At 43.8% G+C, this 72,089-nt stretch overlaps 2 protein-coding genes across 2 annotated transcripts in view; one reads left to right on the top strand and one right to left on the bottom strand.

The window, feature by feature from the left end:
• Positions 1-1,921: 1,921 nt before the first annotated feature.
• Positions 1,922-44,428, top strand: LOC138267236 (extracellular calcium-sensing receptor-like). Its single transcript, XM_069216092.1, has 6 exons — positions 1,922-2,208; positions 9,056-9,347; positions 13,172-13,993; positions 15,118-15,345; positions 37,488-37,611; positions 43,533-44,428. The coding sequence occupies exons 1-6, from the start codon at positions 1,922-1,924 to the stop codon at positions 44,426-44,428; spliced, it is 2,649 nt and encodes an 882-aa protein (XP_069072193.1).
• A 13,618-nt stretch (positions 44,429-58,046) lies between these two features.
• The window catches only part of LOC138267237 (extracellular calcium-sensing receptor-like), a 15,563-nt gene continuing 1,520 nt past the window's right edge, over positions 58,047-72,089 (bottom strand). Inside the window, exons 2-5 of the mRNA XM_069216093.1 lie at positions 68,041-68,871; positions 60,063-60,290; positions 59,068-59,191; positions 58,047-58,984 (exon numbers count right to left, since the gene is read on the bottom strand). Of these exons, the coding sequence (XP_069072194.1) occupies positions 58,047-58,984; positions 59,068-59,191; positions 60,063-60,290; positions 68,041-68,871 (2,121 nt within the window). The remainder of the gene's footprint in view (positions 58,985-59,067; positions 59,192-60,062; positions 60,291-68,040; positions 68,872-72,089) is intronic.

A 72,089-nucleotide genomic window follows, 5' to 3' on the forward strand; every position in this document is an offset into this window, starting at 1 on the left:
GTTTTTTTTAATATTACTTATTGTTTGGTTTACTTTTAGAGTGCAATTTCATTTGTCTTGTTAGTAGGGTAAAATGGATTATTATTTATTAATGATTTAGTCATTTCTTATTTTATGTAGCATAATTTCTACCATGTGGATTTGTTTATGTCATGTACTTTTTTTGGTAGGGCAGGGCTAACAAAGCACTTCACACTCCAGTAAGTTCGTATTCACTTCTCTGAAACTATAAAACGCGCAGAACATTTTTTGCTTTCTTACAGAGTAGTCTTTGTGTTTGACTGTTCTCTTATATATTAATTAGACTCTGCCTTGACGTATGAACTGAGTAGTTTTATGCAAGCTCATTATTAAACTATATTTGATTATGGGTAATTCCCTTATAATTGACTTTATGTTTATGCATTTTTGGTTCTCATTTGAATCTAACTACTTTTTGCCGTTGTAATGGATCTTAATTTTGAATAAACCTCTGTGGTTTTGACTTTGAATATTGTCCTGCAAAGTTTTTTTTTTATTGGTACTGGACCCCCTGTACTTTTGGGACTCACATGGCCCCGGATCCTGCGCATCTGCAATTTGAATTTATTAGTGCAAAACGCCATCTCCTTCTCTCGCTTTTCATGCTATTCTGAACTTACAAACATTAATACAAATGGTGTTAAAAAATGAAAGAATAAAGATAGTGCTATGCACAGAACCTAGCAGTTAGTAACTAGCAAATGAACACGCCCTTGGAAGTGACCCCAGGAGGTGCTGTTGTCTCTTCGAGACTTGGTTATGGTAAGGTATTTCGTGAAGGAGTACTTGTTGGCGTGCTGGAGTGCATCCAGAATGATGCAGCCTAGCTCAGACGATGTCTCATAAGCTTTGAAAAATTAGCCACTTGCTTCCAGTGCCAATGCAAAGTTATGATTATAGACTGCATGGGTCTCCGTCCTTCCCATCACACTGTTAGTCAAATGCTTTCTAGCAACAACTTCTAGCTCGCGCCAGGAGGCAAGAGATAGTCTTGCATTTCTGTAGAGTGATACAGAGGCAGATCTCTAAAAGGGTAAGTTCTTACTTTTGAGAAAATACCTACCACATACATACAATTAAGACGTCTACACAGGAATCTCCTGACTGCAGTTACAAGGCAGACGTTGGCCTTGTCTCTTCACTTGGCATAACAACTTTTTAGCGCCCATGTTTTAACCAAAATTAGGCCTATTTCTAATGTGTTCGGGACTCCAACTGTGGAGCAGTTTTCATGCTTCCAGAATCACACAGTTTTAAATTTAGGGAATAAAACACGGAAAAAAACGAGGTGTGCATGGATAACCTTCATAATATTTTGGCCTAAGCATCATACAGGGAATGTTTTTCCCATTTGTTTTACTTAGGTCCAGCGTGCTCACACAGGTCAGGCTGGCCACACAAACCTCGAACGTTAACTTGATCATGTGTAAATCGTAACAACGTGGCAAATGAGCATCACAAGTCACTGAAAAAAAATATAATTGAAAAATTGCCGGTAATTACTTTAATTAGGCCCTCCATCTGGATGACACCCTTCTTTCTGCAAACGCACACAAACACGTGAAGATACTTTGGAGGCAGTAAAATCATATAAAGCCACCAGCAAGGAGACCAATTTATCACTCAGATCTGGGCAACAGTAGGTCTTCTAGAGGGGCTGTGAAAGACTTAAGGAAAAACAGTCATGACAGCTGTCTACTCCCCACTCGGAGGGCAGATCCCTAGGACTCACAAAAAATGTTGCGGTTTCACTCCTGAATAAAAAACCTTTTTTTAAGTCTGCCTTTTGTTTGCACCATTTCCGTTAAGATTCAGTCCTAGGCAACAGTTTTACTTTTGCATCTCTTTTGTGTTCATGGTGGGAGGAGATCAGGTTTTGAAACTCTCTAGTTCTGGTGCCATGGACCAAGTCATTCTGGCAGCTGTTCTTAGCTTTTTAAAAGGACATTCTATCCCAACACCATTCTACCACAAGGCTGCCTTATTCCTGGTTTTGTCGTGCCTGCTGCCACCCTCGGTTGGTCAGTGGACAACACCAGGCTGCGAGCTTCACCGACCTGCAGTCACTGGGTTTTCCAGAGGTGGTGATATCCTGGTGGGTGGAGTCTTCCCCATCCATGTATACCGGGTATATTCTGAAACAGCTGTGGATTTTTCAGAGAAGCCTGAGCCAATCCGCTGTCAAAGGTAAGGAGGGGTGATAGATTTATTTCTTAGCGGCATAGTGAACGAGTGGTCTAGGGTTTCACAAGTCAATACACTGGGGAAAAATGTGCATAGGATGTTGCAAGCAATGATAAGTAAAATCTTTGTAATGCTTTAATAGTATTAATACACTACACTATGAGCCTCATTTACAAGAATCTGACGCATCGGCCTGATGTGTCAGAATTCTTGCACTGCCCCACGATCCAATGACGGCATGGATGTACTGTATTTACAATATAGAGCTCCATGGCGCATGTTTTCACAGATGCATCAGAACTACACTACTCCAGCAATGCGAGGAGGCCCCCATAAAGAAAAGCCTTGTGTCAATTTTACGCTTCTTCTTAGCAGGCAGTAAAACTCTGAGTGAAGTCACAGAATGGCGCAGTGAAATGTTGTGAATTTCACTGCGTCAGTTCTGCGTGGCTTTTCCCGTGGGAACGCCTACCCTGCATACATTATACTTGGCACAGGAATAATGTGACGCAAGGGTTTACAAACTGATGCATTGGGCGATTGCGCCAGCTTGTAAATCTGGAGCAGTGTAAAGCACTGCTCGCGCCACCGCTGCATCACAAAAAAATGACATAGCAGTGGCACACAGGCCTTGTAAATGATGCCCTACATTTAATTCAATTAAACTCACTCTTAGAAGTTTTGGGTTCTCAGTAAGAACCATCTCATTTTGTATGTGGAAGTACATATGTGGCTATAATGAGGTTGAGCACTGCACATGATAAGCAACAGTACAGTTCAACACCGAAACAATGCCTGGTGCTGTGAATGTAGGAGGTGTTTCTATTTGTGGATAAGATGCACTGATGCGGTGGGTCTTTAGTGCTTTCCTGGAGTAGAGGAGTTAAGATGCTAGTCGGATTTTCATTGGGATGCCAAGTCCGTGATGAAGATGCGGGAAGTTTCTCTTCTGGTTTTCTCCTTGCTTAACTACTGTTACTCTTGATTTTCATTTCAAGCGGTGTGTGTTTTACTGGTCGTTTCACATTGTGGTGTGGTCCTCCACAGAGGGTTGCATGCTAGATATACCTGTAAACCACTACTCGTTAGATCTTGGAGAAGAGGCCCATAAAAAGTGAGAACCAGTGGAAACATTTAAGCATGGGAGCGACCCAGTTATCCTTTTGCAGACCTTCAATGAGTCTAGGAAAGCTCTTCATTAGTGACTATTCGATGTCTAAGGTGGCATCTATCTGGGCTTATCTGTCGTCCCTGTACTACTTTGCCTGTGCATGAATTGTAGCGCTCAAGTCGATTTCTGAAAGATATGTCTTGATCCTGTCAGGAGCGAGAGCGAGTGCCAAGCTGTCTGCATCTCCTAAGCTATGTTGGTCTTAAATGGGTGTTTTCCATCAAAGTAGGAATGCAGAGATTTGCTCCTGTTCATGAGATGGGGTGTAAAACTCTCCAGGTTCAGAGCCAAGAGCCACTGAAGTACCTGCTCCTATTTATTTATTAAATGGATTCAGTTTTCAATCTGGCCAACTTCTAGTATGTCCTTGACCTCTAGTCCTGAGCAGGTTAAGATGTAGGGACATTTTAAGGATTTTGGGGCCTCTAGGCGAATGTATTATGGGGGCCCCTATTTGAAACAGTTTTGAATTGTGATCCAATTTCATCTCTTTCAAACCCTCTTTGGCCAGGTCACTGACTTTGCACAGACGCACTCGTCCAAATTCTAAAGTTGTTACTTCTAATATTTAGGGATAGTGATGTGTGTTTTCAATATTGTAACACAGCAGCAGCTCACTAATATGACTACACATATTATCTTTGACAACCTCCCAATTCTCAGAGGTTCTATTGTGATCTAAAATAAACTTTTTTTGGGATGTTGCATAAAACAAACACAACATGTGTCTGCAAAATGTCTGCAATAGACTCTCACACATCACTTGCGTTAAACATAAATTAAACGAAAACAGTATTAAAAAAAATATGTTGAAGAATTATTCAAGGTCATGAGGACAAGACTCTAAAGAACAAAGTTTGCACTATCGCGGTGGGGGGAGATGGGGGGGAGGAGGGGGGATTGGGTGCTGACGGGCGGGAGCTCCCTGGGCTAGAGCTGACTTTGCCCATGCCTTAAAAAGTCTCCCCTAAGAGGCAGTGTTTTCCGTGTTTGATGTAGATATTTGATGAAATCTTCTACTGTAGTTACTTGTTATCAGTCTAGATGCATAATTACTCTCGCCAGCCAGCAGCACCTCATGTTGTTCCATGCAGATACTGAAGCTGGCTGATGTATAAACAGAACCCTGAGACGCCCCGCATATCATGAGAGGCGCCTTCCTTGCTTCACCTGGACAAGCTGGTCCCTCGCGGCGAGACAGGCGAGCCGCTGAAGACCAGTTTTGTATAGATGGTGTTCATCAGGACTTGATGGTCAACTCTGTCCAATGGAACAATTGAGAAACCAAGCTCTTGTTCTCACTTGTTGCTGTAAATGGGGTCTCTTCTCATTCCATTGCATTATCATAATACGTCATTAGTCAGAAGGAAGTACCTCTGGTGCACTCTTATTTGTAGTCGGTTTGTGGCCAGTAAAAGCACCTCTTTTATTGGAATGCACTTGAACTAATCAGAATCATGTGCCTTTTATATGATAATAGCTTTTGGTGACCTTTAAACTATTTCTCCTGGTTGGTACACATTCCCCAGGTAGGCAACATGCCACTCTGAGGTTGATAAATGCTTTTATAGTTGGTAGGAGGCTCTATTTACCCTTCTTCTAGGTGCATCGGACCAACAGGTAGGCCTTTCTTGCTGGTAAATGTAAGTCTTCAAGAGGCATTTCTCCTGCTTAAGTTCCTAACCTTAACTTTCTCCTCAGTCTCTAGTGTATGGTCTTATAAGTTTCTGTAGACCCTCCTGTTTGGCGGATGTTGCTCTGTATGAGGCACCTGTTAAGTTTTAGGTTTCTAAGTTCGTTGGGGGTTCTTTTTGCTTCATGCTGTATTTGGTCTCTGGGAAGCACTTCTTTTATCGGTGGTAGATAGGTGGCCCTGTTGCTGGCTCTATGTCCATGTTACCTAGGTTTAAGCCACTCAAAGCTCATAGCTCATGAGACAGCTACTGCATTGTAATTTAAAGCTAGCACAGACAGTGATACCTGACCAAGCAATGGTTGAGGATCTGTGCCTGTGTACTGTCAGTCCACACTGGGGCAGGCACAGAAACCACTGTGGCTCAAGCACAAACACACCGACAGGCACCCTGTGCAGCACAAAAAGCGCCACACACATCTCTCTTTGCAAACCGTGTTCCAGCCCTCCAGGAGTACCTCGCGTAAACATGTACGCGTTCGGAAACTAGCAAGTGGGCGTTTCCGAATGGGTAAATGTGGCGCCTCATTATTTTACCACTGAATATTTTTGTTTCTTCACTGGCGGATACACGTTTTCCTCTGGGGAAGCCTCCTCCACACCCAACATTTGGGGGTGCCTGATTCCCCACACCTACACCTGCCGTATAAGAAGCAGCCGCCACGTGAGGTTTACTGGCATGAGGATATAGATTACTATTTGTGCACGAGTGTGATTTATGTGAGCTAATAGATTTTTGAATCAGCCACATAATCAAAACATATTCTGAGTTTATTTTTTAGAAAGTACTGGACAATATAAGCAAATACCACCCGTGACACCTTTTACACCAGTGGTCTCAAAGACAGGTCCAGAAGGACCACGTATGTGCTTGATTCTATGAAATATGACTGCATATTTGCTAGAGGGACCATACACCTCGCACACAGTCGGCAGCATTCTTTGCCCAAATCAGGATCTGTGGCACGGCGAGGGCCAGGCCAGGAGACCAGGTAGGCCCCCAACAGTCTTAGGTAACGCTTACATGCTGGGCCTGGTGGCAGTGATGCCGCTAGCCTCAGCTGTCATAGGTTCGAATCCGGTAGGGTTCGTTCAGCCTCTCATCCATCCGAGATCGATAAAAGGGGTGCCTTGGCATTTGGTAAAAATAAAACCCTCTGGCTCAGCACCACAAATAAATACATTTGATTGTTCCATCTGAGAAGACTGAGGGGTAGATGCCCAAATATTTTGATAGGGGTTTGTGTCACAAAAGTGTCGCAAACCAGCACAACGTTTTTTTTTCTAGTTTGCCTTCCAACGCAAAACTTGTTTTCTAATGGAAAGTAGCCTAAAAGTAAACCAAGAAGGCATTACATGGGAGTGGGTGTTCCCATGCAACAACCCATGCTTTTTGACACAAAACCCTATCTACGAACAATGGTAGAAAGGGTTTTGCGCCAAAATTTCATGCAGTTTGAAAGGAGGCGTTAAGAGGAGAAATGTTTTTATTTCTCCTTTCTTTTCCAACTTTGCATGTGTGCTGCACTTTGGAAAAAGTTTTAAAATAAGGGTACCCCTCCAGTACCAAACTTATGCTAGAGTTATGTCCACACCTTTGCACTATGGGCAAAGCAAAGTTGTGTGTGTGGCAGAGGGCAGCAAAATTCTATGCTGCGGGAGGGAGAGGGGAGGAGAGTGCCTTATCTCTGTAGTTACGGGGCACTCCTTCTCTCTCCCTGTCACGCAAAGCAGCAATTTTGGCTGCCGCAGCGTGTTGCGTGACAGTTTTGTAAATCTGGGCCTGGATGTGCTAGAGCGTGCACCACTTCACCTTCTGAACATTTCTCACCGGTGACCAATGAGTGTGCTCATGCAATTTATTCATTACTTTTATGGATTTCTGAATACATCAAAATGGAACTCATATACATTATTGGGATTAATCCTGAAACTGTGGCACTTACGTTGGACAACCTTTTTTGATGATAGTGTTTCATAATCTCACAGGTAAGTTTTCACCTGCTTTATTAAGTCTCCATTGTTCACATTTTTGGCCAAGCTACCTGTTACATGTTCTCAGTTCCCCATCAGTCAAGTCACAGCTCAGACACATCAGACAGACGTACAAAAATTATTCATTGGTCAGTGATGTAGCAGGGCAGGTCCTTGATGAGAATCTTCCATGTTATTCTGTGCTTGCTGGGGTTGGACGAAGGTTCTCAGCTTCCCTGAGGTGAGGTCACCTTCCATGCAGCTCGCTCAGCTGGTCTGTGTAACTCCTGGACAGATGCCTGACCAGCATTCAGCACCTCTGAGGGGCAGCAAATACTGCGGCTGGAAGACCGATGAAAGGTCTGTGGCAGGGGACATAGCACGGGACAGGGGACTGGACAAGAGAGGGAGCAGGGACTTGGATTCTAGGGATGCTAATCTTATGAGGAAGAGAGCACTCACTCTCCGGAGTCATGGCAGGGAGAAGGTAAATGGGCTGAGAGGGGCTTCAGTGTGGCAAGCGGCATGGGGCTGTAGTGAGGTACAGGTGGGTATGGCATACATCCCTTGCCGCATCTTGAAGAGTGTGTCACTCATGGGAATGGCTACTGACTGCACTTTTTAAGGTTCATGGGCTTCACACTCACGGAAAAATCACCCAAAAGTTGTCAGTGGACCAACTTTGCATATCCTTAGTCCTTACGCTATTTGAGACAGATCTGAAAAGAATGTTGTTTTATCGTGACCCATCGAAGTCCCCAGAGATGGGATCCCATTTCCTTTTTTTTTTAACCTGGCATGTGGTTTTGTTTTGCACTAACTCGAGATTGCCTCGATGTCTGGTTGGGATGCGGAGGGCAGGGATAACTGTAGTATCAATGTAAAGCATACTTGCATCACCTACACATTAACCATCATGATCATATTTTCACTTTAAGTAGGAAGAATTAGACAACATAAAGACCAATTACCATTGTGATGTTAGGGGTTCCACTGTAGATAATCTTCTGAATGTAACACCTCCTTCAGAAATTAGAGGCTATCCCATTAACACTCAATTTAAATTAGTCCAAGTCTCAGCACGTCAAAGATCAGTTATCTTTCAGTTAATCACCAAAACAGGGCTCAGAAATGATCACCACTTGTGATTTTAGCATTTCCCTTGAAACAAAGGGTCAGATGTACGACCCTAAGTTTTATGACTCACAATTTGCAACTCATTTGCAAGTCACAAATTGCAAGTCGCAAAACCAGATGCACAACAGTGTAACTCACACTGTTTGCGATTCCCAATGGGGTCACAAATGACCTACCTCATTAATATTTATGAGGTAGGTTGCAATTTGCGGCCCCATTGGGAATGGCTGCACTCACATTAGGCTGTCGTACATCTGGCCCAGAGTCTCTTGCTGTAAAAAAAGAACTTAAACTTTTACATCATATAAAGTCGCCAAATCTTGCAGTCATAATCATAGCATTAACACATTCGTGTGTTGCGACCCGTGCCGCTCCGCAAGCCGAAGGTTCGGCTCGGGGCGCGGCGCGCGGTAGTAGGACACAATGAAGAGCTTCCCCTCTACTCGTCAGGATGAATATGTATCTTAATGTGGTGAGAAATGTCAAGTAGGAAGTGCTTGAAGTTTATGGGTGGGCTAGGGAAACTTGAGTTCACAACAGCATCCAGTAAGTATGGAGAGATAAGGCACCACATGCCAGACCCAAAAGGTTCCCACCTTCAGCACCATTGTCATTGTGAGTTTACTAGGTGAGAAATTGAATGTTTTTGGGCAATAAGTATTAAAGAACTCCCTTTTAGCTGCTGGAGGTCTGATGAGGATTTCATCAAAAGAGACAGAAATAGAAAACTGTTACGCAAACGTCAAATTACAGCTTGGTTTATTCAGGAAGTTTTGGATTAGAATTGTTGCAACTGCTTTTTTCTTTCTGTCTCTCTTTTTTTTTTTTTACATTGGTCTGTTTTGTAACATCTAGTTTCTGACTTCGTTCCATAGGTTTGTTGTTCAGATTTACCAGTGGATCCAGGCAATGATATTCGCCATTGAGGAGGTAAACAAAAGCACGCAACTCTTACCCAATGTCACCCTTGGCTTCCAGATTTTTGACTCTTGCACGTTGGTTCAGCGGGCTCTCCAGGGAACCATGTGGATGCTCACAGGTCAAGATGTGCCCATTCCCAACTATCGGTGCCGGAAGCAGCCTTCGCTTGAGGCCATTGTCGGAGACTCTGGGTCAGCAGCTACTATTCCAATGGCAAGAGTGCTTGGCCTCTACAGGTTTCCACAGGTTAGAGGCTAGTGACAACCTGAGTGATGGCACATGAAGCAGTGAATTAGAAGTAGTGGAAGGTGCACCGCAATTAAATTAAGTATGTCATGTGGTAAGGGGTTTGTGTCGCAGGTGTGATAAATAGATAAGATATAGTTCTCTTATCATTAACGTGAAACCTGGAGGGCTATTATAATAATGTGAGGTGGGTCTAAAGCAAAAAGGTTTAGTTAGTGGTTGATCTATATCTAAAGTGAGGTGAGATATGTCTCATGAGAAAAGTACAGTAAAAGGTGTGAGGTGTGTGACAGTAGGAAGAGGGAAATCTCATTGAAAGTATGTGTAGATAGTAGAGCAAAAGTATGTCTTATGAACAGACACATATCTTATGAAAGAGGCGCACCTCATGAAAAGAGCTTTCAATAGTAGCTGGATGCAAGCCATAGTAGGATAATTTATGGGTCATGGAGGAGTGTATGGAAGTAGTATGTTTCATGAAAGAGGCATATCTAATGGAAAGAGATAAAGCATAATGGGGAGTTTGCAGTAGAGAAATGAGGTAAGTCTTGGGAAAGGAGGTGAGGCTATTGGTAGTGTGCACCAGGAGATATGGCTCATGTCACAAGATGTGACTTTTAGTTCTGGCATGTGGTATAGGGCAATGTGTGTCTCAAAGGTCTCGCGCAAAGAATTTCATACTCTGGCTCTTGCATATCCACTTGGAATCTAATCTTTCCTTTCTTTCCATCTTAGTGCACTTAATTTTTCTCTTTTGCTTCTTTAGTTAATTAAAGCTAGCACTGAAGAAAACCTATAAATAAATAAAATACAAAAGTGTGAATAAAAGGTTGCTAGAGGTTCAACATGCCTTTTTGTGCAATGAAGTGCGCAGTATTACAAAGGTTGTCTGCAATCACTGGCATGTACTAGATTTAGATGAGGTGTAGCTCATAGAAAGTGTATAAAAAGTATATGAAGAGCAGTGGCGGCCGGTAATTTTAGGAGGGAGGGGGCGGGCGGGAAGCACACTCACACTCGTTCATTCACACATGCGCGCGCATCTATTCACAACACTCATCAACATTCTAACATACACGCACGCACCAAACATTAATAAAAAAAAACACAGACACACACACTTACCTTCAGCTTGGAGGTCCCAGGAGGGTTAGGATTGCTGCCTTCCCTCACTGGCTGACCTTAGGTCAGCCAATGAGGGAAGGCGACAGTCCAAACTTCGTCACAGAGTGGGATGGGGTCAGTGAGACTTCTGACCCCATCCCACTCTGTGATGAGGTGTCACTGATTGACACTCGCCCTGGACGCTTCCGGTCTTAAACCTAAAGCGCCCAGGTCGGAGTCAATGGGTGACGCTTCCCCTCGTTACTGAGGGGGAGGGCCTTGAGGCACCTTTGCTGAGCGAGGAGGTCACACCCATAGGAGCTGTGACCTCTTCAGCCCACAAAGTTCAGCTCAGGCAGCCAGGAGTCTGCACAAATCTCACGTCTCGCTCCTGGCTGCCTGAGCTGAACATGAAGAGTGCCTGTCAGGCTGACCTTTGCTCAGCCTGACAGGCACTCTTCATGAGGGGCAAAAGGTGGGGGGGCGTGGCCCCTCCGTCCTAAAGGACGGGCCGTGGCTGGTGAAGGGTGATTGGTGATCGTCTTGCCCTGCCAAGCCTGAGGTTCCCCTGCTCTATTTAGAGCTGGGGAAGCTTATTGATTACTGTCGACAAAGCCTCTGCTGATCTGTTAGGAGTACCCCTTGACCCAGAGGCCTGGAGGTCATAATAGAACTACTGGGTAGGGCGGGCTCTAGGGTGGTACGAACAGTGCCACCGCACCGGGTGGTGACTTCGGGTGGGGGCGTCGTGTTTGCAGGTATATTATGGTTTTTAAAGCACCTGCTGCGGCATTCCTCCCCTCCAGACGTTTTCAGGCAACCATAAATATGTCAGGATACCTCTGCTGATTAATTTTCTGCCTGGTGAGAGATCGGATACTCTAGTAGGCGTTTTAAGGTAGCACAGAAGGTTAATATGCCTGCTGCAAGAACTGTAGCAGGCATATTAAGTGCATATGATGCAAACAGGTCAGTGGGTTACTAGAGAGGTTTTTTTGTTAATTGCAGTTTATAAGTTAAAATCTTAATATAGAACAGCAAGCTATTAACTATCATCAAAGAACCGCATGCTTACTGCAAGGTTTTAGAGTGTTTTTTTTTTTCTCAGCCTTTCATTATCCTAATGTTTAAAAAAGGGTTAATTTGGGTGGAAGTCAATTCTTATTATTTAAGAGAACTCCCAACCATAATGTTACACTTTATATGTAAAAAAGCACTATAAAACGAATTAAATGCATCTGACAGAGGGTGGTTATGGAAACTTGAGGGGCACTGTTCAAGGGAGGTAGTGAGGGAATCCATGGCGGAGGTGGTTATTGGGGGCGGGGCACAAACATTGTCACACAGGGCGCCACCAGCGCTAAAGCTGGCCCTGCCACTGGGTCACGGTGACGGTCACCCTGTCCTATCGAGGACGGAACTACTGTCACTCAACCCTGCCCATGTCAGCCACACGATGTATGGCAGACACAGGCAGGGAAAATGTTAAATAGCCCCCACATGCAGCAAAAAAAGCTTAATGCGCATCCAACCATTTACTTTTTGTTCAGAAAAAAACAAAATCCCGCTTTCAGAGTTTATTTCTTCTGAACAAAAAAGTTTGCCAAGTGGGCACTCTAAACACAGAGCCAGCTCAGCAAGCTTCAGTGATTTGAAGGGAGCCGCAGTGAGAGCTGAAATATCTCTGCTACACTGGTGGACATATCTAAATGAGGCGTCTGGTCCTCTGCCAGGGCGGTGGAGGTCAGGACCGCATTAATGTGAGTCTCATACCGCCAAGTAGTCAACTCCGGTCAGTTCATACAAATTGAAATGCAAGAATCCTGCTGGGCACAACTGGTAGCTGGAACTGTAAATAAAAGAGCCTTAGGCTCTTGGCCTGCACTGATTTTCAAATGTTTTCACCGTTTGACAGAAGAAGGGACTGCTCTGTTGAGAGGTTGGGGATTTGAGCACACTATTGACCTTCCAGCAATGGAAGGGAGGGATCAAAGGGAGTGGGCCAAGGCTTGGCAGGGCAAGACGATCACCAAGTGGCTCCAAGGCCTCAATAAGGTCAACAGCTTTACTGTCATATAGCGATAAAGTATAGGGCGGACCCGAAAGTCCCCTACATCTTGGGGATCTAGGGACTCGCCTTTCCCTGTCGATATGAGCATGGGAGCGCAGTAGCACATATATCTGCCTCCTTAGGCACCTCTCAGGCCTCTGCATGTATCAGAGATGTGAAGGATGCTGTGTTGTCTGACATAGTATTGTTGGTGGGTGCCCATATTTGTACTCGATTGCAGCTATACACGTTAGTATGGGGGATGTCGGAGGTGATGTGTGCTCCGGAAAACGCACTGAGCTGGTAAGCCAGTGTCCCTGTACACCCATGAAGTGCCCATTGGCAGTAAGACAAGTGAATATAAATTACTATGAATGCTGTTCCTTTTTTTCTGAAATTAGCCTGATGTTTATGTCTTTGAAATGCCAATAAAGATAACTTTATTTAATATATAGGGTACGTTTGAGATGGTGGAACTAATAAGTCACCTATGTGTGACAGAGATTTAAAAAGTGAATGGAGATGCATTGCAGTGACTGGTAGAAGGGTTCACAGTAGTTGTGGTGTAACAAAAAACGAAGGCCTTGCTGCAGTGAAAATGATTTGTGTTGTACGCAGAGACAACCTTACCTTTGCTGACTTGTATTCTTCGTCATTCTTCTTTTTACAGATCAGCTACTTTTCCACGAGTCCACTCCTAAATGACAAGTATCAGTTTCCCTCTTTCTTTCGCACAATCCCCAGTGATGACTTCCAATCCCGTGGGCTTGGAGAGCTGATCGTACACTTTGGCTGGACATGGGTGGGTCTCCTTGCTGAGGACTCAGACTATGGGCAGCAGGGAATTCAGATCCTGAGGCAGGAGATTGCTAAGGCTGGTGTTTGTGTTGCCTTCTCAGAGACTATTCTCACAGGACGAGCTGACAGAAATGCCTTTCACATCGTCCAAGTGATCAGACACTCATCAGCAAAAGCTGTTGTCATATTCTCCAGTGGAACAAGCTTGAACCCAGTCATGGACGAGATCTTGAAGCAAAACGTGACCGGGAAGGTCTGGATTGCGAGCGAGTCCTGGTCAACCACTGCGCTCCTTTCCACAGTGAAGTACTCTAATTTTCTCACTGGAACCATTGGTTTTGCAATTAACAGTGGAGAGATGCCAGGGTTCAAGGAACATCTTGGCAATATCAGCCTGTCAAAGTTTACTGATGATATATTTATAAGAGAATTCTGGGAAGAAGCTTTTGGCTGCAAATGGCCTAAACCCGAGACCACTGTAGATCCAGCAGGTAGTCAAATCAAAATATGCAAAGGAGATGAAAAAGTAGACAGCGTCTTCACTGATTTCACGAATTTACGAATCACGTACAATGTCTATTCAGCGGTTCATGCCATAGCATTGGCTTTACAGGATCAGATATCCTGCACAACTGGAGGAGGCCCTTTCCAAAATGCTACCTGTGCAGACAGAGATAATTTGCACCTGTGGCAGGTAAGAATTTTCCGGTGTTACTATTGAAAGAATTCAAGGCACACCACTAAACTTGTATTAGAGAATGGCTATCCCTTGTTGGCCCACGCTGGCTGGAGACATATCGACTGTATATTGATTGCCATTTAATATTCATTCTATGGAAATTTGTCTTATGTTAGATGGACTGAAAATCTTGTATTGTTCCTTCACTCAAGAATCAATGTTTCTCAATGAAGGAGACATTTACAAACAAGAAATATGGACATTAAGGCAACAAAATGGAATGGCAAGTTATGGTGTCAGAGAGAAGGAGCAGTGAGCTGGGGAATTAACTAAATCTGGGATGATCTCTCCTAGAAAGTGTAAGTCTCCACATACATCTCTGATTGGAAATCCAGACAGATTTCTCCCCACTCAATTGACTATGTGCACCGCTACACCTGATGTTCTTTCCCACCCTAATGTATCACCTATCAATTTTTCAAGGCTATGACAACTAGAATAAGATTTCAGACCAAATAAAATTAACACCTAACAAGTCAAGTCATATTGATCCATGCCATGGAAAATCCCCAGGTCTGAGTGCCAGCAGGGAACAAACCGTGTTGTTTGTATTTCAAGAATGGCTGTACATCATGAAACAGTAACTGGCACGAACTATATATATATATATATATATATATATATATATATATATATATATATATATAAAATCATCAGTTTTTCTTCATTCCTGTAGGAACTCAAATACCAAGTAGATATTGTTTGCATATATTAAATCTTTAAATCTTAGCATTTTCAAAACCACTGCATATAATTTTACCTCTTTAGTGGCCACACTATGAAAATGTAAAAACAAAACCTTAATTAGTAGGGTATTGAGGGTCTATGGCTTCAAGGATCCCCTCTGGTCTCCACTTGGCATATTCCAGTGCGGGCATAGATCTTTCTGAGGGTTAGATACATTTGAAGTCACGGTTGGGATGTTATCTGTGAATAGTTGCATCATAGGCAAATGCAATTTTGCTTCCAAGTTAACCACATTCTTTTTAGAGGAAAAAAGTCTACTTTACTGCTGAATATTTTTTTATGGTGGAAATCCAATAAAATGTGTTTTATTTTCATTGATTCTGCTTTTCTAGCTTTTCGTCTACATTAAAAAGGTGCGTTTCCAGAATACTGTTGGTACAGAAGCATTCTTTGACAGAAGTGGCAACCCTCCTGCACGCTATGATATTGTTAATTGGCAGCTGGGTCCCCTGGGCACTGTAAGCCATGTGAAGGTGGGCAGCTATGACCCTACAGGCTCCCCGGACCAGCACCTCCTCGTCAATATCAGTGGAGTCCAGTGGGCAACTGGTGGCAGGCAGGTAAAAAAAACAGGTTATCACACCTAAGCAGATGAATGACAATGCATAGATATAAAGCCAATATGATAGAGACTTTTAGCTGCAGGTACCTTACCTTTGAATTCCCTGGTGTCAGCTTCGAATCCGGAATCTTTTTGCTGAGCAATACACTGCGCGCTCCATCGGGTGGCGTTGTTCGGATCTGTGTGCGTCGACTGGCTCCCCATGGTTTTGTCAGCATCATTGGAGCCATCTGTGACATCACGGTTGCCTATAAAGGCACCATTCTGGTGCACGCACGTCAGTTCTTTTCTTTCCTCACTGGTAAGCGCAGGTCCGGGATCAAGCTACCCTTTACCTTTTTTGGCAAGCCTTTTTTGGACATTTTGTTGGACAATTTTTTTGTCTGTGCGAGGAAAATGTCATCTAGGAAGATGGGGTTCAAGCCGTGACAGACCCCCAACAAGTATGTCTCTGGTGCCTTGACAGGGACCACGAATCCAAGTCCTACTCTGACTGCCCAGCCATGACTACAAAAGTTTGATGGAGCGGTCCCTGAAGCTCATGGAAGCCATGCAGTCGTCTTTGGTCGACGCGACTCCTCGGAGGTCATGGTCCCGCTCAAAGAGGAGGTCGCGGAACCGCTCCAGAATCCCCAAGTCCTCTTCGTCCTACTCAAAGTCCTCGGGGCACTCAGGGAAGAGGCACAAGAAGAAGAAGAATTCGAAGCGGACTTCGACTTTGCTACGGCCATCGGCCGACAAGGCGTCTCAGGAACATTGATGTTCCGAGCACGGTTCCTGGGAGCTGTTCCCAGGGCAGACTTCGCATCTTTCCCCTTATCCAGGAGCTGAAGTGACCACCTCTTAAATATAAGACTTTTACAAAGCCATGCGCCTCATTTTAGAGCGGGCTGCCCCTGCGGGTGGTTCTTCGGACCCCGCGGGGTCAGCAGGGGACCCATCAGGTTTGGCACCTGCGGCTTTGGCCTCGGCACCATTGAGGACCCCAGGATCCGATATTGGATCCGGACCGACACCGATTTGCGTAGCCGGCCTCCTCCGGCTCCGGGTCTGACGTCAATGCTCCCACCACCACGGGTGCCCACTGGTGGTGGAAGCCCCATCCTCATTCCTGATGATCTGGAAACGAAACAACGTTGTATGATGCCGATTCTGACTTTGACGGCACCGACTAGACCCAGATCAGTGCCTGAGGCTTTTGATCAGCCAGGCACAGGTGAGGAGTAGGATGGGTCTGAGGACCCTTTAGAGTATGGGTTGGAGCAGGAGCAGGACTAGTATGAGGATCTAGGGGAAGCCAGTGGACTGGACACTTCTTCAGATGCTGGTATGCTCTCACCTCCTTCTGTGGCTACGGAGGAGGGAGCATCGTATGCAATGGTTGTGCGTAGGGCAGCTGAGGTCTTGGACCCAGACTTGCCTATGGTGCTGGTCAGGACTAACCTCTTGACAGAGGTGCTTCAGCTGGGGGTTGCTACATTGGAGCCGATGTTACTCTTCAATTAGACCCTTACAGCTGTCCTACTGGAGATGTGGTCTAAACCCAGCACAGGGGCTCCTGTGATTAGGACAATCGGCCACCTCCATCAACCAGCTCCTAACGACCCTAGTTTACTCACCCAACACCCCACCCTGGAGATCTTGGAGATCCAAGCCTCCACTTCCCGTGGTGCCTTTCCTACCGCTCCCTCGGGTAGGGAATCCAAGAGGTTTGACCAACTTGGGAAGAAGTTGTTTTTTTCCTTCTGCCTGGCATTGAGGTCGGTAAACACCTCTTGCCTATTGGGCTGTTTTTCCCATACTTTATGGGATACGGGGCACAGGTGCTGCCCATAGTCTCGGAGGGCTTGTGGGACACTCTCACCCAAGCTGTCAAGGATGGGAGAGATGCAGCCAAGTTTACCATCCAGTGTGGCTTGAACACGACCGACTCACTGTGCAGATCGATTTCTTCGACAGTGGCCCTCCGAGGCCACGCCTGGCTGCATACCACTGGCTTTTCGGGGGAGGCCCAGGCACATCTGATAGACATGCCTTTTGATGGCTCATGCCTTTTTGGTGAAAAGGCAGACTCAGCCACATCCTTAGGCCTCTCGCCGTCCGTTTACCAGCAGTCTGCTTATCTTTCCTTTTGAGGCTTCGTGAGGGGCGCAGTACCACGCCAACCACAAGTTAGCCACCATCCTACGGCTTCACAGCATCCAGTGCGAGGATGAGGTTGTGATACCTTCAGACCCACAGGGTCTAGCCAGAGGTCGGCCACCAACCAGCCCCCCTCTTCCGCAACACCCAAGCCCTCCCATTATGGTTCTGCAAGACCATGCTTGTCCAGTTGGGGGTAGGATTCAATTTCATCTCCCTCACTGGCGGTCCATAACATCGGACAAATGGGTCTTGCAGATCATACAGAAGGGCGATTCCCTCCCCTTCCAGTCTTTCCCTCCCTCTAGCCCTCCAGTGAAAGAACGGCTGAAGGAGGATCATTTAATCTTGCTCTGTGAGGAAGTTTCGGCTCTCTTGGTCAAGGGAGCCATAAAAAGGGTCCTGATGTCAGAAGCAGGCGGTGGTTGTTATTCCCGCTACTTCCTGATCCCAAAAAAGAACAAGGGTCTTCACCCTACCTTGGATTTAAGGGGCATCAATCTATTGCTCAAAAAGGAAAAAATCAAGATGCTCACTCTTGCTCAGGTCTTGTTTGCTCTAGACCAAGGAAACTGGATGGTAGCGCTGGACTTGCAGGATGCATATTTTTACATCCCCGTCCTGCCCACACACAGGTGTTAGTTGCGGTTCAAGGTGGGCCACGAGCACTTTCAGTTTACCGTGCTCCCCTTCCATCTCACCAGTGCCCCTCGGGTGTTCACTAAGGTGATGGCGGTGGTAGCAGCTCATCTGCACAGGTTAGGGATTTCAGTCTTCCTCTACCTCAACTACTGGCTGTTGAAGGATTCTACGCCCCAGATCCTCGTCACCCACCTTCAGACTATGGTGGACCTCCTGCATTTGCTAGGGTTCACTATAAATGTGCGGAAGTCACACATGAATCCCTCTCAGAAGCTCCCTTTCATTGGGGCTGTTCTGGACACAGTGAAGTTTCGGATTTATTCTCCCAAGCAGCGAGTCCAGGATATTTAGGTTATGATACTGATATTTCGGCCTCTATCCTGGATTTCGGTGAGACAGACTCTGGGGCTGTTGGGACTCATGGCTTCCTGCATCCTGTTAGTCAAACATGCCAGATGGCATGTGAGGGCTCTGGAATGGGACCTGAAGTTCCAGTGCGCACAGCATCAGGGAAGCCTTATTGACATGGTTCAGATCTCGGAGGGAACTGCAAAAGACCTGCAGTGGTGGTTAGTGAACTGCGATTGGGTCAAAGGATACTCCTCTCCCTTCCCCAGCCAGATCTCACAGTAGTGACAGATGCGTCATTTCTGGGATGGGGCGGCCACCTGGGAGAGGCGGAGATCAGGGTCTCTGGTCTCCGGCGGAATCCGGGCTCCATATCAACTTATTGAAGCTCCGGGTGGTCCGGCTAGCAATAAAAGCATTTTTTCCTCTTGTGAAAGGGAAGATAGTGCAGGTGTTCACGGACAACACCACCGCAATGTGGTACTGCAACAAGCAGGGCGGTGTCAGGTTGTGGATCCTTTCTCAAGAGGCTCTGCGTCTCTGGACGTCGCTGGAACAGCAGGGTATAATCCTGGTGGTTCAACACTTGGCAGGTTCTCTGAATGCCAGGGCGGACAAACTCAGCCATCGATGCCTAGCGGATCACGAGTGGTATCTCCATCTGAAGGTGGCGCAAGGACTCTTTCAGCAGTGGGGAGAGCCTTGGTTAGATTTGTTTGGCTCCGCAGAGCACGCACAATGTCAGCAGTATTGTGCTTCGGAGTTTCCAAGGCAGGAATCGCTCAACTACGTATTTCATCTCGAGTTGAGTTCAAGCCTCCTGTACATTTTTCCACCCACACGACTGCTACCCAGAGTTCTCAAAAAGATCAAGAATGACCGGGCGCTAGTCATTTTAGTGGCTCCGGATAGGCACGAAGAGTCTGGTATCAGGAGCTTCTCAAAATGAGCATCAATCCTCCAATCAGGCTGCCCCTTCAGGAGGATCTTCTGTCACAGCAGCAGGGGAGGGTTCTCCACTTGAACCTGTCAACTCTGCGCCTTCATGCGTGGAGATTGAGTGGTGGCAGTTGATGGCTTTTGACCTTCCTCCCGAAGTCTGTAAAGTTATTTTGGCAGCCAGGCGTCCCTCCACTAAAATGGTATACACCTGCCGTTGGAAACGCTTTGTATATTATTGTATAGAAGGGTCTATTGACCCTCTTTCTGCTTCTCTCTCTGATGTTCTTATCTACATTCTTTCCCTAGCCCAGCAGGGTTCTTCCTTGGGGAATCTCAAGGGCTTTCTTTCTGCCTTATCAGCATTTCTTCAGCTACCTGATCAGCCTTCTCTGTTCAAAAACCAAACTGTACATAGATTCCTCAAAGGGCTTGTACATATGTTTCCGCCTATGCCCTTTATTATGCCTTAATGGGACTTAAATCTTGTCCTCACATTTTTTTATGTGTGCTCCTTTCGAGCCTTTGCACATCTGTCCCCTCCGGCTGCTAAGCATCAAGACAGCCTTCTTAGTGGCAATAACATCTGCCAGGAGGGTGAGTAAGATGCAAGCTCTGTCATCAAAGCCACCATCTCTCACTATCTATACAGGCAAAGTGGTTCTCAGGACTCGTGCCTCTTTCCTCCCCAAGGTGGTGACCCCATTTCATCTGGATCAGAACATCACCCTGCCTACTGCATTCCTCTAAAGAGGAGAGACTCCATCGACTGGACCCAAAAAGAGCGTTGTCGTTTTACCTTGATCGCATAAAAGAGTTCCAGGTGGATGACCAACTCTTTGTGGGGTACGCTGGACCAAAGAAGGGTCGGGCAGTTCAGAAGCAAACCATTTCGTGCTGGGTCGTTCTGTGCATCAAGATATGCTACACAATGGCAGGGAGCAGCATCCTGAGGGCTCATTCTGCCAGGGGCAAAGCTGCTACCACTGCGCTAGTGTGAAGCGTAACAGTCCTGGAGATCTGTAAGGCGGCAATGTGGGCGTCTTTGCACACGTTTGTAAAACATTACTGCCTGGGTAGTCAGGTAAGAAGAGACGGGCACTTTGCCGGTTCAGTCCTACAGGACTTCGTAGTGTAAGGAGGTTATGTCTTGGGTATCTATTCAAAGATAAGGAATCTGTAGCTAGAAGTCTCTATCAGATAGACAAGTTACTTACCTTCGGTAACGCATTATCTGGTAGAAACTCTATCTAGCTGCAGATTGCTTACACCCACCCATGCCTCCCTCTCTGCAAATATGTCTAGTAGGGTTAGGGTTTACCCTTTTCAGGGCCCTAGTTTTGCACAGACAAATGTTGGTTCTATCCATGACTGCGCTTCTGGCGTGGACGTTTTGTGGATAAAAGAACTGCCATACGCACGCTGGGATGGCGCCTTTATAGGTGACTGTGACATCACAGTTGGCTCCAACAACGCTAACAAAGCTACGCGGAGCCGGAAAACGCACGCGAATCTGGATGACGCCCCCGACAGCAGCGCAGGGTAATGCTCAGCAAAAAGATTCCGGATTCGAAGCTGAAGTCGGGAAATTCAAAGGTAAGGAATCTGCAGCTAGATAGAGTCACTACCAGATAATGGGTTACCCAAGGTAAGTAACTTGTTTGTCAAAACCATCTGCCTTTTAGGGACACAAAAATTTGCAACATAATGATACTTACAAAATAGCACCCCATGCAGGAGTCTTATGAAGACAAGGTAAGGAAATTCGACACCACAAATATATTAAAAATGAAAGAAACACATATATTCTTTTCTTGATAAACATCATAATTGAGTGTCTTATGTGATTGTGCTCACCAATGTCTTAGTATAAATAAAATTGCACAACTATGACAACCTGGCCTCTGCCAAAATGTTAGTCATGCTTCTAAAATTACTAGAAATGTGTTCTCTGCTGTAGTATAAGAAGGTCTTTGTCAGCTAGCTTGGGTTCCTCTCTGGACTTTGATAGAAGTAGCTATTGGGCATTTATCACGTTTTTTGCATTTTACACTCTATTGTCTGTTTGCACGGGGGTGCTTTTTGTGGTTGGATGTTAATTGTTTTTTAGAAGGAGTACATTGCAAAAATTTAATTGGTTTTATGTAGGTTTTTTTTAAAACTAAGGCAAAGTGGCATACTTTTCTTGCACCTACTAGGTGCCTCCTAGCAATGTTTTGTGTGATTTTATTTGTGACCTCTTATCATTCTACTATAGTAAGCTCTTAGTCTCCACTCCCTGGAATACTGACAGAGTCAAGCGGATATTGTTCCTAGTTGGGGTCATTCCACTCCAGAGGCGCCATCTTTTTGCAACACGCTCAGTGATTGGAGTTATCCAATGCAGTGGCGTAACAAAAAAGTTGGACATGTACTTTTAAGTTTAACATTTCCTGGTAGTGAAAAACTATTACATTTGTTTTTCACTAGTGAATGGCCTATAAATTAACAGTGGGATTACCTTGAAACGGTGTTTGAGTGTAATTTCCAATTGGGAAAAGATATACATTTGGAGTTTGGTGTCTCTGGACTCACAACTTAAAAGCACAACTTATGGTAAACTGGATTTTCAATTGTAAGTCTGAAAATGCCACTTTTAGAAAGTTGGCATTTTCTTATTTTAACCATTCTGTGCCTCCCCCTGTCTCTGAATACATGTCTGGAGTGGGTGGCAGCTGAGTTTTGTGCATTCCCTCTAGACAGTCACGCACAAAGGGAGCTGAAGTGTGACATTTACATCCTGATGGCCCATCATCAGGTTGATGGGCCTTCATGGGCTAGATGGGAGGGAGAAGCTGACACTTACACCTGAACAGGGCTGTGCCTGCCTCCACACAAAGAGCTACATAACCCCCTGTAGAGTGTCTTGAGCCGGGGAAGGAATGGCATGGGTCTTGTGCACTTCAAAGGCCTCTTTTTGAAGTCTCCCCTACTTCAGAGGCTTAACTGGGTATAAATACTGGTCCCCAAACCTCACCAAATCAGGACACTTCTAGATCTGAGGACATTCTGCCAGGAAGAAGACTGCTAGACTACCAGGAGGGACTGCCACTTTGCTGAACTACTTTGCTGTGTTTGCCTGCTGCCTGCTGCTTCTTGCCTGAGATAAGAAGGACTGGACTTATCTCTCTACATCCTCTAAAGAACCAAGTGACTCCAAGGGCTTGCTGGCTTGCTTCCTGTTATGAAGTCTCAGGGCCATCAAAGACTTCCTCCAACCCTGCTCAAGCTGCTGGAGTCTGCCAACTGTGATTCCTGTCCTGTAAAGTGGTGCCAATCCAGTCCTGGGCCTTAAAAGGGCACTTCGCAGCTGTTTTCCTGCAAAATCCAACACAATGCCTCCATAGCGGTGATCGGAACTGCTGCATCCTCCCTCAATGCCGACGCATTACACTGTCGCTGAGGTCAAGGACTTTGTATCACCGACTGTGCATCTCAGGATCGTGGATCACCACCAGCCCCGGTGCATCACCCTCTCATTGCCAGTGGCACGGCTCGATGATGACGCATTGCCTTCATCACAAGAGGTTCAAGGCTGCACCTCGATGACATCACTTCAACAACTGCGCAGCTCGATGGCAACGCATCCCCAAGGCTGCATGGATCGGAACTGACGCATCACCTTCACATCACCTCCTTAACGCTGAAACAACCCTCCATCCAAGGTACTTTTCAGCAGGCCCTGCAGCCATCCTGCCCTTTATTGTGGTCGGCCTGAACTTTGGATTTACCCCAGTCTAGCTTGAAGTCAAGTAACCTATTAGGGCTAGTGACTTCTAACCACTATATTGCAGTTTATTCTTTGAAGATTCCTATCTTGAGTTCTACATATTAGATTTTTGTCATTTTGGTCTTGTTTTACTCATATAAAAATATATTTTTTTCTTAAACTTGTGTGGAGTCTTTTTTTGTGTTTTCACTGTGTTACTGTAATTGAAGTGTTGCACAAATACTTTGCACATTGCCACTTAAGTTAACCCTGGCTGCTCTGTACCAAGTTACCCGAGGGTGAGCACAGGTTAATTCAGGTTGTGTATCTGACTTACCCTGATTAGGATTGTGCTCCCTACTTGGACTGAGCGCACACCCCTGCAAACTAGAGACCCAATTTCTAACAAGGAGCAAAGTGAATATTTCTCAGCTTAAAGTTCATCAGCTTCCAGCCCCCCATGTGAACTCTCAAAAAGTGTTCACTCTTTTTTTATCCCCCAATGCAACAGGAAACAATGTTATTCCTTTCTTGAAATCATGTAATTATTTGTCTGAATTTTTCTATGATAAAATACAGGCCATTTATTCTAGATTTACTGACAAGATAGCTAGTGCAAGCTCAAATGATCTGAAGACAGACTCATGCCCTAAAGTACCTGCTTTTGATGCCATATCTCTCAAGGACTCAGCACAGGAATTACTTAAATGTAAATCAGGGTCCCCTATAGATCCATGCCCCCTTGTATTCCAAGTTTAGCATCTGCTTCTATTAACCCAACACTAACAACATTACAACTCTTTGCTAACTTCTATAGAAGCCAGTGAGTGGGTAACTCTCCTTATTGAGGAAACTGAGAGCTTCAGTTTTAAGCCCTTAAGGGCCGAGGGCTGAGTGCCTATATGCCTCTCACAGAGTAGAGTAGGGTCAGCTTCTCCCAGTGACCCCATCGAAGGCCCTCCTAGCATTAATTGATCCATGACAAGATCAACCAAACAGAGAAGATGCCGGGATCATTCTGTTTTCCCTTCCCTCTCCAAAGCACTGAGCTCCTTCCAGTGAGTTCTGCTTCCCTTACTGCCACCTGTTGGACCTGCCATCTCTAAGTATGTACCTTGTAATATGTTTGGGTGTATGTCTGCATGTATGAATGTATGTGCACATGTGTGATGTGAATGGGTGTGTGCAAGTGCTTGTTATTGGTGGTTGTCTGTGAGTGCACATGTGAATGGATGGGTAGGAGTGTGTGCGCGTGTGGATGAGCGAGAGTATGTATCTGCATGTGTGTGCCTGCCCTGCAACTATCTCACATTATGGGCCACCATTTTACCAGGGACTCTGCACACGTAACTCGTAGGGGAATTGGGGTGAAAAAGAGTAATTGTGTGATGTGGGTGTGTGCACATGGGTGTGTGTGCCTGTGTCTGTGCATGCGTGTGTGTGTTTGTGTATGTGTGGGTGACACATTGGGTGCATGACTGTCTGAATTGATGTGAGTGTGTTTCTTATTGTAAGAGAATACTTTATGCTTATCTATTTTTTTCTTTAAGAGTATCTTAATAAAAACCCTATCATTGTTTGATGTAAGATATTGTGCTAGAACACCTAAAGTTATAAATAAAATGTTGATATTTTTGTATTATGGGTCAATAAGGAGCGAAGTGTAAGGCCCAGGGGAGCATTGTGGGCTCACCAGGTGCTGTTGCGGCTACTCTTATCATAATGAAGGCCCATCCTGTGTTATAGTGGGCAGACCTCTTGACATTCTGGCTATCACTGGGATGATAGAGGCCCATTCCTTACATATTGTGGGTGATCTTAGCAGCACCGAAGCTATCCCTGCCATAACAGAGGGCCAAGCTTGACATGCGCTAAGCATTGTTTACATGACTGTTGTTCCTGGAATAATAATACTTGACATAGTGGATAATATTGACCATATTTTGGCTATCCTCTGCAAAACAGAGCTCCATTATTTACTTATAGTGTGCATTTCCGGCTATTTCAACCATAATAAATGCCCTTCCTTGATATATGATAGACATCCTTGATCACAATCAGAAAAACAATTTAGTCTCACCATGAAATCTAGTGAGCATTTTTGATGAAATATTGGCTTTTCCAGACCAACACAAACCCATCCTTTCCATACAAAGGTTATTCATGGCAACTTTCTGGCTAATTCTGATATAATGCGGATCCGTCTCAACGTGTATTGGGTATTCTTTATAACATTCTGGCTATTGCAGACAACAGTCCCCTCCTAGAAAATTAGTGGCCATTCATTGTCATTTTATTGCTTTCTCTGACATAGTACATGCATGTCCTTGAGCTGAAATGGCCCATCATCGCTTACCATGAGGTAGATCGAACATAAATCGACTTTTATTGGCACTTAGCTTGCTACCTGTTCAGTGTGTGATATCTACTCTATGTGAGACAGTGCCTGCCAGCCTCTCACTTGGCAGGACCTTCTTGTGGTTCTTAAAGAGGACCAGATTGAGCTCATCACCAGACTGTCAACAACAAAAATGTTATGATGTAAATGTATTGTAGTATGAAAATTATGTTGTGAAGAAGAAGTATATAAGGGTATGTTTAGATTTTATATTTGTAATTCCACATCTATGTTCCTAAAAGAGATATACATACTGTCCCTTAAATATGTGTACGTATTGTGATGATACACATACACAGAGTTAAGTATAGTATAGTTAGTTTCACAATGTTTTGTTCTAAATATTTTTGCTACTATATGTTAGTAGCATGATATTTAGGACTCGATATTCTTATAGAATACCTCATTTGAAGCAGTATAGGTGACCATTTGTAACTGGTTTTGCACTGATCCTTTTGAAGATAATTTGATGGATCCTGGAAGCGACCGACAAAGTCATCTTCCACTCACTGAGAGTTGGTTCCCTGAAGGAGAATATTTAGTGGGCTTGGGGTGTCAGTGCCAAGAACTGAAAGTGTTTGTGGCAAGTTGATTGAAGAACTGAGGCCCTAATTACGAGTCTGGCAGTCCTGGGACTGCCAGACTTGTGGTGGCGGTTCGGCCATGGTTGGACTGCCAACATCTTCACTTTTTGGTCGCCCAACGGCCTGGCAGTGCTGGCGGTCCCAATCCGCCAGGCTGCCCTGGGGATTACGACTCCTCTCTTCACTGGCGTTTACATGGTGGTTTCACCACCATGTAAAGGCTGGTGGAGATGGGGTGCCAAGGAGCCTGGAGGGGCCCACTCACTGCCCATGCACTTGGCATGGGCAGCGCAAGGGGCCCTCCCTGGCCAGACCCATCGGTCAAATCACGATGGGTGCTGGTGCACCCGACGCACAACAGTGTTGCAGCCAGCCGTATTATGAGCCGCCTCCAATGTTGTTGTCCTTTTCCCACTGGGCCAGTGGGCGGAAACTGTGTTTCCACCTATTGATCCAGCGGGAAACTCATAATAGGGCCGGCGGGAAGGAGACCGCACTGGTGGCCTCCTGAATGTGGGAGTTTGGCAGGTGGCACAAAATAAGGGCACAAACTCGAAATAAGGGCCTGAATCTTGTAGTTGGAATACTGAGGACTCTTAACTTCTGGCTTTTGTTAAACAGAGAGGGAACAAAAACTCTGTCTAGACACAAGCCAGTGAAACCATCTGAAGGAAGTCTGTAATTTCTTTAAGGAATACTGTTATGGTTATTTTAGGGAAACTGTGATGGTCATTACAACCCTGGCAGACGGTGTTAAAGCTGCGGTAATATCGCAAACAGGCCGGCGGACAAAAAAAGGGAATTATGACTGTGGCGGAAACCGCCAACATCGACAGCCACTTTAACACTCCGCCTGCCACGCCGGTACAGACAAGCAGAGCGGCGGTCACCGCCAACAGACAGGCGGAAGACAATGTACCGCCCACAGTATCACAACCTGCCAATCCGCCACCTTTTCCGGGGCGGATTCACCGTGGATAAAAACACGGCGGAAACAGCTTTTGCAATGGGAAAACGCTCACCTTAACACACTCCACGAGGAAGGAGGCCACCATGGAGCCCAAACTACAAATACTCCCTGCGCTTGTCTTTCTGCTCCTCTACGATCAACATCTACGTAGGTGCCAAAGACAACGGTGAGTACTGAACCTACGACATAGGGGAGGGGGGAGGCAAAAGTCAGGGACACACAAACGCAACACCCCCACCCCCAACCCAACCCTCACCCACTACAACACACACACCAATGCATGTCCAAACAGCACAGTAACAACCCCCCCCTCCGGAAGAATGCAAAGACAAAAGGAACTCAGTTCAAACATGTTAATGTATCAAAATACAGTAAGCTAATATATACAGATATATATATACACATTCCAGAATTAATACATTACGATAAGTAGTGCAGGTATGCACATATCAATATCCGTGCACCACTGGGCCCAAAATACATGGGCGAGGCCCACACTAGATACCTGTCCACAAACGGAGAGAACACTGCAGGGGCATCAGATAGAAATACAACAGGCACCTCAGGGGGAAGGGAAGGGGGGGGCACCTCAGCTGGATTACAGCACCACGCCAGATCCACGATGGGGCACTATGCCCTTTGATGTATCCTGGGGAGTGCAAAGCCACAGTCTCTCAAGTCTCTACAGTGGGTGGGTTGGCCACTGTTCCATCCTGGGGAGTGCAAAGCCACAGTCTTTCAAGTCTCTACAGTGGGTGGGTTGCCCACTGTACCATCCTGGGCAAGGCAAAGCCACAGTCTCTCAAGTCTCTACAGTGGGTGGTTTGCCCACTATACCATCCTGGGGAGTGCAAAGCCACAGTCTCTCAAGTCTCTACAGTGGGTGGGTTGCCCACTGTACCATCCTGGGGAGTGCAAAGCCACAGTCTCCCAAGTCTCTACAGTGGGTGGGTTGCCCACTGTACCATCCTAGGGAGTGCAAAGCCACAGTCTCTCAAGTCTCTACAGTGGGTGGCTTGCCCACTGCATTATCCTGGGGAGTGCAAAGCCACAGTCTCTCAAATGGATAACAGTCTCCACTGGTTCTGGAGGGGGACTGGTGCCCAGACTGCATCAGGCTCCCCGTGACGGTTCCTGTTCCGTCACTGTCCCAGCTGCACATGGGCTAACGATGCTTGATTTGGCGGTCTTTTCCCTGTCCAGTGGTGCTTTGCCATGTCGGTCTTTGCCCTGTTCAGCGGTGCTTTGCCCTGTTCAGCGGTCTTCACCAGGGCGTTCTTGTCCCTGTTCAGCGGTGCTTTGCCATGTCGGTCTTGTCCCTGTTCAGCGGTGATTTGCCATGTCGGTCTTTGCCCTGTTCAGCGGTGCTTTGGCCTGTTCAGCGGTCTTCACCATGGCGGTCTTGTCCCTGTTCAGCGGTGCTTTGCCATGGCGGTCTTTGCCCTGTTCAGCGGTGCTTTGCCCTGTTCAGCGGTCTTCACCATGGCGGTCTTGTCCCTGTTCAGCGGTGCTTTGCCCTGTTCAGTGGTCTTCACCATGGCGGTCTGTGCCCTGTTCAGCGGTGCTTTGCCCTGTTCAGCGGTCTTCACCATGGCGGTCTCTGACCTGTCCAGTGGTGCTTGCCTTTGCTGTCTGACCTGTGCATTGGTGTCTGGCATGACGGTCCCTCATTGCCCAACGGGGATGTGGCTGCCGGGGCCCTCCAGGGCACTGACGCTGGCAGTGCTCTCCGGACCAGTGACGATTGTGCTGCCCTCCTGGGCAATGACTCTGGCAGTGGTCTCCTGACCAGTGATGATTGTGCTGCCCTCCTGGGCAATGACTCTGGCGGTGGTCTCCGGACCAGTGACGACAGTGCTGGCGGGGGCGTCCCGGCCGCCGGGGAGGATGGCGCCCTTCTCCGCTGTGCTGCTCTTCCCAGACTGTGCAGACTTCTTCTGGCCCTTCACCACCTTTGGAGGAGTCACAGCTGACTCGGCACTCCCCCTGGGACCCTTGTGAGCAGTTTTGCCGCCAGGAGTCTTCTCCCTGTCCCGTCGGCCACTTTCCAACTTAAGGTGCTTTACAGGGGGTGGACTGGCAGTGCTTTGGCTCCGTGTCACACTGGCTGCCCTGGTGGGCGGTGCACTCCACACACCTTTAACACGCACCACTGGTACTGGACTTTTTTGGGCTGAGGTGCTACTACGGGACCTATCAATTGGAGGGGAGGGGGTGGGGGCAAAGAGGTCAACGTTGCTGAGGAAGAGTTGCCGACGAAGACTGGGATGGGAAGCTGGATGGGGTCTGGGAGTGGAGGAAAAGGAGGTGGTTGTAGGAGGTGTAACTTTAGGTGATTTGGGTGCAGGTACTGGAGGATGTCGTGAGGTGGATGGATGTTGGGTGTGTGGGTGCCTGCGTTTGTGTACTTTGGGAGGGGGCGTCACAGACACACTGGGAGTGGACACAGGGGACGTGTAAATGGTAGTGGGGGTGCTGAGTGCAGGTGAGCGGGGTGTGGTGCTGGGTGTTCTGGTGCGAGTCCTAGTGCCTGTAGATGTAGTGTATGCAGGTGAGAGTGTAGACGACACTGGGAGGGATGAGGGAAACGACGAGGAGGGGGACACAGTGGAGGCAGTGGATGTTGTTGTGTCTGTATGTGGATGATGCTTGTTTGAGTGCCTGTGTGTTGTGTGGTGCTTATGTTTACCTGAGCTACTTTTGTGTGTTGAGGTGTATGCATGCTTGTCTGATGGTGTGCTTGGAATAGGCTGGGGTACAGGGGACTGGGTCTGGTTGGAGGAAGTTGGAGGGGGGAGGCTAGACACAGGGACAATGGCTGCCATCAGTGCTGAGGCCAGAGATTGCACTGTTCGATGAAGGGCAGCCTGACCAGAATGAATGCCCTCCAGGAATGCATTACCGTGTTACAACTCCCTTTCTACACCCTGGATGGCATTCACAATGGTAGACTGCCCAACAGTGAGTGACCTGAGGAGGTGAATGGCCTCCTCACTGAGGGCAGCAGAGGTGACAGGGGCAGGGCTGAGGTGCCTAGGGCGAAGGTGATTCCCACCCTCCTGGGTGAGCGGGCACGGGGCGAAGGCTGAGGGGCTGCCGGGAGGGCGGTGCTGGTAGGGGAGGTGGTGGCTGTACCTGTAGAAGTGGGGGGCACAGATGGTGCCGCCACCACAAGGGAGCTCCTATCGGCGGACGAGTCCGTGTCGTTGTTTGGTGATCCGGTGACCGACGTGAAGCTCCCCTCGCCCTTCGTCCCACTGGTGTATTCAGAGTCTGTGGTGTGGCCCTCCATGGCCATGTGGGATGCAGCTCCCTCGTGCTCCGGTGCCACTGTACCTCCGCCTGATGATGCTGATGCACAAAAGAACAGGGAGAGCAGAAAAAGGGGGGGACGACGACAGAAGAAAGACAGGTTGAGTGCATGGCTTCCCACTACCGCTGGCGGACAATACAGACACAGCAGCCCCCTGCACTACGCCGTGCTCTTGGCCTCTACAGATGCAATTCCTGGGATCTGGCCTACATGGCTATGGTGGACATCTGCACACATAGATGACACAGGGGCATGTATACCTGTACTTGGCACTCTACAGAGGTGGGGTGGAGTGCCACATGGCCTGCATTACGGAGGGGCCTAGCCTACGTAACTCGCCCTGGCCTAGGGAAACCCACAGCCCTCCTCCCCCATCCAGACCCCTCCACTGCGCGCAAAGTCCGCAGAATGAGAGTGTACTCACCCCCTTGTGTCTGCTGTGATGCCCTCAAGTGCCCATCCAACTCAGGGTAGGCCACCGCCAGGATCCGGAACATCAGGGGGGTCATGGTGCGACGGGCACCCCTCCCACGTTGGGAGGCCATCCCCAGCTGAGCCTCCACCGTCTTCTTGCTCCAGCGGCGAATGTCCTCCCATCTTTTCCGGCAGTGGGTGCCCCGTCTCTGGTGGACCCCCAGGGTCCGGACTTCCTTGGCGATGGCACGCCAAATGTCCTTCTTCTGGTGGGCGCTGACCTACATAACATGTACAGGGGAAGAAGAGAAGTCATTACCAACTGCACCGCCGATGTGAGTGGCCCCCATCCCTACCCTTGCCATGTGGCACATGCATTCACAGTCCTTCATGTTCCCTGAACTCTGTCCCCTTCCTACTGACATCCAGCCCTCTCCACTCAGGCATAGCCCATACAACATGCTCCCTGTGTACTTACCTGTTGGTCTGGAGGACCGTAGAGTAGGATGTACTGGGGGAGGACCCCGTCCACGAGCTTCTCCAACTCCTGAGCAGTGAAGGCAGGGGTCCTTTCCCCAGACGCAGCAGCCATTGTCTCTTCCAGACCGAGGTCACAGCAGCACTTGCAGTGTAGGTCCTCTCCTGTCGAAGATCAGGTATCGAGTGATTGAACAGATAGAAAATGGCGGTCACGTCTGCGGCGGTGATGTCCGCGGCGGTGCGTCTCATCACCCCCGGCGCACTTCATCATTGGCTCCTGGGACCCATAGGGTCCAATGTTAACCAATGCAGCATTGCGCCGCGGTCTATGACCGCCTCCCGCGATGGTGTACAACGCCAGCGCAGATACCCCACATCCCATTGTCCCACTTTAGAGGTCAGGCAGCCGCCATTTCAGGGGCCCACATGGCTTCATTCACTACTGCGTCACACATACCTAGGCCTACACTCAACACACATACAGGAAGAGTTTTGTATTTGGTGTGGTGTTCTGTGTAGCTGTGGGTACATACCTGGGAATTTGTTGACTCTGTGGTCGCTGTTGTCCTTCCTAGGCACCGTCAGCTGGGACATGTGAGGAGATGGCGGAATCCTCCGGTGTACCGATCGCTGGTGGACCTGTTGACAATGGAGGAGCGACATTTAATCATCACCTACAGGTTTGACCGTGCCACAATCCAGGAACTGTGTACCCAGTTGGAGCCAGACCTGATCTCACCAATCCGCCATCCCACAGGAATCCCCCCTGACGTGCAGGTGCTATCAGTGCTCCATTTCCTTGCAAGTGGGTCTTTTCGGACAACAGTGGCCATGGCATCAGGGATGTCCCAGCCTATGTTTTCCAACTTGTTGTCCAGAGTGATGTCTGCCCTGCTGAAACACGTAAGGAGCTACATCGTTTTCCCTCCGGTGGAGGATTTGGCTACAGTGAAAGGTGACTTCAATGCCCTTGGACATATCCCCAACATCATAGGTGCTATTGATGGCACCCATGTAGCTCTGGTCCCCCCGCAGGAGAGAATAGGTGTACAGGAACCGGAAGAGTTATCATTCTATGAATGTACAGATGGTATGTTTGGCAGACCAGTACATCTCCCAGGTAAATGCTATGTTCCCTGGCTCTGTGCATGACGCCTACATCCTGCGGAATAGCAGTATCCCGTATGTGATGGGTCAACTCCAGAGGCACCGGGTGTGGCTATTAGGGGACTCTGGTTACACCAACCTGTCATGGCTATTGACCCCAGTGAGGAATCCCAGGACCAGGGCAGAGGGACGCTACAATGAGGCCCATGGGCGGACTAGGAGGGTGATCAAACGCACCTTCGGCCTCCTGAAGGCCAGGTTCAGGTGCCTCCATATGACAGGTGGTTCCCTATTCTACTCACCAAAGAAGGTGTGCCAGATCATCATCGCCTGCTCGATGCTTCACAATCTTGCTTTGCGACGCCAGGTGCCTTTTCTGCAGGAGGATGGTCCAGATGGCGGTGTTGTGGCAGCTGTGGAGCCTGTGGACAGTGATGAGGAGGAAGCTGAGGAAGAAGACATAGACAACAGGGAGTCAGTCATACAGCAATAGTTCCAGTGACACACAGGTGAGAACATTTTTTTAACTATTACATTCACTTTCACACTTCTACCTCTATCCTGTCTGTCATTTAGTAGCAGTATTTGGTAACTGAGTTGTACCTTTCCATTACGGTTTCACAGGTGTGGTTACCAACGTGTGTCATCTGCTTGCATCCTTCATGGACTTGTGATGTGTGACATAGGTATATTGGCATTACAATTGAAAACGCATTTTGACACTGTCATTGATAATACAAATTTACCAAATCACAGACTGACTCCAGATTGTTTTGTGCTTCAAGGGTGTTTATTTAAGTGCTCAAAAATGGAGGGGGGTTGTAAAACGGGGATGGGGGATGGTGGAGGACTGTCCATGGCAGAGTCCAGTCTATTCGTCCCACAGGTGCTTTGCCCATATGGGCATAGGAAGTGGAGCTGGGGCAGTTCCAATCTGGACAGGGTAACAAAGTGGGACAGTGGGAGGACAATCATGGTGGTCTCATTTCCTGGCGGGGTCTTGCCATCTTGCTCTGTCCTGTTCCTGGATCTCAGGGACCGCTTGCGGGGTGGTTCTCAGTCTGCAGGGGGTGGGGTGCTGGTGTGGTGGTCCTGTGGCGGGGCGTCCTGTCCACTAGCGCCGGCGGAGGTGGTGGGCAGTTCATCGTCCAGGCTAGTGTCAGGGGCCCCTTGGAGTGCCACGGTGTCCCTCAAGGTCTTTTGTATGTCCTTCAGCACCCCTACGATGGTGCCCAGGGCGGAACTGATGGTTCTGAGCTCCTCCCTGAACCCCAAATACTGCTCCGCCTGCAGGTGCTGGGTCTCCTGAAACTTGGCCAGGACCGTTGCCATCGTCTCCTGGGAGTGGTGGTATGCTCCCATGATGGAGGAGAGGGCCTCAAGGAGAGTGGGTTCCCTTGGCCTGTCCGCCCCCTGTCGCACAGCAGCCCTCCCAGTTCCCCTTTGTTCCTGTGCCTCCGTCCCCTGGACCCTGTGCCCACTACCACTGCCCCCAGGACCCTGTTGTTGTTGGGGTGGTGGGTTAGCCTGGGTTCCCTGTAGTGGTGGACACACCGCTGATTGACGTGTCCTGGGTAGGGAGGTATGGGCCTGCTGGGTGGGGGCTGTGCTGGTGTTACCAGAGGGTGGAAGGTCAGTGTTGGGCTGTGCCTGTGCGAGGGGAACCGACTGTCCCGAGGCCCACGATGGTCCGGGCTGGTCATCTGGATCCAGTTGGCCAGAGCTGCTGTCGTCACTATGGGCCTCTTCTGTGGGTGGAGTGGAGATGTCTGGACCCTCCTGTGTGGTGACGTTCCATAGTGGTCCTGCAGGGGTATAAGAGCATGATTATTGCATGTGTGTGTGTCATGGTGTGCAATGGGTGGGTGTGCGTGTACCCCAGTGCAAGCATTCCTGTGTGGGGGTTTGTGTGATGATGGTTAGGGGGTTGTTATGGGTATGTGCAGTGAGCATGCTTTAGTGAGGGGTGACCATGCTTAGTTGTGTCATGCAGGGCTTGGTGTTGGGATGGGTGGTTTGTGTTCTTAGTACATTAGTGAGGAGTTGGAGTGATAGGGGAGGGTGTGAGGGTGGAGGTGTGTGACAGCATGCAGGTAGGGTGGGGGATATGATAGTTAAGATTTTACTTACCAGTGTCCATTCCTCCACCGACTCCTCCCAGGCCCTCTGGATGCATGATGGTCAAGACTTGCTCCTCCCATGTTGTTAGTTGTGGGAGAGGAGGTGGGGGTCCGCCGCCAGTCCGCTGTACCGCGATGTTGTGCCTGGAGACCACAGAACGCACCTTCCCCGGTAGGTCGTTCCACCTCTTCCTGATGTCCTCCCGATTTCTTGGATGCTGTCCCGTAGCGTTGACCCTGTCCACAATTCTGCGCCATAGCTCCATCTTCCTGGCTATGGAGGTGTGCTGCACCTGTGAGCCAAATAGCTGTGGCTCTACCCGTAGGATTTCCTCCACCATGACCCTGAGCTCCTCCTCGGAAAACCTGGGGTGTCTTTGGCGTGACATGGGGTGGTGTGGGTGATGTGTGGGGTGGTGTATGTGTTGATGTGTGTGGTGATGTGTAGTGGTGTGTGGTGTTTTGTGCGTGGAAAGTTGTATGGGTGATGGTGTTGTGTGCCTCTGTGTGGTGGGGTTCTCAATTGCTGTGCTCTCTGTCTCTCGGCTTCCTCAAGATTTCTGGTCGTAGGGGTTTGTGGGTGATGTGGGTGTGTGTTTTATATTGTGTTGGGTGTGTGGGAGTGGTGTTTTTATGTGTATCAGGTGTGTGTATTTTGAATTGTCCAATGTGGCGGTGTTTTGGAGATGTGTGTGTACCGGCAATGGAATACCGCGGTTGAAAGACCGCCGCGTGGATTCGTGGGCCGTGATAGCATGGGCGTGTTTCTGTTGGTGAGACGGTGGAGGAATTGTTTTCACCAGTTTAACACTGACCTTTGGTGTGGCGGACTTGTGTGGGTGTCTGAATTTCGGCGGATTCCGAGATGTGTGTCATAATAGCTGTGGCGAAATTCCGCGGCCGCGGCGGTGTATTGGCGGTCTTCTGTACGGCGGTAAGCGGCTTTTACCGCCAATGTTGTAATGACCCCCTGTGTTTTCTTGGTTAGGAACTAGTTTAATTCTGGCAGGAAAGAGACCCCACTGAGGTAACAGGGTTTCTTGTGCTATAAATTTATGCGAAAATTGTCCTGCACACTGCACCATTTTGGACTTATTTTTAGACATTTCTGGGGGGGTTCCCATAGTGCTCACTAAAAAAATTGGACTTGCTTTCCTGAACAGCCTATTTCAATGTAGGTATTTATGCCCTACCACTGCTGATCTTGAGCACCAGTCATAACCTTTTAAAATATATCCCTTCGTCAATCTGATGACATACAGAATTTCATTTCATAAAAAAACCTAAGTTAAATATATTACAACCTACAATTCTTGAATGAATATGTGTAATGCACTTTTGCAGATGAAAGTGCTGCTTCAGTGCTCAAAAGGTCAAGGACCTTTAGTGTATGGGGGTGGGGGGAGGAATTGAAAATAAAAGGGCAGAGTTCATCAGTTAAAGAAAAGTGAGACGATTTGGGTTTTGAGCACCTATTGAAAGGTGCGGCAGTTTTCGCAATTTGTTTACCGGAAGCCATCACAATGAAACTGCACCCAGCAATCAATTATTGGTGGAATTTTGGTACTTCCAGACAGGTGCATTCCAAAGTCTTAGATGTTATTCGGTTCAGGTGTATTTCCAGTGAACTTGGACTGTGGGCTGACAAGTAAGAGGGGGAATTTAAGTAATTGGCCTTTTTGAAGTACAAATAGGCCGTATCGCTACTTTGTGTTAAATTGCCTCCATCCTTTGTTCAATGGATGGACCCATGGCGTACCAACACTATCACTCATGGATTGTGACTAAAGCTAGAGTTACAATGATTGTCATACCTGGACTTGGATAACAAAAAGAAAAACACCTCCTTGAGCCTGAGGAATGTTTTTTATTTCTCCATACAATTCACATTTTGAAATTTTGCTTGCTGCTCTATGTTACCCTATTTGATTGTGAATCTGCCCCTATTTCTCTGATTTAGGGAACAAATAAGCTTCACTTGAAAATGTGTGATCCTTTGATCACATACTTAGGCTTACTCATTAGGTTTTGGGGTTTCATTGCTTCAGTTTTCGTTTTGCTTACATTATTATAGTCCTTGGTTACAATTTAACTGTGTGTATCTATTTGCTCTAGTTGAGTTTTCTTCTGTATTCCACTGCCTGCACCTTTCTATACAAGTTTATTGCTTTATTTTATTTAGGTACAGCTTTGGACATGGAAAAGGTTCTTCATAGCTACGTTCTGCTTTTTTGTTTTAAGTCTCCTTTAACAAGAAAAATGGCTAAAAGGCAACAGGAGCAGAAGTATAAAAAGAAAGAAATTACCGCAAAGTTTGTGAATGGTTTGACTCTTCAATAACCAATCACGAAGTACTTTGTGTTAAAATATACAAAAAACTCAAAGAATCACACTTCGAAGATCTGGGTCCCTATCTTTCCATAAGAATATTTTTCAGACTGTTAGCTGCCTGGCTCTATAATATATGACCTCTTATCTGGCAGTTCCAGGGGTCAAGGGTTTTCTCACAGAGATGACAGGGCAAAGTCGGGGTAAACAGCTTGTGAAAAAAAGTGAAATATTACCAAACGCCAAAAGAATAGAACTGTAGAGACTAGTTCTTAGGTTGTACAGTGGATGACATAGAAGGAAAGCTAACTTTCAAAAGCATTTTGGAAAAAGTTAAAAAAGACACTTTCCAAGATAAAATGAAGCTTAAAGTTGTCTTCTAACCTGGAGGACTGGACAAATAAAGCCCTAAGGCAGAGCCACCTTTCAGTGCATAACTTTCCCAATTTATTTTGCTGCCAGCTGCGCAGTATACCTTCAGGTCACCCATGTCCCATCATTTGTAAACATTGTTGCACATCCTCCATTGACCAACAGTGACATGTAAATATGCCTGCTGTCATATTAACTTCCGGCTAACTCTAATATTACTTCTCAATGTATTTAGGTGCCCACCTCGGTGTGCAGTCCCAGCTGCCCTCTGGGCACGAGGAAAGCGGGGAGAGAAGGTGAACCCGCCTGCTGCTTCCAGTGCGTGCAGTGTCCTCCAGGGGAAATATCCAATCAGACAGGTATGGAGCAAGAGCCAATCAAGAACTTCAAGAGCAGCATTTCATTCAGAAACTGTGCACCCTGCCCAGGTGTCTAGATCTCGTGTAAACGTGTCTAAAACATATGGGTAAAGTGACACTGCTGATCTCACAATTATAAAATGCTAATTCACAAGCAGCACCAAGCACACAAATCCAAGTGAGCATGGCTCAACCCTAGCTGAAAGACTGTAAGCCTGGACAGCATGCTAAACTTCTATCTAGTGGCTACATAATGTTATTAACAACATTTATTTAAAACAAAAAGTGTCTGAAGTTAAAGGACAAAGCGCATAGACACCTACAGCTTGAAGGGGGACTGACAACTGGTTCCTGAATGGTAAAAGATTTGAATGACACAGAGGCTTCTGTAGGAGTAAAGCTTCGCCTGTAGAGAGAGATTGGGTGATCGCGAGCGTAAATGACCTGAAAGTTTGCAAACTCCCATAAATGTGCTTGAGTTTGGGTATTCACAAACCATTTTCCAAGCCTTCTCTCTCTGTAAGTGACTGCTGATATGGTTTGGAGAGTTTGAAGTGCTTGTTGATGGATACTTTCCAGAAATTTGGCTGGGTAGGGAAGGAGGGATACAGTCGATAACTAGCAAGTTTGGTTGGGTCATCCAAGGTATTCTTTAGAAAGGCATTGATGGGTGCATGTTTCCATGGTTCAAGAAAGGTGGCTGTACTGATGGAGTTGTTGAGAACGGGGATGATGGGGATCGCTCCATTGTCAAAGGCACAGTGGGTGTAGGGATCTGCCAGGGCCCCCCATTGAGTGGTATTCATGATAGTTGGGGTCTTCCCTATGCAAATAGTGTCCCATGTTGTGATTGTGGTGTCTTTGTTTGTCCCTGGTAGACTTATGGAGAGGGTCAGAGGGTCTGGTTGCGGGGGAGAAGTTGCTTGTACTACAAGAATAACTACATTAGAAAATACATACATACGGTAGAATATGACCTTGCATCAAAATATACTACGAGGAGTGTTTTTAAAGTAGCTAGTTGGTGAAGTGCAGCCCTAAACGTTTTAAGTGTTTTGAACTTGGAGGTATGCTGGACAGTGTCTAAAGTAGTCTCTTGTGTAATGAAACACAATTGGCTTTGCAAGGGATGACAGGTGATATTGAATGTTGAATGACAAGCTGTGGAACCAGTTAACAAGAATTATGTACACCTGTTAATAGTGCAGTATTTGATTCATATATTACTCAATATCAAAATCGGTTTCATTTTATGCTATATAAATTAATGAAAAGTATTAATAGTACCCTCTGTTGGCATAACCCATCCAGGGAGCCCAAGAGGTATAAAGCAAGCAGGCCACAAGGCCTTCAAGAGTGGGGCTTACTTGACAGGTGGGCAATAGAGCTGCCATGCGTAAGGCTAGTCTATTCAAGCCTGGCACGCCAGCACCTGGGCCACTTTCAAAAGAGCAGTTTACCCTGCATGTAATGAGTGATAAGAAGAAGTCAAAGGAGTGATCCCCACCAGTGGAAAGCAGTGGGGTAAGGTAAATCTCAAATACACACAGCTTTAAAGAAAATACATGTTGACTAACCACAGTCAGGAATCACTATATGTAAAGTCTAAGAAAATGGGAGAAAATGAAATGGTTACATTAGGGAGAAGCATCATAGATCTCTATCGCTAGGTGTTTTGAAGTACAATCATAACCCTACACCAATAATGCTGGACGTCTGCCAATTCTGTGGAATGTAAAATTAGAGTTTTTGCTGTGAGCTAATTCAAATTACAGACCTCTAAGTTTGGAAGACTTGGTTAGGTATGCAGGATGTAAAGTATTGACCTGCAGGCCATAACAATTGCAAGCCAGACGTGTTAACTAACTGAAACATCTTGCATTCAGTGGATGCAAAACACTGCTACCAAAGTGATAACAGCAAGCTTCAAATGTCAGGGTCACTTTTGTATAAACACGTGGCTGCTTTAAACTGTTCCCAAATCTCTTAAAAGAATGTCTTGATCATTTGCACATTTATTTTGTCAGCAAAAATATGAAAAGCACACATTGAAATAAGAAGATCAAAATAGGAGTGTCAGAACTTGGTGGTTGAGGCCTTTTTACTCCTGATTTCCTGGGGCATAAACTATTACGGATCGCGCTCAACTTGGCCAAGTACCACTTCTGCCCATGACTCTCTGTGGTAGCTGTGGTGGAGCAGTCAAGGCTTTCTCAGGGGTGGGGAATGTAGATACAGGTCAGTGAACATGACTCATAACTCAAAGTGCAAACAGTACGAACAATAAATAAGTGACTAGCCAAATGCTTGCTTTTATAAGAAACTAGTATTTTTTCTAACTCTTAACATGGAAAGATATGTGACATTCAAATGCAACAACACAGTCCCCATATAAGTCAGGGCTCTAATAGTTGTTAGTTGAATCCCTGTCACACCCTCCTTTGTATAATATGTTCAGGGTTATTCCCCATTCACTGGTGGACGCATCAGGAAATGTAAACAATCAGGCCATTTTCAAGAGTTCTCCTTGTTAACATTTTAGTAATGTAGGGTCTGACTTAGAACTCGGTGGACGGATTACTCTGTTACAACTGTGACGGATATCCTGTCCGCCAAAATCTAAATCCCATAGGATGGAATAGGATTTATATTTTGGTGGACGGGATATCTGTCATCGTTTTGTTGGAATAACCTGTCCACCGAGTTCTAAATCAGGCCCGTAGACAAAATTGTCTGTGGTTACACAGCACCGTTAGCAGTGAGTTTCCCTGGCGCCAACTGGTCCAGTTCACTTATTACCTGTTCCTACAGCATCAGCGATGCAGCAAGCACCTTCAAACATGCACCCAGAGTTCTGCTAAGTTTGGAGAAGTCAGGCTCCTTGTGACCCATGCAGCAGCATCTGATGACACAGGCTCCCTCTCCTAAGCCGCACTGCCAGAGGTCTTCCAGTTCCCTGCTTTTGAAGATGCAGTAACTTGACTTTGCTCATCAGGGGGGAAGAAATGCTTTCTTCAGCTCCCGCCTGGAACCAGTGAGGGTGTGATGTTTTCCACAGCATCTCCTGCAGTCCTCAGTGGTTAGTCAGGGGCAGTTCCCTCACAACACAGGTCAATACCCGCAGATCGTAGCATCACTCTCTCCTTCAGGCGGCAGCAACGTTGGTACCAACAGCCCCTGCTGACATATGGGGTTGCCACGATATATGGTTACATGAGTGAAGACTTTCCCAGCGCACCAGCCCCAGCCCAGACAGCCACAAGTCTTGACCCTCCTGGAAGCGGTAATATTACCAGTGGCCCCCCTCTGGCATGCGTGGTAACTGCAGCATGGTGGTACGGACATAGCAAGACCTGCACGGTACTCAACAAATGGCTCAATCTACAGTGGCCCTCCTGGCAGGTGGGGCTCACCGAAAACAATCTTGCACACAGGTTATGGCCCAATTGGAGTACAGCCGAATTCTCACACCTCACACAGAGAATGCTCACGCTTCGAATGTTTCCTCTTCCTCACAGAGCACACTGGTCTTGACAAGCAGGCTGGCCCTGGGGCTCCAGAGCAGGTAGTCTTGGTATCCCTGGGTGATGTCCCCTGACTCAGCTGGAGACAGGCAGGCCTTGGGCCCCAGTACTGGTCTCAGGCAGATGTCTCACAGAGCTTCCTCTTTTCGCACAGCCCTTCTGGCTGATTGTCAGATGACAAATATTTTGGGGGCTCAACCTCCCCTTCTTATATTCCTTTTCCAGACAACAAATGTGATTTAGGGTCTGGATCTTTGAAGTTTTATATTGGGATTCTGCTTGTTTTAAAGCGGACACTTCTCCTTTTCACCTTCCTTCATGAAAGATGTCTGTCACAGCAGGCTTGACTTCTAAGCTGATTGCCCACAACACAATTCATGGGAGTGACCAGAGCTCACAGAAGGATGTCGGCCACTGTGATATGTGCATCAAAATGTTAATCCCAAACCCTCAGCCCTACTTTTTATGATTCTCTTATCAGCCCCATCTCCCTTCCTGAGATGTGTCCAGGCTTCCTTTTTGTGATCTATCACTGAATCAAAGAGCAGTCTTTTGAAATGGAAAGGTGTGTCTCTTCCTTGTCCCACCAGTGTGTCCCCACCCTGGGCACAGGAATACAGGAGGTTCTCCTCCTCCTCCTCCTCAAGTCTTTACCAGGGAGGCCTAGGTTTCCCAAAATGGAACCCAGGGTCCTCCATATAATGTACCATTGCAGGCAGACTCACTCAGTGTACTTTAACAGCACAATTTCAGACCAGCGCTATTACACCCATGCATTGTACACTTATATGTTCTCATGCATTTAGCACATACACTCAGTCTGTGCGCACTCTTCGGCACTGAAGCTTTTCTACACTTAACTATGGTGTGTTCTTTACAAACACACACACTGCCAGCACACATTCATTCACTTTGTGAGCGGTGCACAACATTTCGCCCTTCATGTATTGTACTCCACACAAGCACACATACAATCAGCACATGCTTTCTCCACACATGCACTGCACAGCACTACATCTCTTCTGTAATGTATGCCTGTCAGGCATACATACACCCAGTGCATGTACTTGCCACATATTCTCTGTGCAGTACTGCTCCATCCATGTGCTGTACCATTTTCAGGCACACATATAATTAAGCAGAATCTCTGCTCCTTTGCTGCGCAGCACTCCACAACTAACCTGATTTAGGTCAAGGGTGAGTAAGCACACAGCAGAGGAAGCTTTGAAAAGGTGAGTGAGCCTGTAGGCCTCACTCAAGTGACACAGGGTAGAAAGGTTCTGTTCACTACTACTGATCACTACACGATATACTGCCACCACTGTGCTCATGCTGCTTAACTCCTGGTGAAGGCATTAGCCTTCCACTAATATTAGGGCAGTGCTTTGAGCTCTCCTCCCGGTCCAACAAGACTGGAATCCAGGAGACAGGCTTATGTGATGGTGCACACACATGAGCCATGTTCATCTATGACAGTGGTCACCACCCTATGGTGCGGGGAACCCTGGTGGTCTGCGAATCCTCCTGACTCTGTGACTGCTTAGTAAATTTAATAATATTAACCTATTAGTACAGTGTATATAAATAAAATGGCTAAATGTTACTTTAAAATTTTAAAATGTACATTAGATGGCAAGGAATTTGAAACTAGAAGCTCAAAATGACATAAGTATTCTCAGATTGATTTGTAGAAGAAGTGCATGTGCATCAAACAGATGAGAGTATGGACAATGTGTGGCTTCAATTGAATCTAGAAAAACTCCAACCTTCCCATTAAAGTTATATTTTTATATCTTTTATTTTTTATTTGTGTGCAAATTAAATAGAATGCGTTATCATTTGTGTTTGATGGGATGCATGTTTCTGGAATTTTTGTTAATTGTGTTGTGGTTCAAATCATCAACAATGCTTAGCCCGAGGTCCGCTGCTTTTAGTAATGATTCATTCGTGGGTCCTAGGATTTCAATAATGATTTAGTGTAGGTCCCAGGTACCAGTGATAATAACATGTCAGTTCAACAAAAGTCAAATGGTTAAGAACAACTGGCCTATGACAAAAAATCATCAGCATTTAGGATCCGGACAACACAACAGTTGGGCACTCAGGGCAGGGTACAAGTCTTTTACTATTCAGAGGATGTTTCCATCCCAACAAGGAGAAAAAATTATCCAGGAATCTTGCTACAACGTATAGACCTCTCTGCCAGTTAATTTCAGGGAAAAAACATATTGAAATTCAAAAGACTTTCTATGAACATGTTTTTAGTCACAATGCAAATCCACATCATGATAAAGCAATACATAAGATATAAATGTAGTTACTACATAAGCATACAACGTAAGCTGCCTGAGCAGTAATCAGGCCCTAAGTGACAATCCTGTTTGCTTTCTGTTTCAGATTCTGTTGAGTGTTTGAAATGCCCCTGGGACCACTGGCCCAACAAAAAGCAAGACAAGTGCATCAAGAAGACGACTGAATTTCTCTCTTATGAGGAGCCATTAGGAGCTACATTAACTGCAACCAGCATTTGTTCCTCAGCAATTCCTGTTATCATCCTAGCACTCTTTATCCATCACAGGAACACTCCAATAGTCAGAGCCAACAACCGCTCACTCAGCTACCTCCTTCTCATGTCCCTCAGCTTGTGCTTTCTCTGTTCATTGACTTTTATTGGTTACCCCACCCTAGGTAAATGCCTCTTCCGCCAGGCTGGCTTTGGTGTCATCTTTTCTCTTTGTGTCTCTTGCATTTTGGCCAAAACCATCACGGTGGTCATCGCATTCAATGCCACTAAACCCAATAGCAACTTAAGGAGGTGGATAGGACCGCAAATGTCCTATACGGTCATCAGCATCTGTACACTCCTTCAGGTTCTTCTGTGTATCTCTTGGCTAAGTATCTCTCCTCCTTTCTCTGAGATTAACACTTATTCACAGCCTGGAAAAATAATAATTGAATGTAACGAAGGCTCATCCTTAGCTTTCTGGTGCATGCTAGCATATCTTGGACTTTTGGCTACTGTGAGTTTCATAGTGGCCTTCTTTGCAAGAAAATTGCCTGACAGCTTCAATGAGGCTAAATTTATTACTTTCAGCATGCTTGCTTTTCTCAGCGTTTGGATATCATTTATTCCAGCCTATTTGAGTACTCATGGCAAGTACATGGTGGCCATGGAGATATTTGCCATTCTGTCTTCCAGTTGTTCCCTTGTCTTCTGCATATTTTTCATCAAATGTTACATTATCCTGCTGAAGCCTGAGATGAATTCCAAAACCTATCTGATGGGCAAGTGAACGAATAGCCAGCATAACCATCATGGATTTTGTTGTTTAATATAAATGCTATATTTTGAAAACTATCATAGCAATATCCATTACACCCACTCTTCATATGTGAATATATCATCTTCAGCTATGGTATGTAAAACATATTTCCATTTATCTTGTGCTGAGCCACAAGCCTCACCTGTCCCTCTACAGTAGAAGCCCTTAATGCTCTTAAACATATTTTACAAAATGTTCCATCTGTAGTCAAAATACACTACTTCAGTCATAAATACTAGAAGCATAAACACATTTATGAATTGCATGCTATTATTAGAAGTGGGGCAATATATTAATTAGGTTCTGCAACGGAATAATTATAATTTCAGGTGAAACTCTGATTAGGGTAGGAAATTGCAAAGTAGCCAAACAGTTTGAACTTTCCAAAAGTAACAATTCCATTGCTTTCAGCAACACATCTGGCCTTAGTTCAAGCATCTGGGACCTACGGCTCATGCTCACCATATTGTTTTTCAATGGACGCATTCAAAATAAGTGTGGAGCATAAAGAAGGCACGTGTTGGGCATTCCTGTATTGGCAAGCTAATTTTGTTCATGTGTAAATTGTGCTGCATTTAAAAAAAATATGCTATGTTTGCATTGATCAGGCATGCTCAAAGTCAAGCCCAGGGGAATAAAAAGGGCCTACTGGGTGCATATGTAGCCTTAATTTGCAGAGCAATGTGCTTCCATGAGCATGGACACAGAACTTGCCTCCCCTGTTGGAAGGGGTGCTTAATGATAAGGTAGGCCACAATGCAGACAGAGGACACATATGGTTTCTGAATAATTTGACCAATATCTTAACACAACACTTATCGAGAGGCAGAACAAGAGTATTGTTGAACAAAGTGTCATTGTTTGCTTCCTTTTTCCTTAAGGAAATTAGATGTGTGTCCAATTACATTCCATTTTCTCACGAATGGTACGGAAAATGGCAGAGCTTTATTATGTGCCCTATTTGGCATTAATAAAACTCAGAAGTTGCTTTAGCCTTACATTCCTGATACAGCAAGAGAAATGTCAATACTGTTTCACCTTTCTAGTCCTACCAACAAATGAATACGTCCTTTGGTAGTGTTGGGGGCACTGCTTAACATATCTATTGTAATGGGTTGGCATTTTGAAGTTGTTCTAAGCAAGGTTTCAAGTGTTGAATTTTCAATAGATGTCACTTATAGTGTTTAATACATTAAATTGCACATGAATGCTTGTGAGGGCTCTACAATTCAACCTTCTGTACATTTAGTGCTTTGCTGCACATTATCATAGGCATACTATAATGCATTGACATTGATAAAGAAGGAAACTTGCCATACAGCAAAATCCTAAAAGATATATCTAACAAAAGTATTTTTTTATTACACATTGTTTTTGGGACAACCTTGGCATACAAAAGGAAAGAGCAGAACAGAATTTGAATACATAAATAGAATTCAAAATAAAATATTCCTACTTATTGTAGCATAATAGGTCACTGCTGAATTTAGGGAGAAAGGGAAAAAGGTATATCTTATTATGAACTAATTTCAAAAAGGGTAAATCAGTTTACAAAAAAAACAACCTTCTTAAGCCTAATCCTCAGCATAATACATGGGAGGCTGCAATCCCTGTATAAAAGCCCTAAGGAACGCAGTTTTTTATTTGGGGTGGTCGACTGCCCACCTCAAAGATTATAACACTTCTTGTCAGGATGAACCCTCATAGTTACTAAATCAACCTGAGCTCTACCACATGGTATCTATGGCACAGAACAGACGGGATTATCTTTGGGCAATGTGTAAAGTGTTTATATAGTACTAAAAAAGTAATAAAACCAAAATGCCAAGCAATAAAAATCCCAAATCAGAAAAACTGACACCAAAATGAGAAAAATCCAATAGGGAAAGAGGAGATTAAGTCAAAATAGCTCCAAATGATACTAAGCACCAATGATACTCTATGGAGGAGTTCGACTGGGGCCTACGAGCGATTTGAGGCTGACCATAATGGAGCCCAACTTGGATAGACCAAGTATTTTGGTCCTCATGAAAGTCTGGAAGTCAAAAAGTTTGAAAAATGTTCTACTTCAGAAAGGAACTTTGTCACTTTTTTGAAGAAAAGCATAGACATTTCTTCTAAGTCCCAACGCAGAATGAGACTTTGTCACTTTTTGAGAAGAAAAATCCTCCTTGTGTGGGACGCTGCTGACATTTCAGCCGCTGCCATAGAATCAAAGGACAGATACTTGGAACGGGCTGGTGCAGCTGGCACTCTGTAATTTTGGAGATTTTTCAATGAAAATATTCTGACACAGAATGGTACCTTGTCATTCTTTCAGAAGGTGTGAACACTCCATGTGTGATAAAGCTGAAATTCTGTCTTTCATTGGGGACTTTTCCAGCCACTCTCACTGAAGAACTGGAGGCAAACATTTCCTAAGTTTCCAAACGTTCTTCTTCTGCCAAACAGCCACAGTAGTACACTTCTAAGTCCCACAGGACATCAAAGGCTTTCTTGGTATCAGACAGAGGCCACCAGTAAAGTTTAGTCCCGGTTAAGTTGCCACTGGTCAGCTGGTCAGTTTTGGAAAAGGGCCTCTTGCCGCTTGTTGTGTCCCCATGGCAACACAGGTCAGTCAGCTGATGCTTGGAGTCTGCTTTTTTGTCCTACATGCAAGAAAGAGCAGGTACAGTCCTTCGGGACTCTTCTCATGTCACTGACAGCATGTCCAGTATGAATTCTGAGAAGGATGTCATGAGGATGACACAATTATCTTTGGTGCTAGCAAGTGGGTGAGAGTGACACATGGGCACCCTCAACCCAATGAGTGCATTTTCAAAAAAGTGCAATCTAAAAACCATTAAAGGGGTTTTAAAGAAAAATTAATTGAATTTCAAATACAACATTTCTACCTGCTCCCAATCAAAACTGAGCAATTATTAAATGTATTAAGGTAACACAGTTTTGTTCTATGGGAGAGGTAGGCCTCATTGTAGTGAAAAATAATTATGGAGTTTTCATGGAGTTTTTCACTACCAGGACATGTAAAATTTAACAAAAACTGTCTTTTAAATACAGTGGAACCGTCCCTATGGGCTGCTTAGGCCCTACCCTAGGGGTGAGGTATATGCATCAAAAGGGAGTCTTCAGGCAAGCAAAAGTTTATTTGCCAGGTCAAGTTACCAGTTTGGAAATATATAGATTGTAATGGCAGGACTGAGACATGTTTTAAAGGGTTACTTAAGTGGCTAGAGCAATAAATGCTACCCCTCACTAATAGCATTTTACATGCCCTGGGTACATGTGTTACCCCTTTACTAGGAATTAAAAGTAAACGAAAAAGGCCAATTGGGTGTAAGCCAGTTTTACCATGTTTAAAGGAGAGAGCACAAGCACTTTAGCACTGGTTAGCAGTGGTAAAGTGCAGAGAGTTCTCATGCTAACAAAAATAAATTTCAGAAAACAGGAGAGAAGAAGTCAAACATTTTGGGAAGACCCTGTGGAGAGGACCAAGTACAAGAAGAGTGAACAAGTGTGTACTGTGCTCTTGAAAGCAAGACCGTATGACTTACACTTCTCTAAAGTGAAAATATATAAGTGTAAAACCCATTCCATGGTTAATAGCTTAGTTTAATCATTCAACTAAGAATTTACCATTAGTTTATGTCTCATCTTCTGTAATTTAAGGTATGATGTTTGTTACAGTTTTAAAAATAAAATTACATGTAGGCTGATGTATAGGTAGTAGTGAACTATACAGAAATGTATCTATGAGATCTAGATTAGTAATTGAATTAAATAATTAGAATTTAATTAATCACTAGAGATTAGTAATTGAATTAAATAATTAGAATTCATTAATCACAATTACATGTTTACTGAAGTAGAGAATGTGGGAATCAGAGGCAGCTACTTTACCATACCACCAACAGATTCCCTCTTCAAGCTTTTAAATGGGTATGCATTATTTTGTGAAGAAAAAAAAAATCATTTTCTGCTTTGTTAATTGGAGAAAAACATTACCATCAACTATAAATTGCCATTCAGACACACCAAATTAACACAGATTCATGTAATTAAATTTTTTGTAATATTAAATCTCAGTTTAAGAAAATGAAATGGTGCAAAGACCCATTATTTAAAATTTAACACCTTTGCTTACTAATCCAAATTTTAAGGAATGTGTTTTGCCCTTGTATCCAAAGGATTGGGTCATACTGTCAGGAAACAATTCTGCACCAATAGCAAGTTTAGATTTCTGCTATTTACGAATTAGGGTTATTAGTGATTTTAAAAATAGTTCTTAAATTACACTTCCTCATTGTCGAGAGATTTAAAGAAGGAGAAATAATGATAGCATGATCACCAATTATTATTGTTCTTGATTTCCTGTTTTCCATAGATGAAACACATTGAGAGAACTGATATAAAATAAATAATGCTTTTGAAAAACTAAAACCCCTTAACTTAAGAGTTGTAATGCACACCTTTTTAATATATTAATTATACTCAAAGGCCAGTAAGCCAAATCACCTATCATAATATCCTTTTGTTTGTGATAGAGTGTCCTTTACATTATCCATGTTATTATTTTCTGAAAGCTGGGTCCAGGTTAGGTACAATTCTCATCATCATTTAATTGTTATACCTCACCATTTTTTCCCATTGATCTATGATGCACGAAACCAGTTCAAATATTATACTGAAAACAGCAACAATGCCTTCTCATATGGACTAACACAACTGAAAGCATTTTTAATTCAAGCTACTGGAGTTACTTTGGCTCTTAAAACGAGAATAAAGAATGAGATAATACACAATGTCCAAAATCAATGTTTTGATGTTAGTAACTATGGCTAACTTAACATCAACACACTTAAACTATGATCAACTATAACGTGAGCATCACAGACTATGATCAATTGTAACAGAAAATCACACTTAAATATGAGTGTATAATGTATATATCTAGATCCATATCTATCTATCTATATATATATATATATATATATTTACTTAACAAACTAAAGGTTACAGGCACATAAAAGTTAGGTTCTGAATTTACTCGCACAAAACCAGAGAACTTCAGCTGTTATAGTTAGAGTTCTTTCAAGAAACGATAACTCACGGCCTAAGGAAACTTTAACTCGGTTCCCTGCCATGCACATTTATTTCTTCGCTAATCTGACTACTAATGTTTCATTGATAATTTTATTGACGTTATAAAAGTTGTCATGAATGCCGTTATATCTGGGGTAATTAGCAATGCATGATGAGGGCGCAAGTTACAGTCACCTTAAGCCACATATATGGACCTAGGTCCTAAATATTACTACCTACTGGTGACCACCAGTAAGTAATATATATATATATATGTATATATATATATATATATATATATATATTTGTCCTACAGTGAGCGTAGGACAAAATTGTAAATTGATTGTCTCCTTGTTTCATTCCAATCACAGATTCGTAACTAGTAAACAAATTGCAAGGGGTGCAAAGGCTATTATGCATAAAGTGGATGACAGTGGGCAGCCCTGCTGGTTAACGTTCTGTTCATAAAACTGTTCAGAAAGAACACATTGGAAAACACACACACAGCCACTAGCATAAAGAAGTTATTAGATTTACTAACCCTGGAAGGAAAGAACATTTCTCATTCGACTCCATCAAAAACAGTACTGCTCAAATTCTGCCATTGTTTGCCCTTGCTGGGCCACTCCCATGGCTTGTTTCGGACAGCTGAACTGAAGACAGCTGTAACACCATAGTGCACCGGCAATCACTAACCATGTGGTGGTGATTGATGTAGGGTGACCACGCCACGCTACACCTACAAAACATTGGTTTCAGGTGTGTTAGCCTAATAGACTTCATGGACAACACCCAGAATGCACTGGGTGATAAAATCAAAGTTCATGACTAGAAACAGTATTGATAATGACTTAGAAGGAGGTGGTCACCCTATGGTGCTGTCAGTACTTAATGCTGTGTTAACGCTCTTGTTGGCTCTCTAGTCCCCATCTTGCCTCATTCAACACTACTCCCTGGAAAAATAGAAACCGCTCTATTGGTTCAATTTTCGCAGACCTACAAGTCAAATCCAAATGCACTAAGAGAGTAGATTGTGTTACATGTAAGGACAGGTGGACTTTGGTGCTGCAGGACTGACTACCAGAATATGATCCCAGGCAATATTGTGATAATTTAAAAGAGCAGTGTTTGTCGATCAAGATTGAAGACCTTTTGCCGAATAGCGATTTTTCTTGCTGAGAAACGTTGGAGAAGTGCTAGTAAACATGGAGTTACTTTGCACCCAGAAGTTCATAACTGACTTATGTTCTTCTGCACAATATCAGTTTTTATCGTGAAATACTCCCTCTCAAGACAAGTATGGCTTGATTATTTATCACTCAATCTATTCATAAGTATGAAATCAATCAAAAGTATGAAATCATGGCAGTGAGCCACGCACTTTGATCGTCATTTCACTGAAAACCAAAAAACAGTCTTGGGTGCTTGGGAAGCTCTTCTCCAGGTCCTAAGGCTGTTTTAGGAACAAGAAATACCTCTGGTGCCTGCACCATAGGGATTTCTTGTGTCGTGTGCGAGGGGAGCTTGGAGCTGTCATGCACACATGAGCACCAAGGCGTCTGATGGCTCCACGCTGTCTGACACATACAAAGGGTAAGTGAGATTTATTATGCCACACAGAGCCACCGTGCATTTCAAATCGAAATGTGAAAATGAGAATATGTTTTCTGCTCTTTGTTCACAGCCAGAATATTTCACAACAATTTGATAGAGAAAGGGATTATACCTAGAGCAATATGAGAGCTATCTACCATATTTGGAAATTAGTTAAATAATTACCAGTTACATAGACCGGTGTATGGGAGAGCCATAAAAAATGCAAGAACATACTTGGACAAAACAGATGTCAGTGATAATCAAAATGTTGAGTAACATTCACACAGGAAATGATCGAAGCCTTGGACTATCTTTCAAAAATCACTAATAGATACAACCTCCTTCACCTCTTCTGCCAAAGAAGGAAAGGGGAGATGATCTAAAAATAAAAAAAACAGGTTTCTGAGAGAATAATCTTAAACACTTACAGGTTAGTTAGCATTTTCATAATCATAAATGAGGGAGGCAATCTTAAAATCTTAACTCAGTCCACGGTTTCAGTCAAAGCAATTCATTCTAATAAACCCAATTCAGAGTTCCTTTGAGGGTCTACACCCACAATGACAAAGAAATTAAACAAACAAACACATGTTTGAAATCTTGTTTCAGACACACAAAGTACATCATTAAAGTCCTGTACTACTCACAACTTTTAAGGACTTTTTCATTGAGGCCTTAGTTTAAACACTGTAAACCAAAATGTATTATATCCTCCATATACTGTTAGTATATTTGTTTGAATCCATATGTTTGAGTGCGTCAATATCAGTCATGCACACCAAAGGTCAGGATAAGTTGATCCCACTAAAAGGTGATGATCCTGAATATCGACTCCAGAGTTTTGATGGTGCTGTGGACATGATTACGAGTTTAGGTGTTATTTATGACATCTGATAAATAATGATACCATGGGGTATGTTATTTATCAGGTGTGATAAATAACACCTATTACACGTTTCTGGGGAACAATAAGCAGATTTTGGGCTTGTTAAATACCAAAATCCATGTGTTGCAGTAAATACCTTATAAATGTCCCATGTTAAATTTCAGGAAGTTTGACCTGCCAAAATGTAATGACAGTCGAGGTATTTAACAAATCTGATAAGAATGAGATGCTTTTAATACAGCCAAACTTGTAATTTTGACCCGTGCATAAACTGGATTTTGCACTCAGGTCGCAATAAACCGACTCACTCCTAATTAGTCCCTTTTAATATTGAGGTCATAATATCCAACACATAAACATACTGAGGTAGGAAATATAGTGGGCAAGTATATGATTTTTCTAATTTCCAGCAATACCAAAGTTTAAAATATTGATTGCATTTGTATAGTATGTGGTGAGATATGTGGTTAAGGCTACGTTGTTATTAATAATATTCAATATACTTTAAAGATTATAAATGTAATTTTATTTCTATTGGGTTTTATTAGGGTATTTTGTGGATATTTGTTGTTATTAAAATGCCCTATTTTGCTTTTGATGTTTTGAATATTTAAGTTGCTTATTAAATATTGATATTTTTAAATATTGTGCTAATTATTAATTAATTTTGACAGGTTTGGGGGATTTTGAGTAATTGAGTGTGTAATAATAAAAAATGACATACAAATTAATCTTTTGATTTTTATTACAAAATATATTTCAACTAATTAGATGACACGAGTTTAAAGTATGTAGAGTATATACATTGCTTTATTTCCCTTGATATTTTCAAACATATTGAATTAATAATTAATACATAATTGATTAAACTTGTCATATTTGCTTATACATATGAATATTAGTAGTTATTTTATTTTTTAATTAACACTTTTATTAAAATAATTTTCATATTTTAAAGTTGTATACACTGTTATTAACAGTAAATGTACCTTTAAATTAATTAGATTTTAAAATTATATGATATTTTTCAATGAGTTCAGGATTGGTTTATAATTGTTTCAAATAAACTTTAAAAAAAAGTGTAACACACTCTGATATATTCACTTATTCCAGTGTTTAGAGGTTGAAGAACAGTAAACATGCAACTCCCTCACAAATATATGCATTTACCTCAGTGTTTGTACTACTGGGGTTAGCGTAGTAAATATGCATCCTTCAGTAAGTTGTGGTTTCTTCAATGTTTGCTGGATTGGAGTTAATAATAAACGATGCACCCCGAAACATATGCAATTACCCCAATTATTGTAGAACTAGTTTTAGAATAGTAAATATGCCCTCCTCCAATTATATGAACCAGACCAAATGCTTTTGGACTCAAGTTAGAATAGTAATATACTCACACCCTAACATTTAGAGGCCTGGAGAAGAATAGTAAATATGCCACCCTTATTATGTTAACTTAATGCAATGTTTGTTGACTTGGAGTCAGAATAATAAACACCACCCTCGATATATATCCAGATCTTTGTATTATATATATGTAAATATATATGAATATTTGTAAATAGATAAATAATATATATATATATATATATATATATATATATATATATATATATATATATATATATAAAGAGAGAGAGAGAAATATGTAGATGTACATAATAATGTATATATGCATGTATATGTATTTGTGTCTATGTATATCTCTATCTATAAATATATATATATATATATATATATATATATATATATATGTATATATATATATTCACTGAAAAAAACAAAGGTTACAGGGACATTATAGTTAGGAAATAGAATTATAAAAAGCATAGAAATTCACTTAAAAAACCCAAAGGTTACAAGGGTGTTATAATTAGGTTCCGCATTTACTCGTACACAACCATAACAATTCAGCATTTATAGTTAGAGTTATTTTAAGTAACTATAAATTGTGTCCTAAGGTAACTAAACTTGAAAATATAATAGAAACTATAACTTGCGTCCTAAGGTAAATGAACTAGAAATATAATAAAAACAATGTTTTGTTAACCTTATTTAAGATGCAATGTTTATGTCAGATGATGTTTCAGTATACACTACTGTAACCTACATCCATTCCTATAACACCTTAGACACACATTAGAGACTGGGCTTGAAAATGCAACTCTCCCCACACCCAGACAGTATGATTGTAGAAGTGCTCAATGTAACCTCGGTGATGTGAAATGCAACCTGCATAAATGTGCATATGATGTCTTGAGTGTTCTACAAAGCCATAGTAATCTGTAAAAAAATATGTATGAGTGTATCAGCAGAGTCCCTTATGTACCTCTACTCTTACTTGTAATGCACAAACTTTCAAGCTGAACTACATACACTGTGCTAACAAAATGAACATAATAAACATGAACATTAATGTAAGCATTCCATCCATTGCATTTATGTTTTTGCCAAATTGGAATTCATGCCATGTCAACGATTACAGTGACTGATGTCTCTTTCTGTGGAAATTCCAGCTATTTCAGGACAAGTTGTGTCCCTTCCCAACTGATAGCTTTGCATTCAGACCTAATTGATAACTCCCAATGTTCAAAAGTTTAAAAGAAAATGTAATTGCTCCTACCATAGATTTTGTTTCTTCATCTTTGATACATCCATTGAATTACTCTTTTTTCCTATTCTCCATGATTACTTAAGTCCTTCTTCAGGTTTAAAGTAAGAGTGTGTAGTTGGTTCTTATAAATAATTATTGGTCAGTTCATTCTCAATATTTCACTATTATGCAACTGAATATAGATTATGAAGTTCATCTTCCTCTGCTCCCTCTGCTCCTTCATGTACTTCGGCAATTCTCATCCAATTATACTGCCTCAATCTTATGTATTGTGGATCTGTCCCTAGCATGTCAGGTGTTTTTGCAGAGCCTTCATTAAAAATTGAGGCGGAGCCTACTGGGTGCTACTTTCTTTTTTTTAAACTGTCGCCTGTGCAACAGATTATAAGAATACAAAAAAACATGTTATCCAAGGAAAGAGGGAAAAAATACACTACAGCATATGGGGCAATCTGTCTGGCAGGATGAGGACTCAAGTTACCTAATTTTTCACTGAAGACTGCAGGCTTGCTTTAAATTTAAAATGTATATTAACATTTTCTGCAAAACCCAGTGGCACTTGAAATATGCCCGGGTCATAAAGACCCCTCTTCTCTCCCTTTTTGATGGCCCTAATCTTTCTGGCTCTGCAGAGAGATTTCATAAGACACCTGAGGCTAGATATACAAAGGCTTTTTTAAATCCCCAGCAGTACGATTCACAGAATCAGGCCATTTGTGATCACAAAAATGCTTTTCATATGTACAAAAGGGAAAATTCAATTCATTAACTTATTACTGAACCGCAATTTCTATTTGCAATTCTGTATTTAGAAAGGGCGTGTGTTGGGCGGCCCTTCCAAATACCAAATCGGTATCCTATTTATTACTGTTTTTCAACTGCCTGCTTCTAATAAATAAAATGTAAAAGTTTTATTTTCCCTAGCAGGTCCCCATCCCTCTGATGGCAGTGATTCCTAATGGGTCACAAATTGCGACCTACTTTGTTAATATTTATGAGTTGGGAGGTCGATTTGAGACCTACTAGGAATCGCTATTTGTGAATACAACAATTCACACATTAGGAATACCGATTTCCTAATTACGATTCACAAAATTGGAGATTGATATTTCTAATGTTTGTACATATGGCCCCTAAATTTTAGTATATGAATCTTAAACTCCTGAAATTGCAACAATTATCAATCCTCTTGGTCTCTTTCGTGACGTGAGGCTGGTACATGTGATGGGAGATCAATCCGAAGGATGAATCTGTTAAAGAAGTAGCAAAGTAGCACATTTCCTATATTCAATGACACAAATTATGTTTTATAATGATTATAGATTTCCTAAGGATTCTTTAGGTTTGCTGATGATACAATTGGTGAACACTTATTTTAAAGAGATTAATCAAAGGGATCACGTAATTTACATATAGCACTTTCCAATATACTTTTTAATGAGATGCTCAAAACATAAATGTGGAATGTGGAATTTTGGAACAATCATAATCAATTATCTCATTAACATCTTTCAGCTAAATGAAAAATGTTGCTTTATCTCATTTCATTTCGCAGAGTACCTCATACTGGAGATTTATCAAATTATCCTTTACTCTAAAAGGAACATTTTTTACTGTCTAAACATTTAAGGTGTAATTCTTCATTACTCTTTTCACCAGTGTTTCCAATGAACCTAAATTGTGTGTTTGTATTTATCTATGCACATACAACCAAGAGACAATTATTTAAGAATGTCATTTAAGACTCTTCTTTTGATTTAATTCGTAAAGCCTCGTGTTCCTTAGTCATCCTGTAGGTCAACAGCTTGCCTTAGAAGGGCAATGCCTCTTGCTAATGAGGGTGCCTCTTCTTTATTTCTGATCATGCTTATGGGGGGTTTTGGTTTATAATCCCCTAATTTTGAGCTGGACAGGAATGATTTAGGTTCGCTGTCTGGAGGAAAAATAGTTCATGAATATTGCACTTTTTCCCTCAGGGAGGTTCACTTCCCGATTCTGAGACCCTTATCTTGGAACGGGGTTTCACATGTGGTTCTAGAATTAATGATTAGAAGTATCACAAAATTCAGCACCTTCTCACTCAATCTCAAATCAGGCACAATGACTGTTTTCTGCCAATTTGAGAGTTACCAGCTGATTCACAAACACAGTTTGTGAGCATGCATGTGTGTTTGTGTGTTTTTGTTGTTTGTTGGTGGTTATGTCAGCATCACTGTGGGGATTGGATGAGCAATGGGATGTAGTAAATTTTATGTGGTCATGGGTGCTTCGTAAGGGCTGTCCTCAAGGTGCTTTTGCAATGTTTCACTATTTAAAATTCAATTTCCACAGAGCTTTAATGCGAGAACACTTACTTTGATCTAATTGTATAATTTTGATTGTAATCCAAGTTGACTTGGAGTTAGAATAGAACATTACACCCTGATGGGAGCCAATAGAATGTCTCAAAAGTCAGCTGGTTTTGAGGGATTCAGTGGGTATGTTTATGTGCATACAAAACATAATTTTCAGATCACAGTGCCATCATAAGGATTTTGGGGGCCACGGACAAGAAATATTTTAGGAGCATTTTCACATAATAAATTTGAATTTTACTACCCATTTCCTGCTGGTGAATAAAAGAACTTGTTATGTCAAAGAATTCTAAATTATATGTTAATTACACTTTAACAGGGTTACTCAAAACAGCTGAAATATGTCTTGTTTGGTGCCCAAAAAGTTCTAAGATGAAAATGGGAAGATAGAGTCAGGGGTAGAGGGAGGAAGAGAGGTAGAGAGGTTTAGATAGAGAAGGAGAAAAGACAGAACGAATAGAAAACAATTCACTTTCTGTGGGGGCCCAATGGAAGGTGGGAGCCTTGGGAAATTGCCCAATTTGTCCATGCCATAAAATACCCCTGTGACATCACTAGCTGCACTTCTTACACAAATATTGTGTTTTATAGACAACATCCACAAACAACTGAGTCCAAGCCACTCGTGTTCCTTACTCAGAATAGTGCTTGTTTGCAAAACAGAAGTACCAATAATCAGACCATGCCTTTAAACTGGATCATGATACCTTAAATATTGCAGGTACAAACCAAGTCCAGAAGTAGTGGGACCCATGATAGACAAGTCTTCACTTAGTAACAAAAGCCTTTTTTGCTTGGATGGGGAGAAGGACAGAATTATTGTTAGAGAAGATCAAAGTATTAGAAATAGAACAATTATATGCAATATCAAAAAGAAATGGATTCCAGTGGGAGGGTTTTAGGAGAGCAACAGAAGGTCAAAAGACCAACTGACTAATTCAAAGACCACTTATCATATTATGGGTGACAGTTATGTAGTACACAGAGTTCCTGAAGCTCTGTATCTAGTCCAGTTCTGTCTTCATCGAAATATGGATACAAGATGGTAGTCAGTCACTCTTTGGTAAGGTAAGTTCTCTTTTTTACTGTTGCTTGCACCCTAGCCAGCAGGTGCCCTTTTGAGTTAATTTCAGGGCGCATTAGTATGATGTAACATTTGGGAAAAAATAAACAGGAAACCAGGGCGGAGCTGGAAGAGATGATGGCAAACACCTCCATGGCAACCATGTACCTACCCCTCGTGCTGAGATAAGCCGGAACAAATAATACCCAGACACTGAGGAAAGCAAGCATACTGAAGGTGATGAGTTTGGTCTCATTGAAGCTGTCAGGCAGTTTCCTGGCCAGAAAGGCCACTATAAAGCTGATGCTGGCCAGAAACCCAAGATATCCAAGCATGCACCAGAAAGCAACAGGAGAGCCTTCATTACATTCAACTATTATCTTTCCAGGCTGAATGTGGATGTTATATTCTGAGAAAGGATGAGAGAGAATCAGCCACGAGATGCACAGAAGAATCTGAAGTATTGTGCAAACACTGATAATCATATATGATACGTGGGGCCCAACCCATCTTCTTAGGTTACTACTGGGTTTGGTGGCATTAAAGGCGATGACCACCGTGATGGTTTTGGCTAAAATGCAAGACACGCAAAGAGTGAAAGTTATACCAAAAGATGCCTGGCGGAGAAGGCATGTGCCATGTGACGGTTGGCCAATGAAAGCCAAAGAGCTAAGAAAGCAAAGAGTGAGTGACAGTAGCAGGAGGTAGCTGATAGAACGGTTGTTGGCTCTAACAATAGGAGTGTTCCTATAACGAGTGAACAAACCCAGAATAGCAATTGGGATCGCAGATGTGAAAATGCTGGTTGCTCCTAAGGTGGCTCCAAATTCATCTTCATAAGAGAGAAATTCCTTAGTCTTCAAAATGCACTTTTCTTGCTTTTCGTTGGGCCATTGGTCCCATGGACACGTAAAACACTCAATAGAATCTGAAAGAGGAAAGTATATAAGACTTGGTGACTATTATATTTCAAGAGGTTTTTTAAGTGTTTACAGCTGTTGATTCACTTACCAATCTGGTGTGAGATCTCTCCTTGAGGGCACTGCACACACTGGAAGCAGCAGATGGGTTTGCCCTCTCTAGCAACTTTTATGAATCCATAAGGACAGCTGGTACTACACACAGATAGAGGGACCTGGAAAGAACAACACAAATCACACAGCGAGTTTATGAAAAGCACTGCAAATATTTCCATCATGGGGCAGCATTTGTAAGTGAAGTAGGCATGCATGCTGCTCACAGTATGACTTTTTCTTCCCTACATTTTGTACCTGGTTAAAAATTGTTATTGATTCCTACTGGGGCCAGAATTATTGATTCCAGACTGTACCTCGCCATAAGTGTATGGATTGTATGGATTTCACCCTGGGAATTGGGAGTAACCATGCTGACCCCAGATCACTAGGTTACTTTACAAATGGTTGTGCCTCACTCTCCATGGACCTTTCTGCACACATTTACCACCTGCCTCAAACAGGTGGTAAGTGAAAGTGGGCACCCAATACAGGTAGCATAGCAGGTAACAGGTGGTCAGCAGGTGTTGGTTGCAAGTTCATGCTGTCTCGTGGCTGAAGGAAGCGTTCCATGCTCCACAAGTGGTGAATGAAAAATTTGGATGGAGGTCGGACTGTGCTTCTGGCTGGAGTCACTGCCCTAGAGTCCAAGGTGGTTTACAAGGTTCAAATATGCACCCAGTAAAATAAAACCTGGTGTTCCTATACTTGGTAATTTCAGATGTGGGAAGATCGGGCCATGTGGAATCAGCCTATTTGACACCTCTGTGGCTGAATCACAATCAGGTCTTTCCCTTTTAATAGATTAGCAGAAATATATTGTACGTTTGACCAACTGAAATGGAGTTTATTCTATTTGCTTATGCTGGCGGATGTATGGATCAATGTTCAGTTTGTATTTGACTAACAGGTCTAGAGTCCCAGATAACTGCTAAAGAATGGAAATATTACAGCACATCTGTGAAACCTATCTTCAAGGGGGTTATGTCTTACGTGTGTGTATCCTGTAGCCCACTGAATAGCACTGGCATTGACCATCAAGATCTTCCCTGTGGCTGCGCCGGAGTCATATTTTCCGACAATAACATGTCTGAGGCCCCCCTGGAGACTTTGTTGCCAGTTGACAATATCATACCAAGCTGGAGGATTGCCGTTTCCATCAAAAAACATCCCTGAGCCAAAACTTGCTGTCTTGCCAACATTTTTAACACTGTGAAGAAGCTGAGGATGGGTAGAGAGAGACAGATGTTAAGGTTATGCACTTATCAGTTGGATCAAATAATTGTACTTTAATCTGTATACTGAAAGATCTCTTAATTGTAATTTAGTTTTTGTCAACATTTGTTAGCTTCCTGCCATGACAGCCAAGTCATTAGGAATGAGGAATACCAACTAAACTAAAACCCATCCTATCAGACAATATGGTCTGTAAGCTGGTATTGACTATGTCATACACTGAACAGACTCATGTTCCATGATCTCCAAAGGAAAGCTCCTTGGTTGCATCAGGATGTCAAAGGCAGAGTTCTCCATCACCAAATATCCTTCTTTCAATGATACAGTCCATAGTTTATAATCTTAAATAGCAATTGGAGCAGTTTTCTTTTTATTTCTCACTATTCAGCTTAATTCTCTATTTTACTGAGTTTGCTAGTAGCAGCCATTCTTTCAATACTCTGGAAAGACAGTGTCCCGGGACTGGAGGAGTGCAGATATTTATCATGCATTATCATTAACATTTCACTTCATGTAGCTCTATGAAGCCAGTGCACATCCAAAGGTTTCCGCCGCGTTCACTCCACCATGCAAACATAGGCAGAAACCAACTGTATAAATGGAGACACATGCCTTCAGGAAGCCATACTTGTCCAGACCCGCCATGAAACCTGAACTACACGTATTCCTGCTGCTCCTGCTCACCCAACGACTTCAGAATCTATAACGACGATGACATCTACCGTGAGTATACACAATTACCTGTCACTGTTGAGAAATGTCAAAGTGGCTACTCACATACAACAAACCAATCGGGAACAGGTGGCACGGGCGACACACACACACACACGTAACCACACAATGACACGCACACTCACAGATACCCACATACACACGTGCAAATACACACTACACACACTATGGCCATCACACACACACACATGTCAATATCACACACCTACCCCCCAGAAACACAGTACCGGCATAGTCCCACACAACAACACACAACATCACCAAATAACAGCACAACACCACAACCGCAACACCATCAAAGCATTGGCGAGCAGACACTACCCATTGACAAATCACACATGCAACGCAACTTACCACCAACAGGGAACATGGGAGTTTTTGTGGAGACATGGTAGTGGTTGTGGAGATGGTGCCTGGGGGTGTTGTAAGTGAAAGGGTGCAGTGTTTGGTAAATGATGACATGTAGGTGCTGTGATGTGAGTGGGTGACATTGTAGTGGATTGTGTGTGCTAGTGATGTCTGTAATGTGAATGTTGTGCTGATGTGGGGTGAGTGCTGAGTGAAATGTGTATGTGTGCCTATGGTGTAAAAGGGCAAAATCTATCTTTTTTCACTTCTCGATGTATGTGAATGGCATTCTGGATGCAAAAGATTGTGGGTTGTGTAGGGGTCTGTTTTATAGTGCAGTGAGTAGGTGTGTCGGGTGTGTGGATGCGTGTCGGGGTGAGTGGAGACCGCCGCTGTTCGCACCGCCAATGGTTTTGCACCATGGAAGAACCGCTGTTGTGATCGTAATATGATGGGAGGATTTTTGTCGGGCTGGCAGCGCGGTGGTGGAACCGTCTCTTTTCCATCCTCCAGTGTCTTGGCGGTTTCTGAAACTTGTCGGTTTTAGGCAGAGTTCATAGTGTGACTCATAATAGGGCGGACGTATGACCGCCAACTTGGCAGTCTTTCGGCGGCCGCCACTGCAGCAGTCTTCCCTTTAGACCGCCAAACTCGCAATGAGGCCCTAAATCAGTAATTTCAGATGTATGCAATGGTAGGGTGATATGTTTATTTATAGCCAGTTGCCTGTAGTGGACGTTCATAATACCATACAGACGCCTGGCGGTGTAAATTACATCAAAGCCTGTACTCTTTATAAACTACTACAGACCCCCTAGTCCCTCTGTTCAAGCCTGCAGAAAAGATCGTAGAATCCCTGCCTGACTTGAGGTGGAGCATTCCTTTTCTTCCAGATGGAAGAAAATCAAGTACATTTGTTATAACTGTGGATGGAAATTTGCCACAAAGGCTTGTTGGTTTAGAGTGGAAGAGAGCCTCCTGGAGAGACTCTGAGAGTTATTGGAATATTTATCTTTTTAGACAGTCTGCAATGTACTCAGGGACGTAGCTTGGTCCAAAAGATTGGGGTGGTTGCGGTTAAGCTTCAGATTTTCCGATAATCACGCAGGCATAAAATGTTTAAATAGATTATACGACAAGCAGGGTGCATAAGAGGGGCCTAAGGGATGGTAGAAAGGGAGAGGATTGCGTATTGGTAGGAGTACTAAGAGAGAAAACACAATATTTTGTTAAATAAGTGATATTTTTTAGGACTTTCAAAAAAGAGAGGGGAGAGTGTGTTTGTGTTTTTGTCTGCGTGTATGCAGGCACAGCTCACGCGACGCTGTAGGGGCAGGGCGGTTTGCGGGGGAAATGAAAGGGGGGATTAAATTAAAAATATATATATTTTTTAAAACACCTGTGCTCTGCCACCACCTTCACGACCGCGCTGCTCATCTCCTCTTCCTACAGCCTGCAGGCACAGGCTCCCAGCCTGCCCTGAGCCAATCCTGACGCTGCTTAAAGCAGATTCAGGATTGGCTGGGAGCGCCCATCCAGGGCGCTCCCAGGTAGTCTGGGAGCCTGTGAGGGCTCTGTCCATCCCAGAAATTGGGCTGGAGAGAGGCCTGTGTGCATCTCTGTTTGCACTGAGGGGGGAGTGCATAGCACTCCCCATCATTGCTTGTCACACCCATGGCTCCGACCGTTTTCCACAAAAACAATAATAAACAAAGTTTATTATCGTTTTTGTGGAAAAGGTTTGCAACTGCTGATGCTGGTGGGGGCGATGCTCCTCCACCCTTATGGAGCAGCAGCCCCTGCGTGTATGTCAAAATTCCTGGTGAAATCCGATTGACATCTCACAATATCAAACCAAAACCACCTTTGCCCAACTGTTTATCAGGAAATACATTTACTAAGAAAGTGTAACACACCAAACAACCCCCCCCCCCCCAAAGCTATGCCCCTGAATGTGCTGTGGAAGCTGTAGTGCCTAATTTGAGCTAGTGGATGCAGGTGGGATCCACCATTAGTCATTTCTGAAGATCTGCGCTTACTTTTCCGCATCCGACTGACCCAGAGCCTGACAGATAAAAACAGGCAAGTGGGACAGAAGGAGGAAGAGAAAAACAGAAAATCCGCAACAAAGGAGGAAAGCAGAGATGAAGAATAACCTGCAAGAGTGACATAAAGTGGCAGGGAGTGTCTGGTGGTAGATCATGAAGGCATGGGGTGTAATCAAGTCTAGTCAGTCTTGGTATTCGCCATGCAGATAATCATAATTTCCAGCTGCAGGCTTCAGAGCAAAACTTAGGACACAGACACGTTAGTTTACAAATGAAGCACTTGGAAGCTGATTCCTTTCACTGCAACCCATCTGGAATCTCAGAGAAACAGTGAAGTATTGGCCTTCTTGATCTCTTTTAGACAGCCTACGACCTGTTGGGGAACTGGGTTTCTAAGCCTGTGGTGAAATAGGAAAAGTTGCTGTCTACATGAAAGATGGTATAGTGAGGATTGGAACAGATGTAAGGCCATATTTATGTAGTGATTGCCTCACATTTTACCATGCAACGAAGTGCAAACACAATGCAACCACTGAATGCAGTTTAGAAAGCCATGCAAGACCACCTTGTGTGGCCATGAGTGGCTTGATAAATCGAGAGTAATGCAATGCACTGCAAATCGCTGTGTTCTTTTACTCTGCCTCAGGGAGGTGTTCCAAGTGTGGTGCATAGGTGTCCCCATGCAACACCCATGGATTTTTATGCATTTCCAGATTTACCATAAATAGTAGACCTCCAAATGCAACAAAATGTCTGTGCCTCCTCTTGTAATCAAAGATCCTTCCTTGGTAAGTAGGAGTCTGGCAGCCAGTTCACATAGGATAGATGTTTTTTTATCGATTTTAAACAAAACGATATATCAACAATACAAGGTTAAATATGTGCATAGGGAAAGCAGGAATATTGTAGCACATTTGAAGCACAAATCTCCTCCTCTCTCCTGTAGTCAATAAACATAGTCACCACAGACCAAGTGAACAGAATAGCATTGGTGAATAAGCAGAACACCCACACCTTGAGGTCCAAGCCCCCCAGACTTTTGTGAGCTTTTTGGCACATCCTCTCCACTTATATGTCTAGTTTTCAGCTTCATAACAGAAATTCATACCTCTCTGCCAGGTAGACAGCGAAGGAGGGGGTTGGTGACCGCCAGTTCTCAGCAGTGTCCCATTTAGCCACAAAATACTCAATATTTGCTAATAACCTATAGTATGTAGTGTCCAGCCAACCAGCTGTTATCCCAAAGAGCACCAATTTAGGATCTAACTTCAAGCTACCTGCAGAGTGAGCGTGATCTGCTCATGGACTGAGACCTAGTAGGCTTGTATAGCCAGGCAGACCCAAATAACGTGATAAAAGGACCCAATTGGGTCACCGCAGCATGTACAGGCAGGCAAACTTGCTCACCCCTTCCTTCAGAGCCTGTCAGGGCTGTAAAATGTATGGTGAAAATAGGAGAACTGGATGAGTCACAGATTAGACGGTATGGTCAACATACCCAAGGCCATCTTCACGTCGTGTCAGTCATCATCATCCAGCTCTCTCTAAGCTAAGTAGAGGGTCCAGGGCATTAAGGAAAAGTGAGCGGTATAGGCGAGAGTTTCCCTGTCGGCCCAAGAGTTCCATTGTCACCTTCAACTCTAAGGGGTTAGCTTCAGGAACTTTCATTAATAACTCCTTATATGTGCCAAGGGCACACCTCACCAGTAAGTATCAAAAGAATCATGAGTTATGGAGGTTGTATTTAGCATGGAGATAACTAAAGGAAACAATTGGGTTCCTGTCCCTCAGGCCCTCCAACGTAAAAGATGCCAGAAAGAGTCACAAAGATTCCTGACCAGCCAATCATTAATCAGAACCACTTGTGCAGCCCAACAGTATAGGCACGGTTTGAGGGTACACAGGCCGTCATCATAGGAGGAGGCAATGCTTTTAGTGTTGGAGATTCTATAGGGCCTGGAAGTCCAGTAAAACTTGTGGTCATGGATTGTAGGTCTGGAAAGAAAGAAGTATGAAGGAAAAAAGGGTAATTCTGTTACACATAGAGAAATCTGAGCAAGGACAATATTTTATACAAAGTTATCAGGCCCGGCAAATTTAGTAGGTGTGGCCCAATTAGCAACCTCTGTACATGTGAGAATCGCTATTGGTGCAATGTTGAGCTCTCAGGCTATCTGTAGGTTGGATGAGATGTGCCCCACAGTCAGGTTTCAAGTTGTGGCTGGAGGGGGGCCTACCAAGTGTATGTATTGTAACTGCCACATCCCCATAAACCTCCAGCATTCTAATGAGGCGTGGTAGAGTCGTCTGTGGAGACTGCAGATAGAGCGGCATATCATCAGCATGGAGAGACACTCTATCCTCTTGATGCTAGGGCCAGGAAAAGCCCTAAATCTTGGCATCAATTCTAATCCAATTTGCTAGGGGTTTAATCACCAGTGCAAAAAGCAGCGGGGTAGGGGACATCCCTACCTTATGCCATGTTGAAGATGGAAGGGTGTGGAAAGAACACAATTACATGAACTGAGTGGGGTATAAGGCCAACTACTTAGCCATATTAGGGTCTTATTTAGATATTGGCCGACAGGTTACTCCATCACAATGGTGACGGGTATCCTGTCCGTCGAAATCGAAATCCCATCATCTCCTATGAGATTCAGATTTCTGTGGATGTGTTATCTGTTGCTGGTGTGATGGAGTAACCCATCCACCAATATCTAAATCAGGCCCTAAGTCTCTTCAATGTTGTAAAATCATAAAACCTCTTTTATGATGTAACCTTCACAAACACTACTCACATGTGTCCACTCAGTTGTAAAAGAAGCTCAAATGTTACCTGATTTTTGCACATTGTGTTGGTGATGTCTTTTTGTTTTGTCATGTGATTATACACAACAATGTTGCACAATCTATTGCTGAATAATTCATGGTTTTCCTCTTCTCAGTCAAGTGCCCCTCCTTTCACTCTATATATACACACACATCCATACCTGTATGGTTCAGGTCCAGTTTGAATTTGTGACAACGCTGCTGAGCTTGACTTGAAATAAAATTGCCTACAATTTACTACATGTACCTCAGCCACTGTCCTGCATTCTTTAAACTTAGCTGAGTCTGAAATGCCCAGCTGCATTTATGAGATGGCACCCATAATCACAAGACAAATATTTGCATCATGCTGAATCTTTCAATAGTTGTGCACAATTGATTTCTCCATTAAAGGTGGCCAAAGACCCCAGATGAGCTAGCCTTCCAAATTCTGTACCACCAGCACTTTTCCAGAAAGGAATATTACCACCATTTCTATTAAACTTCAGAAAAACATAAGCCTAATATTCAGTTTCTATAGATTCACAACCTTAACGTTGATTCCTTTTTTTGTTATTTTTGGAAAGATTCTCTATTGACAACTTCAAAATATGGCAAATGGATATATAAAAAGAATACTTTGTAGAATGTGATGCTTGTAAGGTACACAGCAGTGCCTCAGCTTTACTCACAACCTCTTCCTTACATTGACATAAACATTTCCTTTCATAGGAGGATGACATCATGAAGGCCAATGAATGAGAGAGCGAGCAGGTATGCAATGAGAATGGAGGTACACTAAAGTGGGCACAATGAAGATAGGGTGATAGGAAACATTTCTATTTTTAATTTTTACTCTACTACCAGTGCTGTAAACAAAAGTCCTTTTTATGACCTATCTTTCCATCTTGGAACGTGCTGCCTAGTCACTGATGAAGTTTACAGAGCACCGTATTGTTCCCCATGGACTCCATCGATAACAAGACTATTGGTAAGAATGGGTCTCTGACTCAGGTATCTGCTGCCCAAAGTGGGCAGTGTACTATAATGGAGCCCGAAAATCCAGTACAAGTTTTCATATGGCATCAAGAGTGATGTTGGCAGGGGCATGTATAAAGTTGTAAAATGTATAAACAGTTTTGCTAAAACCAATTAACTTTTTAAACATAAGAAAGATATCTAAGAACTTCATATTCTATATCTTGTAAGAAAATGAAAATAATCAAATTACAAAATGTCTGTTTAAGGAATTACAACAATGTTATTGCCTGTTACATTTTCTAAGTGTCAGGCAGATCTCTTTACAACATGGACATTTTTTGTATAAGAGAAACAAAGACAATATGTAACATTTAACATACAAAATGTTGTTACAACGTGTAAAACAAGTAAGTTAATGGAAACTTTAGAACAACAAGCTATGTTTAAAGATGCACAGTTTTTAGCAGCTTAAAAAGACGTTGTTTGTTACAATTAAAAAACGTGCATACAATTTTCAAGAGGTGGGATTCAGTGCTACAAAGTTACTATTTTGTAACTTTAACACATTGACATGTTGCAAATGAGAATTACTACCACTGTGAACAGATTTCCGTATATTTTCCCACAGTGGTATCCAGCCACAGGGACAAATTATATTTTTTCCATAGAAGGGGTTTAACAAGGAATTGAAAACTTTTTGTTGACCCCACCCATGTTCAATTCGATTGCAATTCAGAGGTATGTCCTTTCCACACTAAGATAACCTTTATATCTAACAGCAGGACACTGAAGATCATAAAAGAAATATTAATGCATACCTGCCAGGGATGAAAATCCATGATGGTGGCACAGGATCCATTATGGAAAGGCCCTTTACCCGGGATGCAGGACATCAAATCCTGGAGGGCCAGTGCAATAGCATAAACAGCTGTGTAGATATTGTAAGTGAATCTAAAACTGGTGACATACTTGTGGTTCTTTTGAAGACCCTCTTGGATTTCTGTACCAGTGCACACTTGTTTCTTGTTATCCTGTAAATTAAGGGAAGAATTTTGGTCCATCCAGTTGCATCCAAAAGCTTCTGCCCAGAACTCTCTGATGAACATGTAACCTGGGGTCCCAAGAGGACTAAGGCTGAGTTGGTAATTCTGAAACCCCATCATCTCTCCATTGTGGTTTTCAAAACCGATGGTGCCGGCGAGGACTTTGGAGAACTTTTCAGTGGAAAAGAGAGCAGATGTTGACCAGCCCTCGCTTGCAATCCATATCTTTCCGGTCACGTTTTGTCTCACTAGCTCATCCAGAATTGGAATCATGTCGTAGTCTGTGGCAAAGAATACAACTGCCTTGGCTGTTGAGTTCATGATCACTTGGACGATATGAAAAGCATTCTTGTCAGCCTGGCTTGTCACAATGTTCTCAGAGAAAGCCACACAGCCTGCATGTTTGTAAAACTCTTCCTGCAGTATACGGAGGCCTTGTTGGCCATAGTCATCATCCGTAGCTACAAGGCCCACCCAGGTCCAACCAAAGTGGGAAACCAGCTCGGCCAGCCCACGGGACTGGTAGTCGTCACTGGGGATGGTTCGGAAAAAGGAAGGAAATTGGTTTCGGTCACTCAGGAGAGAACTTGATGCAGAGTAACTGATCTAATGAGGATAGAAAACAATTTAGCATGTAGCTGTTTAACTATCTTTTTTTGTACAGGTTTCATGTACAATACTATGATGCAAAAGTCTCCAGCTGCACCAGCTATATCTCCCTGATGCATTGTAATTAAAGCTCATTAGAATAGATCAGAAGAGACATTTGTGAAGAGGTAAGTCTTCAAGAGTCCCTTGAAGGAGAAAAGATATTTCATGCTTCTGAACACTTAAGGACATTGTTCAAGCAGAGATTCCTGTATTTGAAAGCAACTTTCAAGGGACATCTTTTACATATTTAGGATTTATTAAAAATGTGAATTGAGAAAAGGTGGAATCCTGGTGCAATAGATTAGTGAGGCTGGTTTATGATGTGGCGAACACATGGCTAGAGAGCCTTCTGATTATACATAATATGGTTGTTTCTTTCTCCGGGGACCAGTTCATGAAGCCTTTTGCACGGTATGAATTTTTCCTGAATTAGGTAGCTTTCATGAAGAGCCCCATGAGATCTGTAAATACTCAAATGATGTTCAGATGATGTAAACGATTTAGATCTAGCTCAGAAAACACTTTTGTCAGAAGACGTAAGAGAGATACTCCTGAAACAGTGGAACTACTTTTCCTTAAGGCTGAGTTACCGGAAAGCAGCAGGAAGTCACAACTTCCTTGTATTCCAGCATGCCACCATAAGCCTGAAGTAAAAGTACCACCGCTCAACATTCTAGTAAAAAGCAGAGAACAGGATGATCTGAGCAAAAAGATCACTTTTCTCAGTACTCTGCAATATACAGTATTGGAGATCATTGAGGGCCAACCACCAGGGTGGCAGCATGCCAAAGCAATGAGTACTCACTTCTGCTCTCTCCTTTGAACATTGGCTTACACCCAATTGCTAAATTTCATTTACTTGTAAGTCCTTAATAAAGTGGAACTACATGTACCTAGGGCCTGTAAATGAAATGTTACTAGTGGGCCTCCAGCACCTATTGTGCCACCCACGTAAGTAATCCTTTAAAGTTTCTTGCGTGCCATTGTAGCCTGTGTGTGCAGTTTTAAAAGTCATTTCAACCTGGCAAAATACCATTGTTGCGAGGCTTAAGCCTTTCCATTTAATACATGCAAAACAACCATAGAGTAGGACCAGAATAGCCCATAGGCCATTGTACATTGTATGTGCATTGTATTTAAACGTTGGACTACCACTCTCACAAAAATTAAAATCTACATAGTTAGGACCCTTCTCTGGAATGATCCTCACCCAAATGGAGAAAAACCATTAAGTAGAAAAAATAATACTATAGAAGTTAGAGACTTGTCACATTGGCCAATTTTGGGAACTATGGCCTTCATTACGACCCTGGTGGTCCGAGAATTACGAGTTTCACGCCAAACTGCTTTTCCACGGTCCGCGGGCTGGAGGTGAGCACCTCCAGTATGGCGGAGGGGTGGGTCCCGGCACTTCCACTGCCAGCAGCCCCCCACCATCGGGACACTGCCATGCCGTATTACGGGTTGTAACACGGAGTGTGGCGTCCCTTTGGCGTGGCGGTGCTGACGGTGGAACCACCTTTTCCCCACCAAACGCCAGCACGACTGCTGTCAGATCTGTGCCCGATTTTGGGGGGAAATCTGACGGCAGTCATAATGCAGTGGTCTTTGGGCGCCTGCGGCTTTGGGGGTCTTGTAAAAAGACTGCCAAAGTCGTAATGTGGGCCTATGTCAGGATATTTCACAAGCTAGAGGCACTGAGTCAACAGATAATTTAATAGCATACTTCAATCAGAAACTAGTTTAGACCCTTGCTAAGCTTGCAGCTAAGAAACCTAATGCTTTAATACGGGGCGATGACCTTCAACCCAATGTTAACAATGACATTAAACAGTGGAAAATAGTTGCAAACGTCTCAGAAATATTGGAGAAAACCTTGTAGTGACACAGAAAAAAATAATTGCAAGAGACAAATATATAAATACATTCATTTTACTAGGAAAGCCAAAAGAAATGTATATTCCTATAGGATTCATTCTGAACCCAATAACTCTCAGGCACTTTTTTGCTCCCAATAAACTCTCAGGATTTTTTTTGCCATAGTTGAATTACACCGCTCCTCCTCAATCTCAAAGAGTGTGGAATAATTTTTATGACTCCCCTTCCTATCTTAATTCTATCCCTGATAGGATGAAAGATTTGTTTTTAAACTCAATCCCAATAATCTGGAACTCTCCTGGTTTGCAATCGTATCAACCAAAGGGACAATACTGTATACCCCCCCCCGCACCCCAGATATTGAACTGTTCTAAACCTGTCACTTCAACATGCAAATATGGCGTCTGGTTAGCCATGGGCCTGAACTCTGTCTTCATATTTCCAAGGTCACCCAGTGCAGTAGATATTAAGTATGTGTCTTAAGATGGTTTTTCTCTTTCTTAGTTTACCTGATAAAATCCAAGCGGCCAATGCTTTTATTCAGTAACACCTTGACTAGACCCACTCTGCTTATTTGGAATTACCTATTAAAGCAATCTATAAATTGAAAACGATCCAAAATGCCCTTTCCATCTATGGCATAAAATAATTAATTAGTGGCTAACCACTTTAGGCAAATATATTTACTGCTTATAAGAAAGTGTAGAAGCTTTAAAACCTCTTGCTTCATGTACATGATCTATATCAACAGAACACGTGCCCTCTTCACCAAAAATTCACAAATACATTACTCCCCATAATTTATGGTCAACTTCTAAACCAAACCTCATGGCTCCCCATTTTAAATACAAGAAGCTGACCAGCCTCTTGGAGTTTGGAAGCCAAATCTTGGAATTCTAGTCCTGTTGAAATCTGCTCTCTATTATCTCAGTTACATTTAAGGAAGACATGGATTCCCCTGAAGAAAGAACTAACAACCAAACAGGAATTGGGTGGCCTAGGACTGATGCGGCTGAGGGATGTCTTTCTAAAAAGCAAATTTATAAGCCTATAACCATTGGACAGTGAAGGAATACTGTAATTTTTTAGATATATTTTTATGTTATAGACAAGTAGATGCACTTAGAGAGAACTTGGGGGGGGTGAGGGAGGGAGAGAGTTTGTGCAGGATGAACATACTAGAAAAGCAGAACAACTTTCCACAATCACAATCATCAATAGCAATGCAGTGAAACAAGAGCTGAAGTCAAGTATTTAAACGTGTTGTCAGCCCTTGAAGTGAGGGATTCCCTATA

This window comes from Pleurodeles waltl, chromosome 12 (assembly GCF_031143425.1).
Source record: "Pleurodeles waltl isolate 20211129_DDA chromosome 12, aPleWal1.hap1.20221129, whole genome shotgun sequence".
Classification (NCBI taxonomy): Eukaryota; Metazoa; Chordata; class Amphibia; order Caudata; family Salamandridae; genus Pleurodeles; species Pleurodeles waltl.

Excerpts from the sequence above, each read along its gene's own strand:
- LOC138267236 (XM_069216092.1), top strand. The coding sequence starts at position 1,922 with ATGGACCAAGTCATTCTGGCAGCTGTTCTTAGCTTTTTAAAAGGACAT. Across the intron at positions 9,348-13,171 it reads GCCTCTACAGGTTTCCACAG|ATCAGCTACTTTTCCACGAG; the intron begins GTTAGAGGCTAG and ends TTCTTTTTACAG. Across the intron at positions 37,612-43,532 it reads GGAAATATCCAATCAGACAG|ATTCTGTTGAGTGTTTGAAA; the intron begins GTATGGAGCAAG and ends TTTCTGTTTCAG.